Below are 72,089 nucleotides of genomic sequence, written 5' to 3'. Positions count from 1 at the left end.
GCATTTCTGATTTTCCTTAATTGTCTATTATTGTTATTTTCTACTTTATTTATCAAATCTGCCAACTCTATGATTGTGACATAAAATGAACGAATAGACAACATACATCTCGGGAGAGTAACAAAGAAAACTAGAGGACAAGACAAGATTCCACTCGGAAGGAATCGAAATAGCCGATAGCTGATGACATAAGCCTGAAAGCTAGCAATTCAAGAAGAAATCAAAGGACGACATTAGGTTAGACAGCCTAGTTTGCAACCTTTCCTTTAATACAGGTACGAACTACGCTGACCTGATTCCCATGGTGGGATACGTAGGCAGCCCACATAGGGTTCGGTTGCATTATAACAGAAAATCCAAAAATCCTTATGTAAGGAGAACAACACATGGCCTGATTCCCTCGGCGGGATTCACAGACTTTCGACATACGACTCAGTCATATTTAGATAAAAATCCAACAAACCTTTTACCATTTACATAACAGAACTACGCTGATCTGATTCCCTTGGTGGGATACGCAAGCAATCCATATCGGGTTCGGTCCCTTTATTAACAAAATTTCAAACCTCTTTATGTACTGTACGAACTACGTTCTGACCTGATTCCCTTGGAGGGATACGTCGACAACCTATTGTTGCACCTCATTTTTACCAAGGCTAAACAAAGCACAACTTATGGAACTCGAAAATAATTAATTATGTACAGAGTCGCCATGTTGTGCTTTGTTTAGCCTTGGTAAAAATGAGGTGCAACAACATGGCGACTCTGCTGGGGAACACTTAGGTTCTAACCATATGGACTCAATTTGTTATTCGAGGTATGTTGTCTTTATTTGAATTTTTCTTTATTTTACTTGCCTGTATTTATTCGTCATGTATATCCTTTCCCTTGTTCCCTTATTTGTTTACGTACATATCTGCTTTTAATTTCATACACTGTATTATTGCCTTTTTTACTAGCAAGTTTTATTTACCATACTCATTTTTTACTTTATTGTAAATTATGCATCTTGCTTTTACTGTTTCACTTTGATTGCTATCTTTTGGTGGTTTTATATTAATATTCATATGTGTTATCGGTTTATATAAAATGGCATGCCGTTCATATTTCCTCCACTTCTGAAAAACTCACACTATCACACGTACACGCGAGGTGTGTTTTGCGCACCCGCGAATTTTTTTCGTAGAATCTAAATTTTAGGAGAGTTGGCGTATGCGCGGGGTGCCCGAGTAACGGGGACCGCGTAGCCTTCTCACTCGAGTAGTCCGCTCAGGAGCCTTGTGTCATAGGAAAACCAACTCTTAGAATTTCTAGGTTACTTTACATCCCATTTTGCAGTTATTTTTAGCTAGGTGGAATTTTATCTTTTATTTCGAACATTTTTTTCATTTTTCACATACTCTTTATTTGTTACATGTTTTGTTTTTAATTAAATATTGTTGTTATTTTCTTTGCACTACCTTAGCACTTTATCTAACTATTTTTAGTTGACTTATGTTGAACCCTGCATTTTGTAAAATATTTTTTTTCTTCAATCATACATTTTATACCCTATCCGCAAGAACTACGCACACCTGATTCTCTTCTTTGATGAGATACGTAGGCAGCCCTTTTGGGTTCGGTATTCATTATTCATTATTCAAAAAATCACAAAAAAAATCCTTTATTTTGAAAAATCACAAAAATATTTTATTTCTTTCTATCCTATCTGAACGAACTACGCGCACCTGATTCTCATCAAAGATGAGATACGTAGGCAACCCTTTTTGGGTTCGGTACCCCTATTCAAAAAATACAAAATTTTTTTTTTTTTTAGATTCATATCTTTGACTTGGTTGGTACCAACATAGTTAGGGTTGTGCATATGAAAGAAACAAGTGATAATTAATATAATGGAGAGGACTGACTTCGTGGTAAAACTATAGATTCTTTTGGTACCTCTCATTCACACTTTAAGGGACACTTGAAAAATTCTCTTGCATGCTTGTAAGACAAGAACAAAACCAACCTCATTGTTTCATGTGCATTGTGTGGTGAGCTTTATATAACGTTCAATTGCATTGCATTGTGATCTAGAACTTGGCCTGAATGTCTGTTGAGGCGAAATTATGAGTAACACTCAGCATAGAAAAGGATCGTAGGCCTTCTTTGACCCGTTTGAGCCTTTCTAGCCTACCAATGACATTATCCCTAGCATTCCCCCTTTGAGCCTAAAGTCTTTTCTTTTACCATCACATCATAAGCCTATACCATTTCTGAGTGCTCACATGCACTATCTCTCTCGTGGCCCAACCTCCCTGAGCGTACTAAAAAACGTGCAACTGCGGATAGAGATTTGAGCTGAAGCTTCAAAAAAAAAAGGTTATCTACAACTTAAGAGCTTGAGTATGTGAAAAGGTGTAAGGAATGGACATGAAATTATTCGGTATTTACTTAACAATGAACGATTTGCTTTTGAATGAAAAAAAAAGATTTAAACATATGTGATATAAACAATTATTTAAAAAGGTTATCTACAACTTAAGAGCTTGAGTATGTGAAAAGGTGTAAGGAATGGACATGAAATTATTCTGCACGCAAGGTGTGTTAACTAATTTAACTAGTTAAGTATGTACACCTAATCAATTAATTATGAGAGTACATTTTAAAACCTAAATATTGAGGCAAATTACCCTATTTATTTACTTAAGTGTGCTAAGCTACTAAATTAAAACTCTAGCGAAACATGATAACTATAAGAATATTAACTACAAAAATAATAACTGTCTAATATTAATTTATCTAAAACACATAAAATTTAAATCACCTAAGCAAATCATAAATAAATACCACTAGCCTACACCCTAAAAAGTAAAGTTTCACTATATTTTATGCTTGCATAATTTAAGAATGTAAAAAAAATATATAAACAAAGAATTTAAGAAGCTATTTGAACTTCTTTTGAGTGTCGTCTTCAAAAGTAACTCCGAATGCCTACATGAGACTTAATAAGAATGTTAGTAAGAGAATAAATAATTATCGGATGAATTAAAAAAGTAATAAATAAACTTAAAATAAAAACCCGTCTTTGTACATGGAAGGCCTTGGAAATCGACGGAAATTTCTTACCCATGTTGTTGCACCTCATTTTTACCAAGGCTAAACAAAGCACAACTTATGGAACTCGAAAATAATTAATTATGTACAGAGTCGCCACCTAGCATTTAAGGTATACTAGGGTACCTATAAATTATTAATATATGCAGCTTAACAGGTCTACGAAAATAAGTGAGATTCTAGGTAAGGGTTCAAATTATTCCGAAGGGAAGGTGTTAGGCATCCTTCAGAATTCACAAATGTGGTTCCCGGCTGGACCAATTTAACTATTAGAGGGATGTGTAAAAAGGCTTGATTATTACTTACAAAAATTAGTAGAATTTAGACTAAAGAATAACTAATATGACTATTCACATAAATAATCGTGCAATATGTATTTTTTACATATGTGATATAATAATTACTTTTTTTAAAAAAGGTTATGTGCAACATAGAAACTTGGGTATGTGACAAAGGTATAAAAAGAAAATGGACATGAAATTATTTTGCACTCGAAGTGAGTTAACTAATTTAACTAGTTAAGTATGTACGCCTAATCAATTAATTATGAGAGTACATTCTAAAGCCTAAATATTGAGGCAAATCACCCTATTTATTCACTTAAGTGTGCTAAGCTATTGAATTAAAACTCTAGCGAAACATGATAACTATCAGAATATTAACTACAAAAATAATAACTGTCTAATATTAATTTATCTAAAACACATAAAATTTAAATCACCTAAACAGATCATAAATAAATACCACTAGCCTACACCCTAAAAAGTAAAGTTTCACTATATTTTATGCTTGCATAATTTAAGAATGTAAAAAAAAAAAATATATATATATATATATAAACAAAGAATTTAAGAAGCTATTTGAACTTCTTTGAGTGCCATCTTCCAAAAAATAACTTCAGATACCTGCATGAGACTTAATAAAAAATGTTAGTAAGAAAATAAATAATTATCGGATGAATTAAAAAATAATAAATAAACTTAAAATAAAAATCCGTCTTTGTACATGAAAGGCCTTGGAAATCGACGAAAATTTATTCATCGGCCATCTCAACAGGATTCTTTTCAGCAGCATCATCAACAACATTCATATCTATATTATCCACGTTTTCTTCTTTCATTCCATCCACCAGAGACATCTCACTACAGAAGCTTTCCCTTTTTCTCTTTTTTTACTATTTTTACTTTCCCCCTTCAAATCTGTAATAATTACAACTTCACCATTCTCTTTCGAGCTATTTTCATTGTTACACCTACGAAGCAAAGCTTTTCCAACAATTTTCAAGCTCAAATCTTCATTAGCTTCAACATCATCATCATCATCAATATCTTCAGCTTCTCTTTTCTTAATTCGCATTCTCTTAGATTTCTTAATTTTTTTTTCTGCTAATTCTTCTAACTCAATAATATCTGATTTTGCTGATTTCTGTTCTCGTTTGCCCATTTTTGCAGTGAAATTGTAATTGATTTGAGTAGGATTTTAGAGGTGGAGAAGTGAAAAAAAAAAGTAGTGGGGGGGGGGGGGGGGGGGGTTCACAGCTTGTGGTCTGGACGGAGAAAAAGGCTGATTTTTTTGTGGTGGTGGGCAGTGGGGTAATTTGGTGCGTCGCCGGAGCTCCGAGCTCCGGCGTGGTGGCGATGGGAAGAGAGAGAGGGAGACGAAGCGGGGGTGGTTTGGAGTGTTGAGCGTGTTGCTGGCCGGGGTTGTTGTTCGTGTTCGCCGGAGCTCCGACCTCCGGCGTGAAGGGCTGGCGGCGGTGAGAAAAAATGAGGGGGAAAAAGAAAAAATATTTAGGGTTTAGGGGAGAGGAAAAAAATCTGAAAATGTCCTTGTGTCTTGCTCTGTAGGTGTGTGTTTGTGTCAATATGAGTTGGATCCCATCATTAAATTAACCCCCCCTTTTTCTTATAATATAAACAAACACCCCTTTTTATGCCCAAAATAATGAAACCATACCCCTTTGTCCCCAACACATCACCTCAATCAACTTCTTTTTTTAAAAAAAAGTGATAAGACCTTTACTTGATCGAATTCTTGCTCCGCGTTTAAAAATTAATTGCTCCAATTTTTTCTACACTGTCGGACTGCACTAAAATATAATTAATTAATAAATGTATAAATAATAACGTAAGTATAAAATATAAATATTAATGTGCAAGATATGAAAATGTATTGCTATAAAATTAAGAAACAATTTAATTTCACGAAAATGGTAATATTGTGCTATACATGTGCAAAATAATGGTTCTTGAAAAAAAATGACAATAAATTGAGAAAATTCCTAAAAAAAGGGAAATCATCAATAAATTGTTGAAAAAATGTAAAAATGTGTAAAAAATGTATTTCGTGCTCTTTAACGAATCAGGGCCCCCAAAACGTTAATTTTAAGCACGTCGAGTCAAAATTAGGTGTCAACACCTATATAAGGTTCGGTCACACTATAACATAGGTTTAGTACACCCTTCTGAATCAAAACTGGGGCATATCTTGAAAGATTAGACAAGAGCAGAGTTAGACATCGACAAGATTAAGGCTATTAGACAGGAAGTATTTTAGACAAATGACCTTTTAATTGTTTCAGAAGTGTCACAATCTAAAGTTGGCAGAAATATTATACAACTTACATACATATATTTATATATATATATCTTTCCTTATATACATATACTTACATATACATTTTTCAAGTGACACACTTTCTTTCAATTGTTTCACTACTATTCATCTACCGAGGCTTGAACGGATATCACAAGATCCAAACAAACAAGACGAATGGAGCGCCAACAACGTCAAGCTTCAAGTCAACACGAATCAACTTCCCCCTCCCAAACTCAGAATTTTTCTTTGAGTGCAGGAACCTAAAACCGCGAGATCAACAGTCAAGTCTATCAATCATGGCCGAAAAGCATCATTTGGTTCATTATGGCCTCGCCTCAAAAGCCAAACGGCTTTATTTCCAACTTTATCTTTAATTTTATTTTTATCATTATGACTTTATTAACAGATACACCTGTTTGAAGGTTGTCGAGATTGAAGACGAATTAAATCAGGATTACATGTCATTAATTTAGCCTGTCACGATATCATCAAAATCATCAGCTGAACGGCTACTCTATCACTTTACTCCATACTTTATCAATTATTTTATCATTTACTTTACCTACTTTAACCACTTTACCCTGAACTTTACAGGAATCAACATTAAGTCTCCGAAGACAACCGGAGGCATCATTTGGCTATTCAGCCTCTTCCGCATTAGCCAAACGGCTACACCATCACTTTACTTTACCAATTACTTTATCATTCACTTTACCAACTTTAACGACTTTATTCTGAACTTTGCAGGGATTATCATTAAGTCTCCGAAGACAACCGGGGGCATCATTCGGCTATACAGCCTCATATGCATAAGCCAGACAGCTACATTATCATTCACTTTACCAACTTTAACGACTTTACCTTGAACTTTACAGGAATTATCATTAAGTCTCCGAAGACAACCGGAGACATCATCCACTTTACGACTTTACCCCGGACTTTACGGGAATCTTCATCAAGTCCCCGAAGACAACCGGAGATATCATATGGCTATACAGCCTCATTTTCATAAGCCAGACGGCTACACTCTTACTTCACTTTCTACTTCATCAATTACCTTATCATTCACTTTAATAACTTTACCTTAATTTCACAGATATCATCGAGTCCCCGAAATAACCGGAGACACCGTTAGGCTTATGGCTCATCGGCATATCATTTACTATCAAGTCCCCGAAGACAACCGGAGACATCACATGGCTACACGACCTCATCTGCACAAGCCAAACGGCTACACTATTACTTTACTCTCTATTTTATTACTTTAATTTACCATCCATTTTACCTACTTTAACGACTTTACCTTAAATTCCACAGACATCGTTTATCATAGAGTCCCGGAAGACAGCCCGAGGCCTTATTATTATCATTAAAGTCTCCAAATACAACTGGAGATATTATTACATCCTCGGCATACACATCACACATTCATTCAAGTCCCTGAAGACAACCAGAGACAACATTTGGCCACACTGCCTCATTATAAGCCACATGGCTTCATCTTCATTCTCACACTCATATTTACTTTACATTTTCAACTTTTCCCCGGATTTTATTTCTGATTTTGACATGAATTTCAGTTTTGGCATAAAGTACAATATACAGAGACACAACACAATGTGGAACTTTATCTTACGCAGTGAACTGGGGCAAACATGCTGAAGAGGATATCAAACTCACAAGCAAAGGTCACGGATCTACTCTCGAACTCAATTCCGCCTACGTCCACAAACACGTGATACGTATGGTTAATTCTCTTTCATATCCACCGCTAAAACTCTACTCAATCAACTCCTTTCACAATCTTGCAAGCCTTTTCTATATCCGGTCTCACCATAATTCGACACTGGGGCAAAAAGCGTAGCGTCAGGATCGACTCGCTTCTTTCAAACTTCATACAGCTTAATTTTCACAAAACCTGAGACATGTAGGCAATTCGAAACGGGTTGGCCATGATTCTTTCCATCCTATAATATTTTCCACCAATTCTCCTAAATCGTATTTTCTCAAGTTCTTCCAAGTTCGTATTCGTTGGTCGGAACAAAATTGGCTACTACGTCAACTTCTTCGCCCGAAAACTCTTACATCGTCTCCGGTCGAAGAGGGGCATGTACATATTTACATTACTTAACTACTAAGAAAAGAAGGGAGAAACTTTTCATTAAAAGTAATGCTCTTATTGTCTCTACATTTTTTATGCATTATCTTTATATTTTGCTATATTGTCTCTAGCACTTAATTTATTTTCAATACATGTATACATTGCCAAGTATTTTCGTTACACTTTTGTCAATACCATCACACTACATGCCTATTTTTTTCTATATGTTTTGCTATTTACATTTACTCTACATTGGCTATACATCATATTTATATTTACCTATATTTTCATTTGTATTCTTATGTTCTTTTTACATACATCATTCACCTAGACATTTATTACATTTTATACACTACACTAATCCTAGGGTCAAATCAAGTTTCATCATTCTTTTGTCAAATCACTTTTTCAAAAAACTTTATGTCAAATCATGTTTTCAATAACTTTTTGTCAAACTACTTTTTCAAGGACTTTGGTCACATTACTTTTTCGAAGAATCTTTATCAAATCACTTTTTAAAGACTTTATGTCACATAAGTTACTTTTTGACTTTTGTTTTTCAAATTATTTTAACTAATACTTTTTCTTTCATCTTGCAAATTAATACAAATACTACACTTTTGACCGATGAATAAATTTCCGTCGATTTCCAAGGCCTCCCATGTACAAAAGATGGGTTTTTATGTTAAGTTTATTCATTATTTCTTTAATTCATTCTATAGTTATTTATTCTTTTACTAACACTTTCACTAAGTGTTTATACAGGTACCCGGAGACACATCCCGAAGACGACACTCGGAAGGAACCCGAAGACTTCATCGAATCCTTGTTTGTATTTACTTTCGCACGTTATTTAAAATTGTACAAAACATAAACTCGGAGTAGTGAAAACTTCACTTAATGTTGGGTGGGGATATTTAATTACTTGTCACTTATATGTTTAATTTAAAGTTCGTTATTCGCTTTAGGCAAAACTTAGGCCGTCTACACTTTCATAAATTGATTCGATAAAAATACTTTGTTAATTAAATTCACACTTTTGGCGTTTTGGCAAAAATACTAGTCCATCCTTTATTTTATATTATTTATACACTTTAATACAACATACATTTTATAGTGTTTCGTATACACTAATACATATTTTAGTTAAGTTAATTATACATTTTTGACGCTAGATAAATAGTAGGCCGTCCATTTATAAATCTTTTATTCTTTAAATGCATTATATCTTTTTAACTCATTTTTTTTATACAAAATTCCTTATACTTATTTTTAACCAATTTTTTTTTTACTATCTTTTTGTTCCTTATTCTTTTGATAGGATATTCGTTAAATGAGCACTCTTTTTAACTAAACTATAGAAACAAGTAAAATCAACTTCACTTTTCTTAAAAAAAATTATTATATAAGCTCTTTACACCAATGAATACTCGTGAATTCCTTTTACTTTCTTTATTCACTGATATACCTAGTTATACAATTCTTTATACATTTTATGTTTGATATACACTCTTTTATACTTGAAATACATTCTTTATATGTTTAATATATATCCATTCTTTTAATATACATAGACACACATTCTTTATATACTTGATATACCTATTTTACATAATCTCATATATTTTATACATCTTTTATATAGTTGTATACATTCTTTACACCAACTGATTTACCTTTTGTGCGAATAGATATACACTTATTTTACTAACAAATACACTACCATACAAACGAAGTATGTTTTCTTTACACTCCTTTGTACATTCATATTGATATACATTCTTTATAAATTCTTGATATTTGATATAAATATGTTTTTTTACACTGTATACACTTAGCATATTATCACCTAGTGTAGCTTTTCATGAAATCACAACATTTTGAAAATAGGTAATAATAATGATAAATAGATAAATAATCCCCCTCTAGTGTTCAGTTAAACTAAGTTTAAGAACTGTCCTCGGACAGGCTCTGAGAGATGCTTAATACCTTCCCCTCGGGGTAAATAAAACCCTTATCTAGAATCTTATAGGTTTTGTGGACTAAAAATAGAGTAGACACACAAATACATATAGGTTTCCTGTTTTTCCTTAAAAATAAGGTGGCGACTCTAATCCTTTTAAAATCAGTTAGAAGAAACGGGAAGTTGCAAACTATATTGGACCCGTTCAAAATAAGGCTTAACAATCTTCATATCCAAATAAATATCACATGATTGCAAAATGTGTTGAGGTATTGACTCAGCCAGATGCATTCCTGACTTGCTTTACAAGTTGATGTTATCTTGATAGACTTGAATAAGTTTCAATAATTGACTCATATAGAACGACATATTATGGAAGCATTCTCACATGCTCACATTATAGAGATCATATAAATGTCCTGCATTTCATAACCAATAAATCTTGATAATATTGATTAGAATCAATAAATTCATATCATTATTTTATTCATTCTGATGTCTCCACGAGTAAAAGTGAGGTTATATCTTGCCTGCATATCAATAAAAGCATTATCACATGGATAGTAATAGCAGGATACATTAGTGCATCAATTGCACTAAGACATGGTATTTTCTAACCATTTTCGTGAGATCCAAAATTGATCTTTCTTTATGTTAAGCCATCTTACAGCCATTGAGGTACTCAATAGAATTGCTTTAAGGCCTTTTCAATTTTTTTAGGAATTTTCATATAAACCTCACTATCTAGCTGGAGATGGATATATTTCATTATATACATCCAAGTTTTTCACATATTGTCAGACTGTATGAAACCCCATTGCATCCACCACAGGAGACATATCTCCATACAATAATGTCAGGACTTTTGCGAAAAACCTTTATCCCACAAGGAACGAGCCATGCTTGATATATTATGGATTTATTTTTCATTTCAATCGCACAAAAATTTCTTTTTACCCAACTGACATTATACTTTCAAGTGTTTGGACATAGATCCAAAATATTTCACATTTACCATGTGAAACCGTGTATACTTGAATTGTGTATTTTCATTTGGTCAGTCATCTATCTGTCCACATTTCTTGACAGAATTGAATTCAAGATCATTTATAATGTTGAGCGCTACATTATATCAAAGATACCGTCGACGGTCATTTGATATCGGTTCCCATGCGACATAACTTATTGAGATCTCTTCATTTTTCATCATTTTCAGGTAATTGAACCTTTCCCAAGATCTTATGACGTGTTATGTCGTGGTGCTCTTTAAAGCACTTGCCTCATTATCATGACCATCTTGAACATTTTCTCCTCTCCTTCTTCAAGGAGTCTTAACTTCGAAACCGATTAGTCTATCACGCTTTAGGCATGCCATAAACACTGTCCTTCAAGAACTTTAATTCTAGTAGGAGCATTTGCAGCTAGAATATGTTATTTACTTTGGCTAGCAAATGCGACCAGCAGTTGACTTGAATTATCTTTTAAACGAGGATCAAACCAGTGATAACTCATTACATATAATTTACTTTTCCAGCTGCTTATCATCTCTCCACTTAATGTTAGGAATTCTAACACTTACCCCTAACCTTATTTGGGGACCCATCTTTGGGCTTTATGGTGGAGCAATTGAATCATATACTGCACATTCACATTTTTAGATGGGAATTATTTGGTTCCTGACCTTGAACCAATTGTAATAGGGGAACCTTGTTGGCTTGATGCATACACGATGCTACATATTAAATAACACATCTCATACCAAAACTCTGTTTGCGAGGTTTGTTCTCATAATCAATTGTTTAGCTATAATTAGAGGCATGCAATTTCTGCTAAACCAACTTGGATTTAAACCAAGATTACCAACATAATTTCATAGTTTGGAACCATGCTCTTAATTTAAAAATTTGGAAAAATAACCGCGAATAAATTAAATTGCAAATTGATACCAAATGCACATGTGACCATAATATAGATGCATCTATTAAAATCATATAATAGCAAATGGTCCACATGGAAGGTGAACGGGCTCATATTCACCTTTTTATGTTCCAGAATTATTGAGGGATTCAATCCCAACTTTAGCTGGTATAATGTTCAATTTATCATGAGAACAAGTAGCACAAGAGAATTCTTGAAGAAAATCTTTTATTTCTTCAATATATAATCACGTGAATTCTCAATTATTTTTGCATCATATTAGAACCGGAATGGCCAACCGGTCATGCCAACTGATAGTTATTTCAATAAACTTCTAGTTTACTATCGCATGTGATTCCATCATCATGCTCATGTTTGTGTAGTACAAACAGGAGGGAAGCAGGGTAACCTTTCACATTTATACTTCTTACCCGCTATGACTGTAGTAATATGAATATGAAGATATTAAATCTTCCCAAAATTTATAGTCTCAATACAATTCATTTTTGGCCAATGCCTTTGAAACTTAAAAAGTTTCTTTTGAGACTTACTACAACGCTAATATTATGAACAATTTCATTCCTCTGGATAGTAATAAATTAGCTTTTTCAGAGCTCCCAATTAATTTACTACCACATATTTCATAATACTATTCGTATGGTTAACATCTCCTTTAGGGAGTAATTATCATTATGGTCATGTCCAAAACCTTTATAAGCAAAACTTAGTTCTTCTATTTTCCCTTTGGTAATTCATACTAAGACATACCACAATATTTGTGACATATTAAAAGTACGTGACCAATGACCATTTATGCCAAAAAAAAAAATCTCTCAAACCCCCCATAGAGGCGAGTTGTGGTATTTATCCAATAATACATAAGCACATTCTTATCCATAATTTTACATATTTCACTTTCAAAAATGGGCGAGCATTCACGATGCTTATCACAAGTCACATTCTCGTCATGGAATGGACTATAATCATATATACGTGTTTCATAAATTTTCATTATAAGCCCATTGTCCTTATCATATTCATAGACCCACCTCAACATCTCTTTGAAATTGTAACTTTCTTTTGATGGAGAATATATAAAATTTTATCAAATTGGGTCGCACAACAACCGCATGCCCGGTAACTTTTCATAACATACTGATGACAAAACTTACCTTCACCTTTAGAAGGACAATTTAGAGAACTCATAATGTTCTTCCACTTACATTACCACAATGATAATTAACATTATTTTGTCATTTGCCACGTCCACGTTCATTCGTTTAACCACTTATTTTCATTTAGACTTATGATGAACAGGTACCACATTCCCCTCATGGAATGGAGCATATCAATTGGGACGGGCTTCACGATTTTTCATCAAATGCACATTATTTTGCCTGTCATCATTACATCATCAGTATAATGCATCCGGACTCAAACCCAACGTCTTATCCATACAAAGGCGTGTTAGGCCATAAATCGATGGGACTTGAACCCAATATCTTATATTATCATCATAGTGCACCGGGATTCAAACCTGATGTCTTACCCTCTTGGTGCGATGAAACTTAAATCCATTGTCTTACCCTCAACCAATGGCATAATGGGCCAAAGTGCACTAGAATTCATACTTGATCCATATCCACTATCATATGATGCAATATAGAGTGAAATATAATGTGCTTATGCCTTTTTAATGATAACTTAATTTAGTAAAAATGTAAAATTCCTTTAACAGAGGAAATGAAGAAGCTACTGTAACAGTGATAAAAGAAGGTCTCAAAGATCAACAAAATTAGCTTCATTGTGGATGGGATTCAACACCACTCCAATTATATAACAAAAAGAATGGTGAAATTAGGTGGTGATGGCACTATTGGTTAGCTACAGAACAAATGGAATACTCTCAAACTAAGCATTCATGCCACCAATTGACATATAAAATTGATATAGCACAGTAAGTTTAATACATCCTTTATAGTAAGTTAGTTAATACCAAGGCATGTTAGTAATTTTCGAATGAAGTTGCTAACAACGTTAAAATCTCTAGTTAACTAATGCTATCCGCAAATAAACTGCTAAAAACCTTACTTCCCTAAGCATGCATATAATACCAAATTAATGATCAACGAAAACAAGATCACACCATATGATTCCTACAAATCAAACTTGCAAAGGGAAAGGATAAAAGCATATTCCTGCTAAATAGTGAAATAAGTTTGTGAAAGTGCAAACTAAAATAAGGTTAATCAGATGCCTTTTCCTTTTAACAAATATAGTCTCAAATAATTACACATAAAACCCCTAGAGTTCCAAATAGAGCAGAAACAATAATTTATACCTTGAATATGAGCATTAGAGAATTACCAATTCAAACTTTCTCCTAATTAATGATTTCATCGACTATTTTCACCTTTCAAGAAATAAATACATAATACTCAACGTAGACATGTGATACAAGCACTATAAATTAGAAAATCACCTTTTCAAAATTGAACAACAGTTAGCTTTAATATGCTTGGAATGTTAATTTCATTGGAACATAAGGGGAATAGTGATTATTATCCTTATAATATGCATGTCCTACTTGTATATAGCAATTATGTTGTTATAGGCGTAACCACTAAAATATTAGTCAATGGACTAAATATAAGTGTCACCACTGCATCAATTCTTGTACTATTGAAAAATAATATTTCGCATAAATAATTTTGAGTGATAACTAGCGAAAGGTTATATGAGATGAAATACCTTTCTCTAATTCTCTTCTTATAGCTAATATAGATAAGTCAATCTCAAATAATCAGAGAAAGAAAACTTTATAGTTAGGCCAAAATATCACAAAGAGGAAACAGTAATATACCTCAAATGAGAGCAAACAAAAATTGCTAACTTGTACATTCTTCCATAAATTAATTTTGTGGGCAGAAAATAGTCAGCTAGTAGCATATATCTTTTGGTTCCTTTGCAAGCTTAGTTCAATGAGTGATTACTTGAATCACATTCGAGGAGTTAATAGAAAAAGATTAGACTCGTGCAATACCTTTTGTTTTCAAATCTTTGTGCCATAGATAAACTGGACGAATTACAGTCTTTGAAGCAATTTTGTTTTGCAAAATGCTAGTATAGTAACAAATTGTAATACGACACAAAAATAACATGGCAGAAAAACAGTGAATCAAAAAGTTACCCAAAGCTTTCACTAACAAGTCGTTGCTTCTTGGTATTGTACCTTGTTATTTTTTTCCATGAAGCATATTGGCAATAGTGCTCATGTTCTATAGAATCCAAAGTCAGTATAATGGATGAGAAGATCTGGAGCACAAAGTGGACCCCTTGAAAGTCCAACCATGAAATATTCCTGAACTGTTAATAATCTAAATTAAAATAAAGAATTGAATACCTTATGTGGTTAAACGCAGAAGTTTCAAACTGAATTGTGCATGGTGGAGATATTAATCCTTAATAGTAGAACAATCGTGCTGATAACGTGTTATAAAATAATACATTGAGAGTGAAACAAGAGAATTAGAGAGGAATTGAGGAGAGATTTTATTGTCATATTTTGATGATGTCCATAATAGAAGAAAACACACTCCTATTTATAGGAGAAAAATTTCTTACCCTCCAAGTAATATAAGATGGACATATATATACTCATCTATATATTTTCTAACTCGTTGCTAAATAGTAATCCCCAACTAACCCTTTGCTAAATAGTTTCTAGCTCATTAAATTTTCTTATAATCTATCGATAATCCGTAGCTAAATTGGATCAACATGAAACTTTTGTTGTTTAGCTACATAATTTTGTTCATCACTAATTTCTTATTTTCTAGTAGTAATAAAAGAAAATAAAAAGAAAAAGGGATGCACACACAAATGATAATTTGTGACGGATGCTTATATCTACGCTCGTTGCCACAAAATTATATTTGGGGTGTCCGTCGGTTGATTTTCTCTATTTTTTTATAGCATTTTGATTTGGTATATTCCACGTTCAGTATTTTAAAATGCTATATATCAATATCATATTTAATTAAATTCAGTCTTCAATATTTTTCTTTCAGTTTTGATATATTCAATTCGGTAATTCCGATTTGTTTGATTTGGATAGAAAATTGTAATTTTTATTTGTCTAAACTACTCTTTAGTTGTGATACTTTGGATTTTAGTTCGATATATACAAAATTATGCAAATTCCTACAATTCTACTCGTATTTCTTCTATATTCATTGAATATCTTGAAATTCTAAAATTGTGTGCATCTGACAATAATGTTCAGATTCTCGTCTGAAACTTCTACTCTATAAAATATACCATCAATTAGAAAGAGAAACTTTACCTTCTCTCTTACTTTTCATATCTAATTTTACGACCGTTGCTAGCCGTTATTACTGCTTTTGCTCAATCTCTGTCATCGATGAGGTCACCGGCCGATGAACCACCGTCAATACCACCTCTATCCGACAATAATACCTCTATTGTTTCACCGATAGTAGGTCTCCCTACTAGATCCTATGCAACCACACTATCAGAAATAACAAACAACTGCAATCCCACAAATCGAAATAATCAATATGCAATTGCTAGACTAACTTGTCACAATGGGATGCCTGCTTTGATTTTCAAAATATGAGATTACTATGGAATGATGGCAAACCTTTGTAGAAGAACAATGGTTGGAAGATTGAAGATTGCTGAAATTAAGACCCCAAATTGAAAGGTCAAAATTCTCTGAAGATTTTTCTTTGGAAGGTACTGTCAATATTGGGGCTTTCAACATCTTCTTGATGTTCAACAACGATAATGATTTCAATGTATAGTAGTATACAATAGGCTGATTGAAATTGATGGTTATCAAATCTAGCTATAGAGATGGACTCCGAATTTCAAGCCAGAGGAAGATATCCCAATTGTTCTGGTGTGGGTGCTACTTCTAGCTTTGCCCTTTCACTTGTATAGTTGTCCTTATATAAAAAAAAATTGCTGGTGAAGTAGGTACTCCCATAGAACTTGATATAGCTACTAAAAATATGAATCGGCCAAGTATGGCTAAGGTAAGAGGGAGATAGACTTAATGAAACCTCCTATTCAAGTATTCATAGTGTGTAGGTTGGAACTGAGGATGAGAAAATTCTTCTTTAAAAGGGTATGCCCAAAAGATTGAATATGAGAATATACCCAAATATTGCAAACATTGTAGGAAATTGGGTCATGCTATAATGGATTGTAGAGTTCTGCAAAAGATAAGGGAGAATGAGAAAAAGGAGGCAGAAAGAATCAGACAACATACCAATCCACCCGAAAAAATTATAAACAAACCTGAAAAGGTGATAGAAAAACCTGAGAAACAGGGCACTAATGATAGAGGAAGGAATAAACATGTGGTAAGAGATATCAACAAAAGAACAAGGAGAACACTCAAGTAGGGAACAATGATGTTTCTACCAATAATACCAAGGATACAGTGGTGAAAACCAAGCAAATTAACAATGATCCAGAAGGCAGTAAAGGAAAAATATTATAAAGTCAAGAATTACCTTTACTGAATGATGTAAATGCTGAGGATCAAATTCACAAAGAGCGAGATATAGTAGAGAATTTAAAACTTCATAAAAAAAAATGGAGGCTATTGGCAGAAAAGTTATAGAGATTAAAGATCATAATGAGCTACAAGTTGAACTATTTGGAGGGGAATGGAAAGAATCAGGAAACAAAAAATTCAAGCAGAAATCAGGAAAGAATAATGATAGTGCAAGTAGAAAAATGGATAAAAATGCCAACAATATAGCTACTAACGCTATTATTACACAAAGTACTTTTGATGAACTCATGGAGGAAGTTGCTATTGCTATTGCTTGTAACAACAAAGATAATACTGAACAAAGAAGAGAATCGGGAATACTTGCAATGAAGGTGATTTGGAAAAAATAAGCTAATTGGCTGATAGATCATCCACTGAAGAAGAAAACACCTCTGATGAATCATCGGAATATGAAGAAAGTGAAGAAGATGAACATAAGGAAAAGGACAGTGAACAAGAGCAGAGATCAAAAGCATAAGAGAAGCAGGTTTCTATTAAAAAAGAAATCAAATTCCCCATAAATGGTCAGAGGAAAAAGAGAGAAGTGGTGTGCAGAGATTCTCCAATTACAAGAAAACAAGGATTGAAATTACAGAACCCCTCAACATCCTGTCCTAATGATTAAGTTGCTCAACTGAAATATCAGGGCATGAGGTCCCAAGCCTCCACTGAGAGACTATATTTTTTTATTGCAAGGCATAAAATTCCCCTTATAGCTATTCAAGAACCATTCAGTAGGGAAGAAAAAATTGATGACTACAAAAAAGAGCCTGCTATGCAGGAAGGATTCTCTAATTGTAGTAACAAAATTTGGATTTTTTGGAATCACACTTTGAATTGCTCCATGCATTCAAGTGAAGACCAAATGGTTACCTGTAAGATTTGTCAGAATGATAAGGTTTTCTATACTTTCGTGGTGTATGTTAATCTTCTAGTGCTGGCAGGGAAGACTTATGGGGGTACATGAGAATATTTGCAACCACTATCAATGAACCTTGGGTGGTCACAGGGGATTTCAACACCATACTTGTAGCTGAGGAGAAAGTTGTGGGAAATCCTCATAAATTAAGTAAAAACATATCATTTATGGAGTGTCTCAATGATTGTGGCCTCAAAAATAGTGGCTATACAGGGCAGAGTTTTACTTGGTGTAATGAGAGAAAGGAACAACAAATTATCTGGTAAAGGCTTGATAGAATGACTCAAAATGAGGAATTAGATGAGATATTCCCTATCACTAAGTTGCAACATCTACCAAGAGTTGGCTCAGATCATTGTTCTCTTCTTATAACTTGTGAAAATCCCTAGGAAAATCATATCAAGTACTTCAAATTCTTGAACTTTTGGGGGAGGGTTGTGAAGGTTTTCAGGAGGTTGTAAAAAACAACCGGCATTCACATACCAATGGCAACATTTTTTGGGAAGTCCAACAAAAACTCAAAAACACTAGCAAAGCTCTCAACAACTGGTCTAAAAATAAGCTTGGCAATATTTTTGAAATTACCCAGATGCTAAAAGAGAAGGCCAATAATCTTGAGCAAGTTTACTTGGGAAGTTTGGATCAGGAGGATGGACAAAGCTAAAGCTGAGCTTATCAAGCATCACAAACATGTAGACAATTTCTGGAGACAAAAAGAAAACCTCAAGTGGAATCTTGAGGGAGATGAGAATATCAAATACTTCCATTTCATAATGAGAGGCAGAAGGAAATACCTATAAATACACAGAATCCTTGAAAACGATCAATGGATAGAAGGAAGTGAAGAAACTGGAGAAGTTGCTGTGAAATTCTGTAAGAATTTATTCTCATAAGTTGGCCAATGTATTGATTTAAGCATTATGGAGCATATTACAAAAATTATAACAGAAAGGGACAATCAATTGCTCCTGAATAGTCCAAATGAGGAAGAAATTCAAAGAGCTGTTTTTGACATCAACCCAAACAGTGCAGCTGAGCCAGATGGATTTAGTGGTCTTTTTTTTTTTTCCAAAGACCTAGAAGATCATTGGTGATGATATCAATAAAATGGTCCTGGAAGTCTTCACTGGAGAACAACTCACTAGATAGTATACTGACACTTGCTTGATGTTAATACCTAAAGTGGATGCCCTTCAATCTTTTTCTGAATTCAGGCCTATCAGCCTTAGTAATGTTACACAGAAGATAGTGTCTAAACTGCTGAATTCGAGGTTAGCTACTTTACTTCCTAAAGTTATTTCTTCTAATCAGAGTGGTTTTATTGTAGGCAGAGCTATTGGAGAGAATATCCTACTTGCTCAAGAGATCATTCATGAGATCAAACCTACCAACAAAGGGGGCAATGCACTTTTCAAGATAGATATGAATAAAGCATGTGATAGAATATCTTGGCATTTCATCTACACAGTTATGAGGAAGATGAGCTTTAATGAAAGCTGGATACACCTAATTAGGAACTTGATGTCTAATATGTGGTATATTGTCATCATTAATGGAAAAAGACATGGCTTCTTTAAATCAAAAAGAGGATTCAAATAGGGAGATCCTATATTACCTTCTTTTTTTATAATAGCTTTTGAATGTTTGTCTTCATTACTAAATAATTTATTTAATAATTCTAAATTTCATTTTTCACTATGGATTCTAATGGACCTAGGATAAATCATCTTGCTTATGTTGATGACCTGATTATTTTTTGCACAGGAAAAACCAAAACTTTGAAGCTTATCACAAAATGTTTGACAAATTATGAAAAAAGTTCTGGACAACTAATCAATAGAAGCAAGAGTTGCTTCATAATGGATGATATAATCTCTCAAAAGAGAATAAAAATTGTGGCAGACATACTTCAGGTAAGGAAAGAAAATTTCTCAATTACTTATCTTGGGTGCCCTTTGTTTGCAAGAAGGAAGAAGATAGGATTCTTTACAGCTATGGCAACCAAAATCCTTCAAAAGATTGGCTCATGGGAAAGCAATCAACTGTCTTTAAGAGGAAAAATTATTTTGGTGAAACATATTCTAAATGCAGTACCAGCTCATCTCCTTTCTATTTGTCAACCACCAAAAATAATTCTGAAGCAAATGGAAGGAATGTTTGCTAATTTCCTTTGGGAGAGCAATAATGGAAAATAAAAGTATCATTGGGCTGCTTGGATAATTTTGTTATCCATGTGAAGAGGGTGGAATAGGGATCAGGTCCATACATGATATTTCAGAGCGTATGGGTGCCAACTTATGGTGGCAATTCAGAACTAGAGATAGTACCTGGAGTCAGTTCATGAAGGTCAAATACTCAAATATTCAAAAAGAATCCATGACATGGCTAGAAAATGGAGTTACAAACATTCTCACAATTGGAGAAGAATGATGAAGATCAGAGATCAGGTCGATCATCACATCTTATGGTTAATCAACAAAGGAAACTATAACTTTTGGTGGGATAACTGGACAGGATTGGGGAAGCTCAGTCAGTTTGGAAATGTCTCAACTTCTCTCAAAACAAAGGTATCTGATTACATGAATACTAGTGGCTGGAATATGATCAAGATAAAGCAATATCTTCCTAATGACAAGGATTGATAACAATGATGAAAATTTCTCATGTAAATCAGCTTGGGATATTTTCAGATGCAGAGGAGAAGTACTTCACTAGTTGACAGGTTGACTTGGCACAAGAAACTACCTTTCAAAATTTCCTTCTATGGAAATTTCTCACGCACAAAGTGGTTGTAGACACTAATGTCATCAATTAAGTTCAAGGTTCACCTACCTTTAAGATGTTCATGCTACATTAGATATGAGCAAGAAGGTGAAGAAAGTTTGTTCTATAAAGGTATGGTTGCCCAAAATATTTGGAAACTTTATAACAAAATTTTTGGTGTTTTGCAGGTTCATAGTTGTTTGAGGCATCAAATTACTTCATGGTGGATGTCAAGAGGAAACAACCCTTTACAGAGTTTCCTGCTGCAAATCATGCCAAGAATCATTATATGGAAAAATTGAAAATCAATATGCAAATCCAGATTTGAGAATATCAAGATGAGGTAAGCTACAATCAAGTACAACATTAACCTGCAAGCTGTCATAGTGTCTCGCAAGCAATTGAACATGATCAACCCTTTTATAAAAGGGGAGGACCTGTATGGGTTACTATATCAGGCATGTAATTATATGATCCATACCTCTGTCAAAAGGAACAAACCTAATTCTAGTTTTGTTAAGTTAAACATTGATGGTTGTGCCAACGGAAACCCTGGCCCCAATGGTGGAGGGGGTTTAACCAAAGATAATTAAGGTTGGTTGATTGCAGCCTATGAAAAATCTTTTGGCAATAACACTAACAATGTAGCAAAATAAATGGCCTTACAAATTGGCATAGAGTGGTGTCTGGGTAATGGTTTCAGAAGAATAGAGATTGAGGTGGATTCAAAACTATTAGTCAATACATCAAAATCACCATGGAACATTTGGGACATAACCAACAACATAAAGAGAATGTTGGAGTAGTTGGAAGAATAGAAGATAAAACATGCATCAGGGAAGGCAACAAAGTTACAGACAAATTAGCGATCTGGGGCATGAATTGCAATGAGCTTATATGGATCCATCAACACCAGCTTCTTCCTAAGGAAGTAAGAGGAGAGATTTGTATGGATAGATTGAACCTACCTTCCTTTAATTAGGATCAAACCTGTAATGAATTCTTTCACCGTGAATAGAAGCATGTATAGAACCTACACCTTTGATGTTCCTTGAGGTTAGCTATAGCTGTGAAGTGTAGGGATTTCCCAAATTTTTTGAGAGCTTGCTAGAAATCAATTTTCCCATAGATTGGAGCATGTTCCAGTCTAAATAGGTGTTGGGAGTTATTTTCTGATAGCTATGTAAATATTGTAAATATTCTCTTCCTTATGTATAGTAATTAGGTCCTATAATTTAGCCGAGTATCATTCTGATAGTGAGATACCTACTTTGTATATAATGACTTTCATACATCAATACAAATCACGGATTGATTTCCTACATGGTATCAGACTAGGTTTCTCCTAAAATCCCTAGCTTCCTAAACCCTAGCCGTCCACCTCCCTCTTCTCTCCTAACCCTAGCCGTAGCCGCCACCCCTTCCTCCTCTCTCTTCTCTCTTCAATGGCTGACAACAAACATTTCCATTCTGCTTTAACCGTCACGAATGTGAAATCTTTAATCCCAATCACTCTAGACATGGAAACCGACAATTATCACAAATGGGCGACACTATTCAAAGTTCTAGCCCGCGTCCACTCCATACTTGAACACATCATACCACCAACTGACACCATTGCACTCACCAACCCCAACTTCTTATGATTTTTTGGACCATGGGATTTCTCCATATACCCTGCATTTTCTGTCACGGCCTTCTCCACCCGTCGTTCCCTCAGTCCAGCCCCTCCCCCCACTGCTGAGCAGCCCCTCCCCCCCGCTGCTTCACCCGGACTGCCCAGCAGCCCTCTCCCCCCACTGCCCAGCAGTCCAACCCCACGGTCACTGCCCCACAGCCCCTACCCCCCACTGCCCCACCCGTGACTGCCCAGCAGCCCACCCGCATGGTCACTAGAAGCCAACATAGGATTTTTAAGCCCAAACAACCGTTCAACTTAAATACTTCTAACACTCCCTCCATCTCGCATATTCCACGAAATCCTGTCAGTGCTCTAAATGACCAAAATTGGAAAGCTGCCATGGTTGATGAATATAATGCTCTAATTAGTAATAAGACGTGGGAGTTGGTTCCACGTCCCACTGATGTGAATCTTATTCGTTCTATGTGGATTTTTCGTCATAAAAAGAAATCTGATGGTTCTTTTGAGAGGCACAAAGCCCGTTTTGTCTGTGATGGCAGGTCTCAATAGGTTGGAGTTGACTGCGATGAGATTTTCAGTCCGGTTGTCAAATCGGCTACTATTCGCGCTGTCTTGAGCATTGCACTTGCACACTCTTGGCCCATTCATCAGTTGGACGTCAAGAATGCTTTCCTACACGGTAATCTTAATGAGACTGTTTATATGCATCAGCCTATTGGGTTTAAGGATCCAAAGCATCCACATCATGTCTGTTTCTTGAAGAAATCGTTGTACGGACTTAAGCAAGATCCCCGTGCATGGTTCCAACGCTTTGCAGACTATGTCTCCATTATTGGTTTTTCACATAGCCGATCTGATCACTTTCTCTTTATTTATTGTCGAGGTTCTGATATTGCTTACATTCTGCTATATGTTGATGATATTATTCTCACAGCTTCCTCAGATGCTCTCAGAAAATCTATCATGTCTCTGCTTAGTGCCGAATTTGCTATGAAGGATTTGAGCCCTCTAAGCTATTTTCTGGGTATCGTTGTTACCCGGACTTCACACGGCATGTTTCTCTCTCAGAAAAATTATGCAGCAGATATTATAGAGCGTGCGGGCATAACTGCCTGTAAGCCAAGTCAGACACCGGTCGACACCAAAGCCAAACTTGGTGCCACGGCCGGGCCTCCTTGCGATGATCCCACCCAATATCGTAAGTTGGTCGGCGCGTTGCAATACCTTACATTCACAAGACCAGACATCTCCTATGCGGTTCAACAAGTATGCCTTCACATGCATGATCCAAAGGTTGCACATATGCATGCTCTTAAACGCATAGTCCGATACATTCAAGGTACTATTGAGTTTGGTCTCCATCTGTACAAATCCTCCATTGCCTCTCTTGTTTCTTATACAGATGCAGATTGGGGTGGTTTTCCAGACACTCGCCGATCCACATCAGGTTACTGTGTCTTCCTTGGCGATAATCTCCTCTCATGGTCATCCAAACGGCAACCTACTATGTCTAAGTCGAGTGCCGAGGCCGAATACCGTGGCGTCGCTAATGTCGTCTCTGAGTCCTGTTGGCTTCGCAACCTTCTTTTGGAGCTCTGTTGTCCCATCCGGACAACTACATTGGTTTATTGTGATAATGTTAGTGCCATATACCTATCAGGTAATCCAGTTCAGCACCAACACACTAAACATATTGAGATGGACATACATTTCGTACGTGAGAAAGTTGCCCGTGAAGAAGTTCGTGTTCTTCACGTCCCGTCCCGTTACCAGATCGCAGATATCTTCACTAAAGGTCTTCCGCACGTGCTTTTTGATGATTTCAGGGACAGTCTAAGCGTACGACAACCTCCCGCTTCGACTGCGGGGGTGTGATAGACTATGTAAATATTGTAAATATTCTCTTCCTTATGTATAGTAATTAGGTCCTATAATTTAGCCGAGTATCATTCTGATAGTGAGATACCTACTTTGTATATAATGACTTTCATACATCAATACAAATCACGGATTGATTTCCTACATTTTCCACTGCTCTGTACTTTCAATTTCATAAATGAAAAGGCATCCACTCTTGGAAGTGGATGAATTAAATAATAACGATAAAAAAAAACTTCTACTCTATATATTCAAATCTAATTAGTTTTAGCAGCGTACGCGCTTTGCGCATGTATCCTATCATAATGAGTACAATTTATTTTCAAAAATCACATGATTATTATTATTTCAAAAAATGTGTTTGAGTTATAAAATAAACGTGTAAGTCCTGAAAATTACGAATTTAAATCCTATATAGCTAACTCAATAAAAAAAACGCAAATAGAAGTCTTCAATATAATCAGATATAATCAAGAACGTTTCTCTATATTTCTTAAAATTTTATTTATTGCTTGAAAATGAAACTTCTGTTAGGAGAAATTAAAGAACAAGGTCCAATTCATACCTCCCGTGACCCTTAGTAAGGTTTCAGTTTCACAACTCCATACTTTAAATAGAAACATGCCGCTAACGACATTAAAAGAAATACTAGTATAAAACATAGTTCTTATTTGGGGACGAACTTTTGTGTTAAATCTATTTTGACCAATAACTTGGAACAAATAAAAGGACCATTTTTGGTCCAGGTTCAATATCTGTTGATGGTTAATGATTACAACTCACTGATGGAAACAGTTTTAGCCATTTTCATATCGAATCTCATTTTTTACAGCAATATCATGGTTGATATTGATGCAATGATGCACGTTGTAGACTTGTAATTTATCCTACTAAAATTAAACACGGCACACGCATACATACCAATACAACATATATAGTGGATATATAATTGATGGCAATTAATAACACATGTAAAAAAATAGCATCTATTGCCACAAAATAGTGCTCCACTATTTGTTGTATCTTATGTGCCTTAAAATCGTAAAACTACATCTGAAGATAATATTCTTTAATTTTTGTCCGAGACTTCGATCTATTAATTAGATCAATGGCGGACTATCATCAGCCTCTTAAGTTTGTTAATAAATTTTATTTTGACATCCCAAGTTTGACCAATTAAGCACCTAACACATGATAAAGTGCTCATATTAGACACTTCCGGCACAAATTTTAGAATTGTTTATATTCGTCTTCTCAAATGCATATTACGTAGATAAGTAAACATATATTCAGGTGTTCAATTGAAACAGATCATAGTTCAAATATCAATATAAAATTTAGCAACAAATTTAAGGGATTGTCAATATATTCGGCCTACCTCTCAATCTCACCAGGAGAAGTCATGTCTAGAAAAAAAAAAAACAGTCTAGCCAAAAATTTTTTTTGGGGGGGGGGGGGGGGTAATTTTGTTTTTTTTCCTTTTAAAACCTTTAGTTTGTGGCTCCTGAATCATCTATTTCTACTATTTTTCACGGCCACTGAATTTAACTTTAATAAAAAAAAGAAACACTTACCTTATTGTCTTTATTTGATAAAAATTGGGTATAACGGAGAAACAATTTTTTCCCCACACACATATATAGGGTCTTGCTAACCAACTTACTACATGAAGGTCGTAGGTTATCATCCTCCCCATTTTTTATTTCCCTAAAATAACCCTAGAGCCAAACTATAGTATAATGGGTATTTGTCTTTTCCCGAATATTATTGCTTGAAAACGAAACCTTTGACGAGAAAGAACAATGTCCAATTGATACCTCCCTCAGAAAGCATTAAGAACTCCATAATTTATAATTCATTCCGGGGTCGGGTCAAACTGTTGAATAGAAACGCCATTAATATAGTATAGTGCATAATATATTACAAAACATAGTTCTATTTGGGGTCGAATTTTTCGTGTTACATCAGTTTTGGCCAACTAAAGGGCCATTGTTTTGTCAAAGTTCAAAACTCGTTAAAGATTATTCGACTCGTTCCAAGATACAGATTGAGGTATATTTTCACATTGAAGAGTTTCTTCTTCTTCTTTTTATTACTTCAATGAATATCATGGCTGATGATTAATGCGATGATGCACTTTTAGTAGACTTGTAATTTATCCTACTAAAACTAGTAAACTATTACTACTTTAAATATTATGTGCAGCCCGTGCAGGTAGTGTCATATTGTTGTGTCTCTCTCTTTCTTTGAACACAATTATATTCTTTTTTAATATTTTAAGTTTTATAATACTTGTCCAAATTCAAAGGAGTGAGCTGCAAGTGAAAGAAAGATAGGAGGGGAGGGAGAAAGTCAGTTGCAAGGATTCTACAACTATCATCAATCATCTTTGACTTGACAACAAGAATAATTTCTTTCTTGTCTTTCTTCTTTGGTTTTAAAAATCAATTTCGTTGATCTTGGAATTGATATTCAAAGCAAACAATATACAGCTATATTATTATAGTTATATAGTTATATATATATATATATATATATTAACTATAAGTAGTTAATTCGTGTTAATATTTATATATGACCGTCGGTTTTTATGTACCACGCATTTCAAACTTCAGAGTCGTCATGTGTGTTGCGGTGTCACATTGGTATATATGAAAAATATTACAGACTTGGAGTCTACAATGGCGTTTTTAATACTGAAAAGAAAAGAAACCAAGAGAGACTCACACTTCGAACAATAAAGTAATATTCTAGAAAGTAGCCAGTAGCACTACAAGTAAGGTCCCGTATTTCAGCAGACAGGATGTCACAAGAATACCATTAGAGTACCTGAGTTTAAGTTCTATGTAATGTACTATTAAGTCAATCTGAGAGGTAATTACGTGTAATTTTATTTAATAAGCATTGATCGATAATTTAGAATAAATTGTAAATAACTTGTTATAATGTATTATAATTTATATTAATAACAACATACTAGCTAATCTCATAAGTAGGGTTTGGAGAGGATAGTGCGTACGCAGACCTTATCTCTACCTTGTGCCGATAGAGAAGTTTTTTCTGATAAACTTTCAGCTCAAGTAAGACACAAACACAACATTTGTGAATATAATAAATCCTTCACGTAATATAATTTTATATCTTACTCTCCAAATGTAATAATCCGTCTATCTTAGGTTATGTTACAGTGAAGTGTGTGACTTAGCACGAATTTCAAGAACGAAAGAGTTTGAAACTTATTGTCTAAAACAAAATATAGACATTTGCATGATTAGACAAATCATTTCATTAATTAAGGGTAATGGGATGCCCCTGAGAAAAGGCGGGCTAAAAGGGCGGGCTAATGAGAGTGGTCAAATAGGACTAGCAGGCTTCTAGGCCGACAAGTTGAAGATAAGGTGCACAATGATACCTTAAGCGAATCCACACCGGAATGGAGTTGAAAATGAAAAGTTTTATAAGGTATAGCTCAAGCTTACATGATAAGAAATATGATAGAGTATTTTTTTGGGATAAATTAAAAAGTGAAGTATGCCAGAAACTTAAATGGAGGGAGTATTAATCTTTCAGAATTTTGAATTTTGTTCCATCCATGAAACTATTAGGAAAATTATAGATGCGCCCGAATCAATACTAGGGAGCAAATATATATATATATAGGATCAACTTCCAAGCAAAGCAATCAAGATATAAAGGATATATTATAATGTTCAGCACTAGTTTAATGCCCACAGTTTGAGGTCTATATGGTATGGCCACTCAATCTTCTTAATATATATATATATATATATATATATATATAGGATCAACTTCCAAGCAAAGCAATCAAGATATAAAGGATACATAATAATGTTCAGCACTAGTTTAATGCCCACAGTTTGAGGTCTATATGATATGGCCACTCAATCATCTTAAAAGTTACCACTTGGGCAAAGGGGGTTGGGAACTAGGGGTGGGCGTTTGGTTCTTCGGTTCGGTTTTATCAAACTTCGATTCGGCTATTTCGGTTTCGGTTTTTTGAAGGTGGACACCGAACACCGAACCAAACTAGTTCGGTTCGGTTCTTTCGGTTTCGGTTTTTTGAAGTTCGGTTTCAATTTTTTCAATTCGGTTTTTTTTTATATGATATTAAAAGCGATTCCATTTACACTAATTCATATTCTCAAAAGCAATAAAACATAAAACTGATAAATTGAAATCACAATCAAACAAATAGGATACACAAGAACAGAAAACCCTAACCATGATATAGGATTACTAGGTGATATATACATACAGTAAGAATAACTAAGAAAACACATAAAGGACATACATTAATCCTAAAAACACATCCTAGTCACCTTCCTTTGTTAAGGATATTTGATTTTCTCAACTGAAGTGGAAAATTAGGGATACAAAAGCAAAAGAGGACTTGTTACAATTGGATTTTTTTTGTGCTTAAACTTAATGGGCCTGAACTATTTTAATTTTTTTTGGGTAATGTATTAAATTTCAGTGGGTGTTCGGTTCTTTAGTTCGGTTTTTTCAAACTTCGGTTCGGCTATTTCGGTTTCAGTTTTTTGAAGGTGGACACCGAACACTGAACCAAATTAGTTCGGTTCGGTTCTTTCGATTTCAGTTTTTTGAAGTTCGGGTCGGTTCGGTCCGATTTTTCAATTTTCGGTATTTGTGTCCAACCATATTGGGAACTTCAGTTGCATAATATGAGGATGAAGAATTGACATATATAGTTGGTACTGATAATTAATTCTTCCTTGGTGATCTTCTCCCCGGCATTCTACCTAGCTAATCATTTCCTTTTCCCAAAGAATATGTACCCAACATTAAATATTTTGAAGTATTGTTGTGATTCCTGCTCCCGGATGTTGATCTCTTCAAAGGAAAATATAAACATAACATGGTAAGATTAAATTCATTGTTTATTTCTAATTTCAACATTTATCCTACTACATAATTAACTTCGTCTGTGTGAGCTCATTAACATTTTCCAAGCCCGGATAAAGGAGAAGGATAGCCGAGGTCAATCGAAAACAGTCTCTCTAATCATGGATAAGGCTACGTACATCGTACCCTTTTCAGACCCCACTTATGGAATTACTGGATTTTGTTGTTGTTGTTGTTGTTGTTGGCCTAACACACAATTCTTATTTATAAATTCAGTTGAAAATTTAAATATCCTTTTCAACTCTTGATACTTAAAAACATATAAATTCAGGTATGCTGTCAAACGTACTGAAAGTCACATACTCAACATAATTAAAGTTTAGCGTATATAGGTATAATTAACTATTGATTAAAATAAATGATGTTCTTAATCAATTTCTATACTTTTTTCAACTTCAAGTTCGAGTTAATGTTATAAGGAGCCCAGGGTTGCCCCAGAACCGGACATTCTTTTTTTTCATTGTCCGGTCTGGAGCGTGCACATTCATTGACCGGGGGCATTTAATTTTCACCCCATGGACCGGTCAATTGGTCCGGAGGCATTCCGTCCTTTTTTTTTCGGGGGCCCACATGGGATTGGGCCTGACTCTAATACCATGTCAAATTAGGCATTGAGCCTAGCTCACACCACCAAAAACTAGCTCAAAGGGAGGAGGATTACCCAAACCTTATAAGGAGTCCAGGATTCTCGTCCGTCACCGATGTGTTATATTCTCTTCATTATCCAAATGTTAAAGAAACAAGAGCTTAAAGCTTTTCTAAATTCATTATGTTCAATGGTAAATACGTATTCGTGCGGGGTGTTTATACCAAATCAATACAATTTATAATGGTATAATAAAGTGAAAATATACATTAATTGATCATTGTTGAGTAATATTTGTGTATGTTCTAGCACATATCGTGCATACATTTGTTTACTGTAAACTTCCTATGCTAATAAATTTTTATCCGTTCAAATAGCTTGAAGAAAAAATTCATCAATGCAGTTAATAAACGGATTAAAGCTGGCTCCGACAAGTATCCAACACATTTTTGTGTTTGATAAATGTTGGATAAAGACACAAGAATTAACTGGAATTGTCACTTAATTAAACTAGCCAAATAACTAGATTTTTCTCTTCTCTATAAGACGAATAAAATGTTGCTAGTATTTTAATTATAAGAAGTTCTTGATTAGATAAGTGATCACTAGAAGTTATCTGTTATCTATCCTCGTTTAGGATAGGAATAACGTTATAATACACTAGGTCACTTCCAGGCCTAACACTTTACTATTGATTGCAAATTAAATAAATGAAAACAGTAGGGACGGCATAAAGAAAAACATTAACCATGCCATCTACAATTGTTTATCTGATAAGAGAGTGGACAACTCAATTCACTCTGTTTTTTGAAAAAAAGAGCGATGGTCAAAGTACTGATGATGAGACAATTTAATTGACACTCTCAATTTGAATATTGATTCTTTTAATTTTAAAATATAAAACTTATGTATTCAGAAACTATATAAGACTGTAAAGTTGAGAAGATATTCAAGCTAATTCCCACTCAAAAGCGAAAAGAAAGAAAAGGAAACATTTTTCTTTGTTGATTTTCAAGTGTTATTGAGAGTTAGATCCTTTCTAGGAAAGAATTAGACCTAGTAGTATATGCTAGTTAGGATTTATTAAGTAGGACAGAACTTAGAACATAGGAGTATTCAATCTTGTAACTTACTTTCTCCCTTGATATTAATAAAAGTGCCGGCCGTTCTTTATGGACTAGGATCACATCGATCTGAATTACGTTAATTAGTGTATTTTTATCGTTTCCGCGCTAACAAAGATTACACTCACAATCTTTTAACTAAATTTTATTTTAAGAAAATGAAAGCCAAATTGCAGCCTAAGAAAAATTATTTGACTTCCTAAGTAGGGACTGAATACTGTAAAATGAAATTATTAATGGAGTATAAGAAGAAGAAAGCAATAGAGGGTTTCACTATAATCGAATCATGGTTTGTCTTTTGCTTTATGAGCTAGATATGTTATGTCATGTAGGCCCATATACTTCATATATATTGGGCTGCTTATTTTTGCTCTTCGTCCTCCCTTTATTTTGTGGGCATCAATATATCCTACCCCAGACTCCAGAGTAGAGCTTGACATTTAACCTCAATTTAGGGGGATGGTTTATAGAACCTAAATAAAGGTGAAGTTACTATAAAAGTTCAAGGGTGAAAATGAACGTGAAGTTACTATAATCCTAAAAGTTCAAGGGTGAAAATTTACAACATGAAGTTGAGGGGATCTTTACATTTGGGAAGTGATATTCATAGATTAAAGAGGTCGGCCCTACTTTGTAGCCCAAAATCAATTTATGTACACTCCTCGACATAGAAAGAGGACCCTTTTTTATGTTGTAACCTTTCATCTAAAGTTGCAATAGTTAGACAGCATCGATTCAACTTTGACATAGTATGAGTGGTTGCACAAGCCTGTACTACCATAGATATAAGGTCATTTTCTAGCAAAATTGGTACTATGAAAATGCAATCTAGATATTGGTAATTTGGCATCATCTATGTTTGCCTTTGGTCATTACATATTGATGTTCTTCAAGCAACGGAGCTGAAGCTTGCGCCTTTGACATTTGGTTGGGATGCAACATGCAAGTGCTAAAAGTGTGAGGGAACAAAAATGAACACATAATAAGGATATTTATAAACAAAACAACGTAAACTATAAAGAACATTATCGATAAATAGTTGATCTCAAATGGAGTATCATAATCCACGATGCAATCAATCAACCATGCCTCAACTCAAACTAGTTTTCATCAAAAGTAGAAAAAACGTAGATATGAAAATAACTTAAAAATTAATGAAGGCCATTTTTTGGCGATTATGATTGAAAAATGCTAGACATAAATTAGGTTGAAGTGGATAGAAGGTGGGAATTAATCCCTAAATTACTGAAATTAATTTTTAAATTGATTAGCTATCAGATGTAAGCATTTATTAAAATATATCAAAATTTTACTTTTTGAAATATTCTTAAAACTATGTTATTTATTTATGTTAATAAATCTTTTAAGGAATTTCTACATCGGACACCTATTAAAATAATAGCCAGAAAATGTATGTGTGTATATATATATATATATATTTATTAAAATATATTTTTTACATAATTAGTGTATATTTTTTTTTTTGTACATATAGCTAGCGGTTGTAATAATTTTGGGCGAGGGGCTAAATGTGTAACTTTCCTATATTTGAAATGACATAAGCGTGTGAGAATCCCAAATATAAACAGAAAGGGCCTGTTCAGATGGGCCAAATTGCATTGATTAGAATAAAGGAATCAAATCCAAATATCGTTCCCAAATCCAGGTTATTCTCAAATTCCTTTTCCGCTACCTCAGCCTGCCAATTTTCCATCTCTTTCTCCACCGAAATCCAGGTTACAATGTTTTGTATTTGCTCTCTTTCCGATTTGTCATTCTTATTTGTATTAATGATCTGCAATTTTATTTGTTATTCCATGTTATAATGGTTTCACGGTAAAAGTTGATTTTCCCCCCTTCAATATAATCATTGTTAAAAAAAATAAAAAAAGGGTTAAATATGCATTATCCTTCACAGCTTTAACATAGGTTTGATTGAAGTACTTTCTAATTAATTGTCTGAGTTGCCTGTTAATCTTTTAGTGATGAAGCTTCGTGGGGATCCTACATCATATAAGACCGACCAACAACCGAATCCAGTTTCCAATTTTTAACAGCCTTTATTCGAGCACTGGGACATCAATTAGTTTAAAAATAAATGAGGAAAGAAATACAGTAGCTTATTGGTGTAGTAATTATGAGAAGATGACTAAAACTTAAAGGTAAGTTCTACGGAGTGGTGGTTTGGTTAGGCCGACTTTGTTGTATCGGGCAGAGTGTTGGCCAGTTAAAATATCTCCTGAGAGTTGCGGAAATGAGGATGCTGAGATGGATTTGTGGGCATATTATGAGATACAAGATTAGGAAAGAAAAGATCCGGGACTAGGTGGGAGTAGTCTCTGTAGTGGACAAAATGAGGGAAGCGAGACTGAGATGGTTCGGGCATCTAAAGAAGAGATGTGCAGATGTTCTTTTGAGGAAGTGTGAGAGGTTGGTAGTGGTGAGTGTAAGGAGAAGTAGAGTTAGGCCGAAGAAGTATTGGGGAGAGATGATTAGACAGGACATATGGTAGAAGGTTAGAAGGTAGTTGAGCGTTGTATCGCTCTCCTGCGGGATAAGCTTGGTGGGTAGCTACTAGCATTATTCTCATAGTTTCTTGTCCTTTGATTTCTGCTACTACTTGGTGTTTCTTGTTCTTGGTTATCGCATTATTTTGCTATGAATGCTATGTTACGCTATCTCTATTATTTGCTATGCCTTATTTTTAGTTTTTTAAAAAGATTTTGCTATGCCTTGTTTACTTCTGTATTGTCTTTTTCAAACTGCCTTGTTATGAGTCACTTGAGCCGAGGGTCTTTCGGAAATAACCTCTCTATCTCCACGAGGTAGGGATAGGTAGGGGTAAGGGGTGCGTACACTCTATCCTCCCTAGACCCCACCTATGGGAGCACACTGGGTATGTTGGTGTTGTAATTACGAGAAGATGAGTGTTACTTATAACTGGAAGCGCAGTTAAAGTTTTAACTCTTTTGAAGCTTAAGATGGACTGAAGTTCCATGTGGACTTTACTTTGTGAGTTGTGTTTTTGTCAGGTTTGCCCAGTTTTAAAGTTTGTTTTGGTTAAATTTGTATGTTTGCATTCGTGGTGCAGGAAATTGCTTTGATAAAGGAAACTAGAACATGACTGAAGAAAGAAGAGTTCACCCAGATTGTCGGAATGCATCCAACCCTTATCATGAATGCAGCGAATATTGCTTTAAAATAATAGCGGAAGTAAAGAAGCAAATGAGCAAAGCTGAAACAGGTAAAAGCTGCATTTTAAGTTACAACCCTGGAGTACTTTGACATTTTTGGCACTAACAATTCACCTCACAAAAAGTTAAACCCTTTACTCTGGTTGTTTGCACTTAACCAAAGAGCCAAAAGCAAAACGAAACAACAAAATTAATAATAATAGAGAACATTTGAAGAGAAAATGTTGTCTGCATTTTGTTTTGTGTCTTTATTTTGTTGCTTAGTCTTTATTGGTTGCACAAGTTTAGTCACCCTTTCACTGAAGATACTGATGGTTATTGTTTCACTGGCATCCTGTGTTCATGGGTTTCATGAGATTAGCTATTAGGTTCGTAAAAAGGGCTTCTACGTATTACTAGGTTTTTTTCCCTTGCAGACAGCTGTGGTATAATGATTTGACATCCAAGTGCATCTTTAGAGAGTCACAGTGATGAGGGAGTCATAGTAGAGCACCAATCAAAGCAAAAGTTTTACCGGAGAGAGTGACCAAGCAATCTTTGCTAGTAAAAGATGGGAAAGTGAGAGCGCGAGGTGTTAGCTGATTGAGAGACATATATAGCTGTGTTGTCTCCTGCATTACTGAGGTCAAAAGAGTTGGTAATTGGTATTTAATTTGGTGAGGAGTAGACACTATGGGCTGTCATGTCATTAGGGACAATTATCAGTATGGAGGAGATGTGGTGGTATGGTATGTATTGGAGCTGAAAACCATCTTCTTCAGAAAACTTGAGATTGTTCCTGCCTAACCAAAAAGTAAGGAAGGTAATCAGTGGTTTGTTAAAGAATTCTACCCATCTTGCCCCTAAAATATTCTATCCTTACACTGCTCATACCTATTAAACAAGCCTGTCCTTTTTATACTCATACAGTCATACTAGGGGCAACCTGACATTTCAACCGTTGTTTTTCAATATATCCTCCCAATTTTTAAATGTAGGATTGGTGATAAAATTACTACTCCCTCTGTCCCAATTTATGTAACTCTTTCCTTTTAGTCAATCCCAAAAAGATGACACCTTTCTATATTTAGTAATAATTTAACTACAATTTCCCATTTTACTCTTAATGGGGTGATTTATAGCCACACAAATATCTATGGCTTGTTTTGAACCACAAGTTTGAAAAGTCTTTCGTTCATTCTTAATTCCATGCCCAGTCAAACATCATCACATAAATTGGGACGGAGGGAGTATCATTTTACCAAGATTATAGTTAAAATTAATGTAAAATAAATAATATGTATTTCTAGATAAAGGCAAATTCTTTTAATAAAACCCTTATGCTACCCTTATCTTTTGGGTGTGAAATTTCAATTTTCCTATTTCTATAGCTATCATTTTCCTCTTCCTATGTGGGCACATTCAAATGTGAGTACAACAACAAATGTGATTATCTGCAATAAACCCTAGATGGAAGGGCGAAGCTTGGTTCCTGTTTTCCAAGACCTGGAGCTACATGATTTGTTTAACCTCCTGTAACTTTGCATCTTCTTGGTGCCTTTCAATGAAACACATTACTTCATCGAAAAAAAGACTTGGAGCTACATGAACTTGAGACTTGTGGAGGCAAAAGCTTTACATGTTTCCAGTGCCTGAGATATAGATTTGTTGATCTGACATGTGATGTCTGCAGTTTGGGGAAAAGTAAATAACGTTGTCAATAGTAGTTCGTGGGACGAGGAAGAGTACATTTTTCTGAATGTTGGATAGGAGTACCTGGTAAAGTGTGATCAGTTCTGTCGTGTCAATGCCATTGAGTTGGGAGAGGGGGGACCCAATCTATATATGCTGAAGATACTACGTTGGCTAAGCCACACACTTCATTTTAGGTTGCACTTACATGGGGTTAATGCTTAGCTGACATTAATGATGTGAGGTTGTTGGCAACCGCCTAACTTAAGTAATACCAAGATTCATGGGCTTTATTTTAGCTTTTAGCGATTGACGAAGATATAGTTGACAAACGTGGCTTTGAGTTTTTGTTTTTAGAAAGCTAGCAAAGAGTTATGGAAGTATTTTCCGTTTCCCTAATATGATAAGCTCTACCCTCCTAAACCTATCTTCCGTCCACGAGGAGCCCAACAATGGTTCTTCCCACCAGGTGGGCTTGAACCCCCAATCTCATGGTTGGAGGTGGGAAGGTCTTTACCACTATGTTATACCTCTTATGCGCGGTGCCCGTGTCATCTTGTGCGCATATCGACTAATTTCAGGAAGTATCTGCTACCTCCCACCAGCAAAATACTGCGTAACTCTGTATACCAAGACTTGGACAAATGGGAAGCACCCAATGTTTTTGCCTCTGCTGAGATTTGAACTTGAGACTCATAGTTCTCAACCAACTTTATTGACCGTTAGGCCATACCTTGGGTGCCTATACCTCTATTATCATGTCTTAAAGTCTTTCTTGCATTGGTTGCACGGAGAGAACTATGCTTAAACTAAAGATAAAGTATTTCAAGCATGACCTGTTGGAGATGTTAACGTATTAGGTTTAACTAGTTAAGCTCACGTAAGTCTTTTTCTCATTCATTTCCGGTTGCTAGTTCTTTTGTTTTTAAGGAGAGCTAGTGCCTAATGTTTGCTCCCATAGAATGCCAAATTTGTTACATGTGTTTTTCTTGGCCTGACCTTCTTAATGTGCTATCAGGTGTATTGCAAGCTAATACTGTTGATGTTCATCCCCACTCGGTTGCGAGTTCTAATGGGGGTGAAGATGCACCTGATGAAAGGGATGGTGCTGAAAGGCACAATGATGAAGATGATCAAGCTGATGTAGAGGGTAATATGGTAGAAGACTCCGCGAATCTCACAGGGAGGAAGAAAAAGTTATTTGAATTAAGATTAAAAATGGTAATTGCAAATATGGTTCTTTTCTGTTTCTCTAGAAAGCAATGTCATCATTCTGTTAGCTGCTCCATATCATTTCGTTTTCTTGTTTTCTTTTGTTCTGTATAGTATCTTTGATCAAATTATTTATGTTCTAGCTTGTGGAATTTAATGCAGAATGAGGCAAGAAAAGCTAATCAAACTGCAATGGTAACAGAGAAGAAAAAAACAGAAGCTCCAGCAGAGTCTAGGGGAATGTCCAAGCAAAAATGGATTGAGGAAAGGAAGAAGAAAATTGGGAAGTTATTAGATGCCAATGGATTAGATATGAGTAAGGCATATATGCTAGATACACAAGAGTCTGCAGAGGCAAAGTATAAGAAGTGGGAGAAGGAGCCTGCTCCAGCTGGTTGGGATGGTATGCCTCATTTTTTTTTTAATCACTGTTCTATTTCCAGACCCCCCCCCCCCCCCCCCCCCCCCCCAACCCCCCCACACACACAAACAAGGGAAAAGAAAAACCTTCCATGATTACTGAGGCTCACAGATATGGGAGCATAAAATGTGTCTCTGAGATAAGCTCACTTTGTTCTGGATATTGATTGTTCAATTGGCATTTTAACACAAGTCTTGTCTCAAAGTTTTAGCCTGGAAGGAAGGCTAGAATTCTGTTCAATTTCCTGTCTTATGCTGCTGTAGAGCTACAAAGCTTGAGCAGTAGTAAATACTAAATATATGATACATTGTCGAGCTTGCAGTGAGACATGTTAAAAATATCCCATTTTCTTAAAGTTCAATTCCTTGTCTTGGAAATATTGGTGATCTTCATCAATGACCTTATTTTTTTCTGGCACTTTGGAAATTTTGGGTGTGATGCAGTTTTATATGGTGAAGCTGATCTTGTTTCCTCTCCTCCCTCTCTGTTATTTGTCATTTTTTCAGTTTTTAATCAGAGAACACTATACAATGCATACAAGAAGCGGACAAAGAATGTTGCTGTTGATGTCGACGATTACAATAAAATGAAGGAAGCTGACCCAGAATTTTATCGAGAAGCTTCAAGTCTCCAGTATGGGAAGGTATGCTTCAGCCATGATCCCTAGCTTTGTTTGTTTTTTATTTATTTCAGACTTCAGAAAATGGGCTACCTACACCATATCTTCAATTGTACAGGCACCAAAATTATCAGACGACAAGATAGAGAGGATGGTGAAGGAGCTCAAGGACAGGGATGAGAAGCGCCAATCATTTAGTCGGAGGAGGAAGTTCCATGAAGAGAAAGACATTGACTCCATTAATGATCGTAACGAGCACTTCAATAAAAAGATTGAACGTGCCTTTGGAAAATACACCTTGGAGATCAAGAATAACCTTGAGAGAGGAACTGCTTTGCCTGATTGAGGTATTAACATGTCATGTCAATGTGTACTTTTCTGTATCCTAGAGCAGAGTCTTGCGATGGGGATGCTTCTTGATGCTGTTGCTTTTCTGTATCATGATTTCAGTTAATGTCAAATTTCTATCCCTCAACCTAATGTGAATGCTTTGTGGTTGTTGATTATGGTTATTTTGTAAATCCTATTAAGTGCAAGAAACTTTTTAATATAAACCAGAAAACTGTGAATATCTAAAATCCCCTCCCCTCCTAAATGAAAAGGTATTTGGGATATGAGTTTTCTTTGTGACTGGAATTGGATTATTATTAATCCCTTACAAATAAACGATAATCCCTTACAAATAAACGAGAAGTATTCTATCTTTGCATAGACGGATACTCGTAATGAAGAACAATTGCACTTAGCAATTTATGCAGTCTTTTGGCCTCTTACACTTTGAATAGAAGAAAATTGTTTTTTCAAATCTCTTATGTGTTTTTTTTCCAGATTTCTTACGCGTAAAAATGAAGCTCTTGCAAAAGGGTCATAAAATAAAATAAAAAATTGTAAAGTGCCAAAAATAATCATTTCTCCCTATTTATGCTTGCGAATGAAAAGGTAGGTGAACTTATTGGAGTATTGTAGATGCAGTGCACTTGTCATGTCAATTGTTGTGCAGTATAAGTGCTTAAATTTGCTTGGAGGGTCAGGTTGCATAGAGTACTTTCTAATGGTTTGGCCACAATCTGGAGAAAGTTTTCTCCTGTGAATGGTGAGTTGTTTCTGTACAAAGGGACTCCCGATTTCACCTTTTGTTTGGTGGATTAAATTATTCGTGCGCAAAGCAATTATTTGGTATGCAATTCTGGATTTTGCTTTTACTAAAGCTATTACATTGTAGGTTGCTGGTGTCACCCGTGACCCGTTTGCAAGGCATTTTGCGAAATCCTATCTGGGTAGTTAGGAGCCGTTTGGCCATAAAAAGTATTCATTTTTTTTGGAATAATCTTTCAATTTATTTGAAAATCAGTGTCTGGCTATGAAAATTTCAAATTCAACGTGAAGTTGTATTTTAAATTTGGAAAACAACTTATAACATGTTTTCTAACTCACTTTTCACTTTTGAAGTTGTATTTATGTATATTCAAACATGAACATTATTCCAGATATTCTTTGCAAAATGTATAACTAAATACAACTCCTTAATTTCAAATAAAGTAAAAAATATTTAGAATCTGTGGCCAATAGCCTACTTAATAAGGCTCAACCAGGGCGTGATGATTTAAGTAGTGACCCGCATAACTAAGATGTCTATATTGTTCTTGTAGGAAGAGATTTTGAGTAATGGGCAATTAGAGCAAAGATTGTTGAATCATCCACAAAGCATTACCTTCAACAGCTGCAAATTTACTTAAACTAACCATGATCAATGGGTCATTGTGCCTCAAACAGTGGCATAGATGATAGAACAGTCTTTAATTTCCACTTTCTTGCAATACGCTCAAATCTTTGGTCTAGAGACTGCAAGTAACCATACTGGTAGGTGTCGTAGTTGTTGCTTGAATATGAAAATGACAAGAGAATCATGACTGACGTACGGTACCAAATTCGGATCAACACTAGTTTCTCTTGACTCGCAGTATGACTCTAGTCTTAAAATATTGTAAGTGAAGAAGTTGGACCAAATAAAAAAAGGAAAAAGAGAAAGGAGAAGGCTTATCACTAAACTAACTTTCTTGTGTTCCGCCAATTCTGTTTGAGAATACAAAATCAGAGGACCTACCATGATGGTAATGATGCGTTGGAAAAGAAAGATAAGAGGACCTAACCACTCTTTTCTTTTTTTCTTTTTTTACCCAGTGTTTGGTATCGACATCAGAGCGTGATTATATTCGAATTCGCACCATATAAGGCCTATTCAGAAAAAATGTTCCTCTATCAAGAATTTTTTCATATTCACAATTTAAACTTGAAATTTCTAATTAAGGGAGGAGTAATTCCATCTACTAAACCATAACGGTGGACCTACCATTCTTTTGTTTTTGGTCCTTGCATGTGAATCCACAGTAAAGGCACTTCTCGATCCTAGATCCCCTTACCATCTCACATGACAAGTGTATTCCAGTGTGGCTTTTTTTGTCTAGAAATTCTCTCTCTGTTATCTTTACAATTTTATAATTTTTCTTAACCTTTTCGTTACCGTTGCTTGCTTTTCCTTCACTTAGTCCTATTGGTTGTCTTCAAGTCAAAAAGAGTGCAGGCACTTGTCCTGCCAACCCTACAATGATTTTTCAGACCTTTCCAGACTCAGCAAAGAGAGAGACTAGAGAGAAGAGACCACAACATAGAAGAGCATCTTTGTTTCTTTTAGGAGACACGTAGCATCTTAGATGTGGAAAATGGTCTCGATTATCAATAAAAATAGAGTATCTAAAGGGGTAGAAAGAATTTGAAAGAACCCCTTTAAATTGATAAAATGATTCTATCAAGTGGTACATACGTAGATATTGGATTTCCAAAAAAGCTTGAGTAAATATAATTTGGCGGAAATATTCTGCATTAACTACGCTAGAAGTGACAAGAGGAAATTCTCCATAAGAAATAGTAACATAAATAATGCTTTATTAAATATATCTGCTTCTATTGGATTTGTTTTATAATGATGCTTCTGCTCTTTTTAATCATCAACAAATGCTATAGTGCACTATCTTTTGGCCTTTATTAACAAATTTTAGAATTCAGCAAATTTTTAAACTTACAGAAAAATTTAACTTAAAAGTGAAAAGTAAATAGACAAGTGAAAAGTAAATAGACAAGTGAAAAGTAAATAGTAGTATATCTTTTCGTACTAAAAATTGGTCGTGACATATCAAATCAACACTATAGATTTGTATGAAGGAAGCATCACGCTTTGACACCAGGCCTCCGTTTGATTTATCAAATTCCTCCAATTATTGTCCTACTTGAGTTAAACAAAATCAGTAGCCTTTGGTAGTTTTGATTAGACTTTCTCCGTTATATTGAAGAAAAAAGATACTGGTTAATCCATGATCAAGTGATATATTGAAGTAAAAATATACTACTAATACTTAACTCTATGCAAAGTAATAGAAATGCATCTAGCACTTCTCAATGCATGTATCTATTAATTATGTGTACACATCCAATTAGTAAATTTTTTTGAAACATTTTAAAAATACTTGTCAGATGCATTCATCATCCATTTTTATACAAACACGAGTTTGTCTTTTTCAGTCATACTAATTGTCATCATGGTTTTGAGTACTGGAAAACGTGAAACCTTTGAGAATGACACAATTTATGAGGGGTGAGGGGGGCTATTTCACAAGAGAGAAGAAATTGAAAGAGAAAGCACCACCAATACTTACTCAAACCAAATAAATACACATCCAACGCTAATATTAAATACGAAACTGTACCAAAGGAACAAAAAAAAAAAAAAAAGGTTCATACGTTAATCCTCATACACAAATCAAACAATTAAACAAGAAAAATTTGAACTTGTGAATGCAATTCTCTTTTCTTCTCTTCTCTGGTAATGAGAGTAGAGTGGTGGATAACTTGCTTAGTTGCTTGGGTTGCTTCTGAAAGATCCCAAAGCTTTAACAGCTCCAGCTCTCAATACAAACTGATGGTATATCGCCGCTGCCATTGCTCCCACCATTGGTCCAACCCAAAATATCCACTGCAACATTACCCAAAATACAATTAACATAAGCTACAACAACTTCAACTAATATTACAGTGTCAGTGTACATAACTTGAAACTTCCTAGAATTTATTGGTAAGCTATAATAATTAGTACTCCTAGTAAAGTAACGTGGTATAACATGTGACATTACAACGATGGTGGAAAGATTAGTTATACTGTTTGTTAGTGTATGTAACTTAAATCTTTTCGAAATTAGTAAAAGCACTTACTTGGTCATCCCAGATGTTTTTCCTGTTGATAATGACAGCAGCACCAAAGCTTCTAGCAGGGTTGATGCCAGTTCCAGTAATGGGGATGGTGGCCAAATGAACCATGAAAACAGCAAATCCAATTGGCAGAGGAGCCAAAACCTGAACTCATGTCCAAACAAAATACTTCATGTTAGTATTGAAAACTCCAAACAACTACTCTGTTTCCAATCTACTAGAAACAGGGGGAATACCACTGCACCACTATTCATAGACACATAAATTCATACCTAACACGCAGTATATGATTTTCAAGATTTATATACTGTAGTGAAGAACAGTTTTTGCTGTATCTGTTCGTCTACATGTTGAATTTGTAACTTAAACAGGGGAGGAGAGCCAGAGTATGGCTTAAGGATTCGGCTGAACTCAATAGCTTAGGATCAAACTCTATATTTTTCTTAAAAAATCCATCGAATATGTACAAATTATTACTCCGTCCATTCCGAAATAACTGATGTTTCACAAAACCAAGAAGTTAATAATCTTTTTCCCAAATTTATCCTCAACACATTTTCATAACCCCATGATAAATATGTCATCCTAAAAAGAAAAAAAATTATAATTAAGGGTATTTTAGTCAAACTTCTCTTAATTTTTAGGAGTAAGTGAATTCTTTAATTCATGCGTTCAAGCCTAAAAAATCAATTGGAGCGAGTAATTTAGAATCCACGAACTTAAAAAGAACTAAAATCCCGAACCATAAATAAACATCAAATCCTAGCTTCACATCTGTACTTAAAATCCAAGATTTATCATGCTTGAACAAAATCTAGTAGTTATGAGAGGGTAACTTACAGGGACATGAGAATCACGAGCACTTCTCTTAGGGTCAGTAGCAGAGAAAACAGTGTAAACAAGCACAAAAGTTCCAATAATCTCAGCACCCAAAGCAGTGCCCTTGTTGTAACCAGGTGCCACAAAGTTACCACCACCACCACCTATGTTGTAGTCATGCTTCATGAATGCCTTGACAAAACCAACACCACAAATAGCACCAAGTGACTGAGCTATTATGTATGCAACTGCTCTTATCAATGACACTTTCCTTGCCAAGAATAACCCAAATGTCACTGCTGGGTTAATGTGACCACCTACAAAATAAACACACACACACACACACATCCGTTAGTTTTTTTTCCCTTTGTTCTTTACTTAACTCCCATTACAACTTGTTTGGGCCAGTTTTTGAGTGAATTTTTTTCTTCCGCTCACAAAACCTTTTTTTCTCATCTAAACATAACTTAACTTCCAAAAACTATTTTTCAACACAATTTCAAGTAACTTTTTTTTTAAAAAAAAATTCTACTAAATCTATGTCCAAACTTAGATGAACCCAATACTTTCAACACGAAACACCTTTATGTGTAAAAATCCACTAAAATTGTAACAAATACTATATGAACCTATAAACTTAAAAAATATAATGAATTCAATGTTAAAAAAACTTTAAAATTGAAGTAATATATATAGCTTAAATCCTGAATCTGCCTCTACCTCTAGAGAATCTAGTATCTTGTAGCTGGTTAAAAGTTAGCTCATACCGTGTATGTATATATGTAAAAATCTTTAAACATGTGTATAACAAACTGGACACACTAAGCTCCCAGACCATAAATTTTGGAAGCTTTTTTTTTTCAAAAAAACTGAACGTTTGTCCATGAATTTGAAAAAAAAAAATCAAATTCCAAATACTGAAAATTTTCTTCCACTCACAAAACTTTAAATTTTTTCCAAGTAAAATGCATGTCTAAACACAACTGCAACTTACAAAAACTATTTTTTCAACAACTTCAAAAACTCTTTTTTTTTTCAAGATTCAACCAAATCTATGTTCTAAAGACTAGCTAAATTTTGTGTATATATAAAAAAAAAAGTTGGGTTGTTGTGGTTACCAGAAATGCCAGCAGTACAGTAAACAAGTACAAAAATCATGCCACCAAAAGCCCATGCAATTCCAAGAATACCAACACCATCACATTGGTTAACACCATTAAGTTTCTTGTGTCCAATAACAGTTGCAACAGTAACATAAAGGAAGAGAAGTGTAGCTATGAACTCAGCTATAAGAGCTCTGTAAAAAGACCATTTAGCTAACTCAGCCATGTCAAGAAGTGGTGCTGGTGGAGGGTCAACATAGTCTTTTCCATGGTGATGTGTTTGTCCTTCTTCAATCACTTCCTTTGACATGTTTCTGTTTCTTGTTTGATGAAAGTTTGGCAGTGAAAGAAAATAGAGTTTTGAATGTTTGGTTTGGTGCTTTTTGTCTGAGAAGAATGGTGATGGGGTTTGTGCCAGTTTTTAAGGGGATAAAGGAAGGGTATTTAAAGAATTATTGGAGAGATGGACCGAATTCTAGTGGTTTCTAATTATTGTCCTTCAGTTGAGTTTCCTTTTATGAGATTTTTTTATCAATCAAATGCTTAACAATAAATCAGTTATTACTTTATATTTAATTACGGTACCATATAAATTCATTGTATTCTAGTACGAGGGATAATGATAAATAGTGTCAGAATTATATTTGAGATGATTTTATCTCATGTTTAGTTTGGATAAAATCACAGTATAACTAATTTTGGGATTAGTTATCCCTTGATAACTTGTTTCCAACCTAACGATCCGTGAGTGTTATTATTAATATTGGTGGTTTATAGGATAGTTTATGCTCATATCAACTATTTTGCAGATGACATTTTCTTCTAATACATATATGAGGCTACTTTATGCCCTCATCAACTATATCCGAAGTGTTAGATGGAAAGATTATCACTTCGTATATTTTGTATGCGCTGTAATTAAAACTCTAATCTCTCGTTCTTTTAATTAGTACTGATAACATAGATCCATCAAAGTGTGGGGTTATTGACCCGCTTATTCATTAACTTAATTCATTTTGACTTACTTAGTTACTCATTTGAAAGTAAGATTGATATGTGGCCTAAACTTAATTATAGGAAACCCTGTAAAATTATAAATAAACAAATAAAGAAATTAAAATTCGATAAGAGTTGAGCTGGTTGAGTTATGACCATTATTTAGCCTATTGTGACACATCTTTCAACACAACTGTAGATAAGCGGGTCATTGACTCACCCATTTATTAACTCAATTTATTTTGTTCCGTTCAAATTTAGCCAAACACAACTTAATGATTTACTCATTTATTAACCCAACACATTACCCAGATCATCTAATTGATATCCTACTTTTGACCCAATTCATTGATCACTAAATCATGTCTAATGATCTAAAATTATTGTAGTTAAGTTGAGTATTCTTTACTTGTTATCCCTCTTATTATCCATCAAAGAGTACACTATCAAAAGTATGTTTGCACCAATTATGTGGGGTAGGGGTAATGCGGGGATGCGTGGGGTAAGAGAGACAGCAAGGCCATGTGAGGACTAATCATCTGTTGAGTAGTTAGTGGGGACTATTGTCTTTTGCATGCCAGCCGAAATAAGCCAACCCCAATTGGGCTATCTCTCTCTCTCTCTCCCTAACGGTTACATATATTTTCCAAAGGGTCATTGCAATTTTGCGCTATTTTGTACTAGTTTTTAATTTTGCCCCTCAAGACACGTAGCTTTTTCGCGTGGAACAAATTTATATTTTCGCATCATAATATTTTATAAATTATGTCATTATTCTTAAAGAATTTATGTCTTGTAGGTATAAGTTCAATTTTTAAAGAGGAAATAACCCATATATACCGCTCACACATCTAGTTTGCAGTCAATCTAGCCTATTGTATCATTCTAGCCCAGTACTTTGCATACATAATGTATATGCTTTGTATAAACACATGAAATTAACTCAAATTATAGTGTACACAAAGTATAGCTACATATTTACATTAATATACTTTGTATTATATAATATATATATATATACTTTATATAAACACATGAAACCAACTCAATTTATAGTGTATAGATAATAAATTTAAACCTCCAATTTGAGTCCCTCTTCATACGTTTGTTGCTTGTGACACATTAATAAAACCTACATTAATAGACAGCTTCAGAAAGCACAAATGGAACTAAAAGGATCACCCAATACATTGGTTAGGCCACTTTTACCAATCAGAAGAAATAGTAAACAAACTGCAAAAATCAGTTCATGCTCCACAGTTATTTATTGTAACATGTGAAGAGCTTACTCATATTTTATACCACAGGCAATCAAGGACAGTTGTATCAGTCGATCAAGCCGAAGTAGTCTCTCTATCCCAAATTAAGGGATCTGTTGAATGACGCACAAAGTGTCGCCTAGCATTGCAATTTAAACTGCCCAAGGTACATAATGGATAAAAAGTGAATAGTTGGGCTAAAAATGACAAATTTGATGTCCCAATAAATACTCAGCTTAATTTTCCCATTTTAAAAGGCAAAATTAAAGACTAGCGTATTTGAAGGACAAAAATTAAAGACCAGACCATTTGAAAGACAAACCGTGTAATTTCTTCATTTCTCAAAATTATAAAATATATATATATATATATATATATATATATATATATATATATATATATATATATATATGACTTTACCGTTGTGTTTTTTTTTTTTTTTTTTTTTTTGGGAAAGAATACTTAATTTTAAATCTAATCACCATGAAATGTAACGGACTGATAAGTCTTCTCCACTTCTAATTAAAGGTTTCATGTTTGTGTCTAGGAAATGAAATTTTCTCTACCTTTTGATAGGAAGCCTTAAAATCTGATAGAATGGACTTTTTACTACGTTCATTTTTATTTGTTCATATTTAACACCTCTTATAGATAATAAATAAAATGTCAATTTTACTATATCACCCTTAATTATTACTATCTTATTTAAATTATTGGAATCAATCAAATATACTTTAAAAGTTGTGTAGTCACTAATATTTCGTTAAAGTTTTCAACCCAATAATTAATAATAACGGTAAAATAAATATTATATGATAAATTGCCTCTTAATTTTTCAAACTGGACAAATAATACTGGACAAGAAAAAAAGACGGAGGGAGTAAGTTCGAACTAATTGAGATAGTTTTAGACATTAGATGATTCTATTAAAAAAAATAGAAAAACAAACATTGACTGATAATTTTACTCAAGATGGAGCATTATACTTATTTCAAACGACGTATCGTAAAACACTCAAAATTCATTTGTAACTTAACATCTACTGCTAAAATTTACCTTAAAGCGAAAGAAATAATGGAGTCCTTGAAGTAATGTAAGTACAAATTTTGGAACCGAAGAATTCGTGCTTACAACTTAAGTGCGGTAAATTGACTTGTAAGGATCTGTTTCTTAGTTTTTAGTCCAAAACTACCTCTTAAATGGCTAAATCCAAAATCAAGAAATTCATGGGAAAATTGACTCTTCCAATATCAGCATTAACGTAAAACATTTAACATTTACAAGTTGATAAGAGTTCTTTAGATTCATGTAAAGTAAAAGAGTTGCTCCTTCGGTTTTAAGAAAAAAAAATCCATTTTAACTTTTAGATAGTGTAATTTAAACTTTTCATCTCATCTTTAGTAAGAAGTATATATAACCATAAAAATGTTATGATATGTCTAAGATTATAAAGTTCAAAAAATTTATACTCTTATAAAAGTCATAACATGTTTAAGATCATAAATTTTTAAAATCTTTATTTTTTTCTTAAATTTTATATCCAGTCAAATATGTTTGCATAATAAAAAGAAATATAAGAAGTAATATTATACTAACAAGACTAATGTAGTATCCCATGACTAAAGAAGGAAAATTCGAAAACTACGTGATGGTGGTAGTGAGATGTTATTTCTCAAAGTGACAATAAAAATGAATTTTGCGCTTCCCTTTACTTAATTTAATTTTCTTTTATAACAGTTGAGAAATGTATTTAATTTGTTTATTGGTCGGGTACTTCTTTTCTTTATTAATAATTATTATTAGTTGTACATACTTGGATGGACAAAGCAAATTTGCTGTCCTTATCTAGAATTCAATAGCGTAGCATAAGGAGTATATTTATTTGATTGTTGAAACTCAAAAGGAAAACATTTAATTTATTCTTTTGTGGTTTAGCTGTGTTTTGTTCAATCATCATTATTATAAATTGGCAAAGAAGCATCCACATCCTTGTGATCATATAGGAAATCTGTAAGCTTTAAATATAATAATCTATAATAACATAGTATTAGTTTGTTGAATGCACAATTTACTAAGTAGTGACAAATTCAGTCAGTCAACTTGTGGTTAAAAAAAAAAAAGCGCTTTATCGGACAATGAAAACAAACAATTTATCGTGTGGCTCGAAACTGACATATGTAGTTTGGTTAGATGTTCTTGTTACTTAGAGTTAAGCCAATACAGTACTGTTAGACATTCTTTAGAGGCTGCATATTCTGAACTTTTCTTTTTCTTTTGTCCTTTCATTTTATAAAAATTAATTGTAGATATTGATCCTTCTCTTAAAAAATATAGATTTTTTTTATTTTTCATCCGGTGTTCGATACCTGTGTATGGCTTATTTTGAGCGAAGCGCTTCATACCAATAATTTTTCTATACACAAAACTCAAATTTAAAAACTCTGATTAAGTGAGGAACAACTCTATGCACTACACCACATTCGATTAACTAAAAAAATAGAATTAAAAATAGGTCCATCATCATCAAATAGACTTATCAAGATCATCATCAAATAGACTTATCAAGAGAAGCATGTGCAACACAGCTGGCATTTAGTTTTCTCCAACCCCACAACTCCGCATTCCTTATCTTTCTCACCAACTTCTAATCCCCTTTTTCTAAACGTTGCAAATGAGGCAATGTTTTATGTCTCTTCAATTTGATTTTCGGTGAGAATTGAGAGTTGTTAAGTTTAATACATCATGATAAAATTGAAATTGTTTTTAGCTTGCTAATTTTCATGATTAAGCACCATTTGGAGTTAGTTTCTCTTTCTTTTAGAGAGAAATATGATAAAGTTGAAGATTATAGTCGTTATCTCGTTGATATATATTGTCTCTTAGCTAAGAAATTTATTTTTCCGTGTTAATGTTAAAACAATGGACCATTTGTTGTGATTTTCGTATCGTTGTTTTTTATGCAACAAACAAATTTGTTCGGTCTCTTGCTCGTGATGTTGTGCATTGCATAATTTTTTGTGCAATTTAAAAATTTTGATATTAAACATACCATAACATTATCATAACTCATAAAGGGTTGTTGCATGGTTCGAAGCCCCATGACTTTAATCCCGTGGTTATAACAACTATATGATCCTACTTTTTATATGAGATAGATAATATCATGATTTTGGTATAAATTTTATTTTCATTTTAGCAAATATTTTACAATCATTTTAGCAAATATTTTACAACCAAACACTGGACAGATTTAATCCCAAATTTTATATTGGGATAACGTCCATAATCAATGTAACCAAACGGTCCTAAGAACTAATGGTAAAATGTGAAATTTAAGTTAAACTATATGTTAATTAAGATGGGCTGATGATCGTTTCTTTGTTTTTTAATAAACTATAAAGGAAATAAGATTACATAAACGATAATAAGAGCAGTAACCAATAAGGATTATGGTGGAGTGATAAGTATTCATTTATCCAAAATTAGAGGTATTGAGTTTGAGTCCCCCTAGATACATAGTCGTTTTGTTAGAGGCGATTTGCACTCCATGTGAAACTTTACTTTCAGGCGCAAATTCAAATTTAATAAGATTACTATGCAAGTACCAGACACCGAATAGGATATTAAAAAAAAAAAAAACAGCAAGAGCAGTAGTCATCTAGGTAACACCAATTTTCTCTGTTTTGCTTATCCTAGAATTCAATTTGGTTGGAGCCATACAAAATTCTGCTAGACGTATCCAGGGAGCTGTTTAGGGACTGGACAGAGCCAATAAGATAGTGACACGTATAATGTTGAGAAACCTGCTACTAGTTGCTGCTAGACCTTTCCAGAGACAGAGAGTTCTTTTAACCGTTGGAGAATAGAGTTAATTGGTCATAATTGCGGGGTTTCAATTAGAGAGAGATAGAGATATTGAATGCAAGGAGTTTGTGGCCGTTGGGGAAGTGACGGCTGACACTATGACCCACTATTCGCCTTCAAACAGAAAGTGATTGGACATCATATGCTGTTTGCCTCAGCCCATTCCCAACTTTGATTTGCTAAGTATATTTTTCCCTTTTTTGTTTCCCACTGGTGTCATTAATCCGCACTGGAGTCTTATTATATTCGAAGTGTATAGCTCATTTGGGAAATGGGCTTTTTATCAAGAATTTTTTCGTGTTCAGGCTCTAACTCAAAATTTTTAATTAAAAGAGAAGTAACGCTATCTACCGCATAACATCTTTTGGTAGTTTAATTATGCTATCAAATACGCACATTCTTTAATTAGAGTCATATGACTCTTGTCTGTCAAAACTACTTTGATAGCTTCTTACTTTCATTCGAATTTTATTGAGCGTTGGACCACACTTTTTGTATATTTCGATGATCTTTTCTGGTTGAATTAAGCAATTTTTAAGAGCACTGCTAAATGGATGGGTGATGTTGTTATATAGGTTTGAGCAATCCTCCGCTCATGAGCTAGTTTTTGAGATTAGTTAGGCCTAAAGTCAATTTCTTTTACTTCTATTCTTATTTTCAAAGTTATGCAATATTGCCCTTGAGGTCTTGAAATTAACAAAATATTAGACTATCATTTTAGTCTGCAAAATTTAAACTTTTCGTTTAATGTTTTCTTATAAGATATTAGTAAAAGGGATCTTTACTCCTTGATCTAAAAGATTCAGAAATTGCAACATAATTAAAAGAGAGTCGTTTACCTATTCCAAAACGAGGCATCAACAAAAATTTCTTTATTTTTTCTTAACATAACCTCATATTTTGTTTCCGGCTTAGTTTGGCCTTATACAGTTGTACTTAGTGGCAATGAATTTACGATTACTCCTTATCCAAACAAAAAAGTGTGGATTTGAAATATTACAGAATCAAAGTATTTAACTTCAACGTAACTATAGATATCGATTCTTTAAGATAATGTCGTATAAATATGACAGACGGAATATTATTTTCAGGTAAAAAGTTAATATTGTGATTTTTGATAATTTGATAACAATTTTCTGAACTAAATTAGAATAAGTTAGAGCACCTATGAGTACAAGCCGAGTCATATTTAAATGTGTGTTCTAAATAAAATGTGATATGTGAATAGTATTAAAGTGTTATCTTCATAGTTTCGGACTAATATGTACCACATCTCAAATTCGGCGCATGTTTAAATCATTTGTGTTGATATAGCTGGTTGCGTCTCTAGTTGCCTCTTCATCAGTATAATAAATGTGCCAAATTTAAACTGTTGACACAGACATCCATTAAGAGGTCGTTTGGTTGATAAACAAGTAATGTAGGAATTAATAGTGCAATAGTAAGTACATGGAATAGTAATGTAAAGATTAGTACTCCCTCCGGATCATAAAAAGAGTTCACTTAGTCATTTGCACACCTTTTAAGAAACTACTCATTCCAAGAAAAAATATATAAATTGACTAAACTACTCATAATAAATAGACATTGAAATTTGATCACATAACAATAGAGACAAATCTGAAAAGATAAAGTTAATTATTTCTTGATTTAATAAGTGGACACTTTTTTTTACCCAAGGAAAAAAAATGCTAAGTGGATACTTTTTTTGATCCGGAGGGAATAATACATAGAACAATAATTTAGATATTAGTAGTACATGCAGTAAGTAATACTATTTCTTGTTGAATGATTGATATAATGCAAATTAATATACAGGGCATAATTTAAAATAATCATTTATTTTGTAAATAAAATAAAACACATTCTTGCTGTTATGAAGGTTAGTTTTGTCATTTTAGAATCTTAATGAATGTATTGCATTAACCTGTCCTCGTATTCCACTTTCTAACTCACATAAAATAATATATAAAATTTCACATAATTTATTGCAGGTATTATTTATGAGAAAAAATAAAATATAACAATCAAACATTGGTATAACTTAATGTTGATTCTTATGCGGAGATTAAATTTCCTAAAATTCAACCAAATATAGTACAAATTAATGTGGAGAATAAATCTCCCCTAAGGCCCTACTCAAATCAAAGGTTCCTAAGGTTACGACAAAAGAAAGGAAAAAAACCTTATTTCGAACGTGACATTGTTAGAGCAATGTTATCAAATTCTTTCACATAATAGCAGGAGACTTGGGGAGATTGAACAATATATAAGGTAACACTTGACAGTTTAACATGTGACATTTTCACCATCCCTGAATAATTTCAAGCCATATTAAGTCATACTAGTTATGAGGCCCGGGCTTAGCCATATTAAGTCATACTAGTTATGAGGCCCGTACTAAGCCCGGGCCCAAATTCAAGAAATAAAAGTAGATATTTTAACTAAAGAAATATAATAATCTATACATAGTTAATGAACTTTTAAGACAAATACATAATTTAACTTGTGCAGCGGATGGAGCTACTCCTCTCTTAATTAGGGATTAGGGGTTCGAACATGAATATGAAAAAAATCTTTGGAGGAAGCGCTCCCCCCGAATAGGCGCGATACAGTGCGAATTATCTGGATTAATTGAGCTCAAATGCGGATATCGAGCACCAACCAGAAAACCAAAGAACATGAAAAATGAGATAAGAGGTTCGATAGTTTTTCAAAAGTAGACCTTAAAAACAAAAAACAAAAAAAATTGACTTAAATAAATAAGATTAGAACCTAAAAGTAATTAATTAAAAAGTTTAAAAAAAAATTGAAAATTATTGTGAGGACTACAAAAGTCCCCAGGTTCGATAGCTTTTGAAAAGTAGACCTTAAAAATAAAAAACAAAAAAATTGACTTAAATAAGTAAGATTAGGACCTAAAAGTAATTAATTAAAAAGTTTTAAAAAAATTGGGAAACTATTGTGAGGACTACAAAAGTCCCCACATTTGCTCTTATATATAATAGTAATATAATTGTAGCACGAGGACTAGCTAGTGTGGTAAAGCTGGTAAACCGATTTACTGTATAATTAGCCAAAATGAATCAACCATTTTCCTTTTAAGGAAATGGAATCATTAGTTTTGTTCATTATTTGTTTCATTTTGGTGTTATTGTATACTCCTATTTTGCTTGTAATTATATGGCGTTGTCCTATGCATATGTAATAGTATCTGAATATCTGGCATCCTGATTCCCGAATAGAGATGAAGCACGTTTCTGCCCACTTGCCCAGACTGTATAATGTATTATGTATATGGAAATAATGGAAAAGAAACAAGAAAACAAACAAATTTAAAAGCCTCAATAAAACAGAAGACGTAGACAGCGCCAAAATGCACCCATCGTATCAAATGAGGTTCACGCACAGATATGAAGCATTCGGAAAAAAAAAAGAAGAAGAAGTTGGTGCCAAGAAAGAAGTTGCACATTCATCTATATCAATAAAAATAGCAGTCAAATATAAGTTAGTGCTTTTGTGTCATTACTGAATGAATTTCATGAAATAATAAGTATATGGCCTCTTATTATACAATTTGGCTTAATGATACCAATACCATTAAGTCGCCCCTATAATCTCTAAATCTTTAACTACTATTGCCCTGTTAAGTTTTCGCCATTCTTACCTTTTTTTTTTAAGGTGAAGAGAATACGACTAATCTAAAGATTTTGGCATGTTGGTTATCTTCATGAGATATTGATTCCAGTTGTTTCGAAGATATTGTTCTTATGTATTATTGGTTACATTAAAAAAAAAAAATCCGTTGTGTGTAATTGGCAGAGACATGGCCATAATTAAATGATGTTTTAATATAATGTACCTATTCAAGGAAAGCCATGCATTCACCCAAATCAACCCCTCAATCATGCACTTGGTTTTTCTTTTTTCCAAAATCTTGAAATAATTATCCAACTGAGGAATATAAAAACCTTACGCTGATCAAATATTCGGCAAATTTTTTAAATTAAGTGTCACATACCTTGCTGTTGAAATATCCAAGAGTGGACTTAAATTAATTTAACTATTTCTAACTTTCAGAACATAGCTAAAACAAATGTATAATTGGTGGATATGATAAGATGTCTGTAACTTAAAATTTAGAACTCCGATTGGTCCTAGAATCGCAACAATGTGACATAAGTCTCTTGTACCGTTGAAACTGCATGCTATATAATGTTAGAGGAGAAATGAGAGAAAAACTAGCGTTTATAATGGGGAGGCATGCATGCTTGTTTTTATGGTGCATTTAATCCATACATGGTGCATTTAATCTTTCAAATCCAAATGATCAGAACCTCATCAAGTGAAACAGGAAAAAAAAAAAAAAAAAAAAGAAGAGATGGAAATCGTAACAGTGAAGACGAACAATGAATTGTTTGATAGGGAATGAAGGTCCGATCATTTGGGTTTGAAAGTATTAGATGAAAAAAGACATTAGGAACCCCCCACCGCCGCACCCCCACCCCTCCCTTTTTTTTAAAAAAATTTAGAATAAGCACGTGTTTGCGCATGCTGCATTTTTCCTAATTTTCTCTACTAGGTAATTAGCAAATGGGGTAAATAATACGACAAAAAATAAGTATAGGAGGTCATAGGATTCCATATAATTTAGATTTGGGGTGGAGCTAGCCCTTCGGGCGTGAATTCGACCGAACCCAATAGCTTTAGTCTGAATCATATTTTGTATTAATTTTTTTGTCAAATATGTACAAATTATTAATTTAAAACCCAATAACTTTAAAGAATTAGAATCTCAAACTCACAAACTTCAAATCCTGATTTAGCCTCTGATTTAGACGTGTAGTTATCAATTTTGCCATAGTTTAGGATGTTTTTATGTCTTTTATCTCTTTATTTTGTAAGTATGCAATTTTACACGGTTTGGACCAATACATCAGTTCTTTCAGGATAAACTACTCCCCACACGACACACGTACACAATTAAAATGAGTGTTTTTCATGTACAGAGAAGAGAAAAAATCAAAGGAAGATAAGTCTGTTTCTGTCCAATGCATTGATGACAGACATGGCCTTTACTTGGAACAGCAGGCCTACCAAGTGTCTACTTACTATAGAGCAGAGCTCTCATGAGCTTGGGACTGACAAAGTAGTACGAATTTGACTACAACTTAACAAAACATGTTTTACGCCTCGTGTGATTGATAAGTCTTTACGTATATAATAATGCTTAATATCAGAACCTCATTTATAATTACTAACCAACAACAACAACAACAACACTATAGTCCACAAGTAGGGTTTAGAAATGGCAGTATACATAGACCTTATCCCTATTTTGAGAGGTAGAGAAAGGTTCAGCAACTTGATCGCATGGTTGTACACGTCATAAATGTCAAGAGTCCGTCTACTTATATGGTTTTGGACAATCTTCACCGCATGAGTTACCTTTTGAAGTTGAGTCCGACCCAAAGTCTATTTTCTAACAATAAAGAACCGGCAATGGTGAGTTGTTCTGAATCAAGGATTGAAGAGGAAAACTTACTAAGCGAGGCGCTACAATTGCATGCTCCCTATGAGATGAAAAAGAAACAGCTCCCTAACAGTGTTAAGGGGTAACTTGTTTTCATCTAAGAAAGATACTTCAAATAAAGAAAACCAAACATTCAGAAAGAGCTTATCAATTTTATTTAAAGAATAAGTAGGTATAACAAGCATTACAAATGCAAAATTGGAAAGAGAATAGAGACCACAAATTACAAAACAGTGGTGCATTAAAGTAGCTAAATGCTCACAGATGTTATTTAGTAAGAATCAATTATAGATTGAAACATTTGAGCTACTGAATTAGTTACTAGTTAGGCAGCAATATAGGATTTCCCTTGTTTATACAATAGACAAGCATGTCATCATTGATACTTAGAGGAGAAAATATTTCTGTCACTGTGTACATTTATAGACACTCTTTCTGTGGCACTGCTTCATCTCCACGGCACAGAGCAGCAGGGTATGATAGGTTATTTTCAATCAACATCCTTTTTAAGTACTAAAAAATAAAAGCCAGGTTGAAGCACCTGAATAACCAAGACTACAAGCATTGACAAATGGGTCACTAGTACAAGCAATAATACAGATACCTGATCTCTACATTAATACCGATACAAGTTCTGCATCTTGCACTTGTTGACAGTTCAGAGAAGGAACCTATTAATCAAGAGATACATAAGCGTGTGTTAGAAACCATCGTTAATTCCATCCAATTTGACCATGAATAAAGTTTGATAATTCTTTAGTACTCCGCGTGACCTATAGGTCAAGGGTTCGAGCTGTAGAAACAGACATTAATGCTTGCATTAGGGTAGGTTGTCTACATCACGCCTCTTGGGATGCGTCCCTTCCCCGGATCTTGCTAACGCGGGATGCTTTGTTCATCGGGCTGCCCGTTTTAATTCTTTTTCATATTAGGATGAATTTACACCGAATATGTGAGTAAGCTTATCTAAGCTCTACATTTAAATTCTGTCAACAAAGAGTGGTTTGTATTCTTAGATATTACTGATAAGCAATCTAATAGATAATAGAAGGAAATTTAAATTATGTCTTCTTTACTCATGTAAGAAATTTTTTGAAGCAGTTTGACCCTGCGTTTTATAATGAAGTTTGTCTTTTGTTTCTTATACAAGGCCCTGGGTACATAATAGATATGTCCTGTATGTTAATTGTACCTTATACAAAGCACTAGTTGCCTTCAACGGACCCAACTAAATAGTAGAACTGTAGAAGGAAAATGACCTTACTTGTGTGAGGAACTCATGGAGCTGGGGTATCATTTGTGTACGAATTGTGTCACAACCCAACGAACCTATTCAAGAGAATTCAGCAAATTCAGGCTGGCGTTACTCTTCTAGATAAAAATCAATGTAATGAGGCCATAAATGTTTTCTCATTGATAATTGGTAAACTAAATCAATACTTACAATGTTATTATGAGGATCTCTCCAATAAAATCCTTGAATTAGAATTACAGTTATATTTGATGTTATGAGAATAAAGATACTAAGAGAATGCTTTCCCATCCACTCTAAAACGAACATCAAACGCCTCCAACCATAAATATCCACCTAAAGTTCATAAGATTCGCAGGACTGTCAACTGAGTTATAAATCAAAGTGAAAGCGACAAGTGATAATTATTTTGAAAAAAAAAAAAAAGGGATAGACGCAAGAGGGTTGTATTTCCAAACTTACCAATAAATATAGCAAACAGAATGTGATTCCAGCAGCAGCTGAGGTTACCAGCATATAACTTATCGTGTACAGCGATTTGTTTAATGGAACACCTGAAAGGAAAAGAACACAAATCTCACATTTCATGGTGGCTAGAAGCATTTTTGACTTGAATCAAATTGAAAATTTGTTTGTTACTCCAGGTAATTATGCATTATTATCTAGAAGTAAGAAAAGACATACCTATGAAGTCAAGGAGCAAACCAACCACAAGAAGTGAAAACGAGAGGACGGACCAACTGTATAGCTGATCTTTATGATCCTGAACAGTCATATAAATTACTTCTATCAACGATATGTTGTATTGTGATAATCTGGAACTATCGCTAATTTATTAATGCTAAAGCTGTATGCCAAGTACCACCGCGCTAATATATTTTTCTGGAAGGTTTAGATATATAAGAAAACTCTTCTTGGAAAACCACCACTTATGCAGTGCAGTACATTTCAATGATGAAGGCTTCTAATTGAGACCATAACAAAGTAGAACTATTGGATTGCTTGAGACCTGAAAGCATTCCTTCGACTTCTCCTAAAATAGAGCACCTAACACACGTAAATCATTCAGCTAATGAGACCCCATGGCTCACCTGAAATTGGACAAGTATGTGACCGTACTGCAGTCCAATGATGGATGTGGCAGCAGCTGTTAGCGAACTGCAAAAAGATTACCAGCAGAAGAAGTTGTTAAACGACAAACTAGAGAATAAGTGAAATTAGAAACATGACATTACCATATAATAAGTACATTTCATAGGAGAATTTGAGGATGAAAAATAATGACAGATTTGTTACCTTAAAATGCCTTCAGGATCAAAAGCGGCATGACACCAAGATGGCATGTTGGATCCATTGCATTCCTGTGAAAGATAATATTGGTCATGAAGGGGCTAACTGTGAGGTTTGGACATAAGCTTGTTAGCAGTGCAGTTCAGTAAAAAGTTACCTTCATATTTCTATATACAGGTTTTGCATAGAGGTGATTTATTCCAAGAATATAGCGATCAACCATTCCAGCAGAATTACATGCAGGTCCAAGATCTCCTCTAACAGAACATTTTACCTGCAAGTGGCAACAAAATTTACCATCTTATATTACAAACTGCCTTTTTATGTGTTACTTGAGCCGAGGGTCTTTCGGAAACAGCCTCTCTATCTCCACGAGGTAGGGATAAGGTCTGTATATACTCTAACCTCCCCAGACCCCACCTGTGGGAATACACCGAGTATGTTGTTGTTGTTGCCGTTGTTGTTTATATTACAAATATAAGATAACTGATGGCAAAAGTTCTCCAACCCAATTAGGAATCGAAATGAGCAGTAATGAGTGATCAGTCATTTTTAAGCTTCTATTGAATTAAAGCGGGCGGTTATAAGCTTCCATAGGATAACAATTGATTACAAAAGTTCTTGACTATGAGCAGGTGCTTTACATGCTGAATCAAAGGTAGAAAAATATTACTTGTATCACTCAAAGCAGTTGTTAGTTGCCATGTTTTAGGACTGCAGCTTCGAGTTTATTTACTGCAGTAATTTAGTTTTCCTGAGGTAATTTCTTTTCCTAGTCTTTAGGAGTTTTTCAGCAGATTTGTTGCTGATCTTTGGGTCTTTGAAGTTAGTATTCTATTATAAATTGAAGTCTTAATTGCAGTGATATATCGAACTTTTCAATTTCAGTTATTTAGCTCTCTTCTTTCTTGTTCTTCATTCCTTTGCTATTCTCATTCTTTCATTACTCAAAAGTTTTCCTTTGTTCTTTTTCTGTTTTTTTCACTCAAATTAACAACAGCAGTAACGACTCATCAGACTCATCTTTAAGCTTCTGTTGAGTTCTTAACGTGTTGCTTAGAGCCACTCGCATTACTTTTAGAATCTAGTTCAGATTAAGGGGAATAGAAAATCAAACAGCTTCTAACCTCATAAATGGTGGTTCCTGTTGACTGTGACACACTGAATTTCCAGTCAGGTACATACAGACCATACAACAACCCACAATGTATAGCAGACAATAGGAACATGATACACCTACAAATGAAGTAAAATGTTGTTAGGTAAAACTATAGACAAATATAACCATAGAGGACAAGAAACAAAACTTTATAAAAAGAAGATTGATAATAAGATTGCCACCATCATTGTAGTTGGAATCATCAGTTTTCGAATAAAAACACACAAATTTCTCCTGTTAATAAACAATGAGGCTTAGTCCAAGTAGTTAGGCTGAGACCTTATACCAACATGTCATGGTTTTGATTTCCACCAGCGACAAGCATAGATTTTTATCTAATTTACAGGGGATTAATGCCTACTTACGAGAAGTTGGTTTTTTCATAATTGTTAAATGAAGTTCACAGTAGGCATAATGAGATGCACTTATGGTTCCACCAAGGAAAAGAATCTGGTCGCCACTAAGATTTTGCTCGGTGCAATAAGAAATAAACAAAGCTCTCGATTTATCTGAATACGTTCCATTTATCAAAAGGAAAAAGGAAATCAACGTTGTTGAGATATTTGGTCTATTTTCTTCCTTTTCAATTCTAAGCAATATTCTCATGATGCTGAAACAAAAGATATATGTAGTACTCCTAACAATTGCACAATCAAAAAGGTTATCCACATCAGTATTACAGAGTAAAAAATCCACCTGAAAATCAGGGATGTAGTTGTCTTACCATTGCCAAATGTAATTTCTGAAAAGGGAGATTCTTTTCATCCCCTGACATGGAAGCCAGATCTCGCACAAAGCTGCTACAATATATCCAACAGCTATTCTCTGCATAAATGCAAAAGAAATGTATAATATTCTGAACAAGTAATTGATATGAACAGGTTACATGCATAAGTTCTTTATCCTGCACCTATCTGTTGACTGTCTAGTGATTCGAAACGCTTCTAACAAGAAAAAGATAACTTCATATAATAATCAAGGAAACTAGGTTAGGATGTTTCTCTTGCAGAATCAGCATGTATCACAGAAACAGCTACGTAAGAAGTTAAGCCATGTAAGCACTTGATTGAAACTAAAAAGAACAACAAGAGCAATACCTCACACTCACAGGCTAAAGCTGGAACTAGGGCTCAAGCGAAAGCAGTCTTTAGAAGTCTAAACTAAGAAAGACTTATGGACCGCTTAGGAAGGATAAGAAACATAGCTACAAAGCAAAAAAAATTGTCGGACGTGATGCGACGACACTACCTCAACAGGCAATGCTAGTGAAACTGAAACAACAATTACCTTGTAGCTACTCTAGTCATCTCATACCACGGTAGCGAAAAAGCAAGAAAAATAGTATCAGAGGTACCTGCAAAATTCCCATCCATCGTATTCTTTCAATATCTACACCATAGGTTAAGCCAGTGATTCCATGCAAGTAACCCCCTGCAATGAAATAAATGTGGAATCAGTAATTATCCAACAGCATTCAAGTCTAGATATCTCATATAAGAATAATTGTAATCAAAGTCAGAAGATAACATTAGTGTTAGAATCTCGTAAATATTCTTGAATATTCTAGGATCGTGTAAATATAGCATAGCTTGATTTACTCCTGTAATTATGTATTTTGATTCTCTTTTTGTTTCTTAGAATATGTACAATTAGCTATTTAAACCCCAACAGCTTTGAGGGAAGAACAAGTTTCTCTCAATTCTCGTTTAATTTGTCTTACTTTCTAACAAGTAGAAAAGGTCATCAAGAGCAAAACAGGAAATCCCGCCATACACACACGAAAAGGATAAAATCCAACAATTTGAATTCTTGCTAAAAACATATACTAGAAAATGTATTGTATTATGTTACTTGGTACCGTAAAATCTTCAATTTAGACTATTTTCTGATGATGCTTTTCCATCAGGAATTTAACTACAGTATCTTTACGCAGAACATTTTGTACTAAGCAAGTTTAACTCGACCTGTAAGTTTACATTCTTGTTGATTAAATTTTCCTGGTCTATTTAACTAACCGAAGCTAGCTGAGATTGAGAGCTTCCTTACAATGCAGCTCCTGAATTGTAAAACTAAAGAAGCTGGTGGGCCAACGCTTAAACTGCCAGATAGAGACAAGCTAGCTGGCCTTTTAAATGTGTAATATCTGAAGAAGTAAAACATGCCATCATTGAACTTCATTTCATTTGTAAGAACCGGAGCAATAGCCTATCTAGTTGTACCACAAAATTAAAGGACACCCATTTGTTGCAATGTATGGAAAATAGGAGATCCATTTGTAAAGACTTATACAGGCTTATAGTTGCAGAATATTGTTAGGCGGTTGATGTTAGTAGTGAGCTGTAATATTCATTTGAAAAATGCCAGCACACTAAATTACCTTGAAGGAAAATGCCAAGGATAAAAAGTTTCAATGTCCTAATCACAACTTTCAAGGTTCCCCCAGTTCTGTCTATGACTATCTGCAGTTTTGAAAGAGGAAAAAATTCAGAAAATGCTAAGTGCAACAATGACAGGCATGATCTTACTCAGATGATTTAATTATAAATTGACAGCACATAGGATAGGATATCATAATGCAAGTTTGAGAAGTATGCATCATAAGCGTATATCTTTCATAATGATGGGGTTTATGTCCACGATTTTATGTGAAGATCAAAGTATAGATACCTTATTTACAATTGCCAGGGAAACTCCAACAACAAAGAGGAAGAAAGGCATTACAAAGTCTGCCAAGCGGACCCCATTCCACGGGGAGTGAGCAATGCTGGGGAAAACAGAACCACCGTAATCCACAAGCATCATAAGCTGAAAGCAGTAAACAAATTAAAATCATGAGCTGAAATATGGTGAAATTTCTACAAGAGAGAAGGAAAAGAGAAGAACTATGTCTTAAAATAAATGTGGACAAGGAGACCTCATTTGTGTGGAGTACGGTTATCAAAATCATCGTTAAAGAAAGCATTCAATCCAAACCTTAAGCAAGGGGTTGAGTAGTTAAAGAAGCGTTCTTACAATGGACTTTGAGAATCATTACTTATAGGGTTAGCTGCACGTTAGGTTGCTCGGACTCTCCAAAAATGTTGCCTCACCCGTGCTGGATTCTCCAAAAATGCACTACTTTTGGAGAACCCTACGTGCCCGCGTCGACACTTCTGAAGTCCGAGAAACGTCGGCTTCAAGTAAGTGGTGCTGTTATAAGCACGAATAAAACGATCTAAAGGTGGCCATATCTTCTTTGTGAATGTGGTTTCGAGGTTTGATCTAAAACAATATCTGCTTGCTTAACCAATGTAAAACTAAACTCCACGTGTCAGCTGCTTACACCTTCTCAATATCAAGAATTGCGCAAGTAGATATGGAAACTTAAAAGCACGTCCGTATAATTGTGTCCTAAGAGATACCTGTGCAGCTCTGCCCCAACAAGCACTATAACATTTCTAGAGCTGCATAAAAACACATGCTTTCAGACCCAAAACCTTATCCATTACGTCAACCCTTCTTCAACAAGGATAAAACTAAGCACACTCTTCAACATACAGTCAAACCTCTCTGTAAAGGCATCATTTGTTCTGATATGTTTTGGCGGCTATAGTGAAATGTTGTTGTAGATAACATATAATAATATAACATAACGCGAAAGATCGGTTCCACAAAAAACATGATTGTTATAGTGAAATATTGTTTTAGAGGATATTTTTTATAGAGATGTTTGACTGTACTTAGTTGCTAACTCGTTCAATCATAAACAAGTTTAGGGAAAAATGAAGTGCCAAGGGGAAACAAAAAAAAGTATATATTCATTTCCGTAGTTATCTAGACAGCCAATAAGAAAACTAAAAGCCGAAAAAGACACAAAGAAAAGTCGTGGACTGAACTAACTCCAGACCCCGATGTTCCCGAGTACTTAAAATGAAGGAAAATCCTTCAATCTTCATAACATGCATACGGACTTGTCAACATCAATACATCCCAAAGGTCTTTTCAGACAAAAAAATATAGAAATGAAAACAACTACTAGTAAAATAAAGCTCTCGTAATTATAAACAAGAAAAAAAAAAAAAAAAAAAAAGGAAAGTAGTCAAACTCCAGTCAGGATTTGAATTTCATTTTCATGGCAAACCAAAGGATCAGATTCTACGGCCAAACTCAAAGTGCATATCATAAAGCTTCCTTGTATAAGACAAGTCTGGATTTGGTTCAAGTGGTTAATTATCCTTTATCTTTCGTCGTAGAGCAGAAACCTTTGAGTTTTACTCTGTTTTCTCATCAGTAAACAATCTCTGTTGAATTAAGGTAAGAGAAAAATAGCTTACAAAGACGCAAAGGCCTCGAAAGACATCAAGAGAAACAACACGTGTAGAAGTTGAAGCTCTACTTTTCCTTTCATTTGTTTCACTTTCTATCTCTGCTTCACCACCGTTGCTCCTTAGTAACGGCTGATTTTCTTCCATTTTTATGTGTGTATATGTATGTATATTCTATTCTATTCTATATATGTATGTGTATATATAAAAGTACTGAAGAAGATGGAGTGGAAGAAGGTACATATGGTTTATGCTTTGGTTTGATGCGATTGCGACAAGGACCAAGTACCAACTATCAGGTGGGGACTTGTCATAGATTTGTTTTCTATTCTTTGTTAGATTTGGACCAATCAGTATTCATTTAATGTCCCATATTCCCCCAATTTCTCTCCCTCAATTTCATCGAATCGAATAATAATAAATGGTTATGATATCTCTTTCTTTCACTTTCCTTTTCTTCACACATCCGCCTGCTCGAGTTTAACAAAACTAATTGATAACCTTTATCATTAAGCAAAACATTCACCTGAAAGTCAGCAGTAAAGAAATTATAATTTTGTTAGTTTGTTACAAATTCTGAGTCAATTAATGAGTAGGGAATGTTCTTTTCTTCAATTATTTATTAATTTTTTTTGTTAAACTTAAGGGAAAAGAGAGCCCGTAGGGATGGCAACAGCGCGGGGCAAGTCTTAACCTGCTAAGATTTCAACTCATCTTGTCCCGTTTGGCATTTTTCAAAAAAATTGTCCTGCCCCGCCCTTCCCCAGTTGCCACCCTAAGGAGAAGGGAGATGGGAAATCGAACTCACAGACAAGATGAAAGTTTAGCCGATCCTATTTATTTGATAAACAAAAATGTTATTAGAATAGTTATATTATTTATTTTATTTTAAAATAAGGGTTAAATCAATTTACCATTCAACGTTTTTAAAGTTGTTCTAGTTTTTATAAGTTATCTTTGATTTAACGAAAGAGACTTTAATCCTAATCCTAGATTCCTAGTCCAACAATTTGACTAATGACTTTTGAGCGAAACGCTTGACAAGGATGGATTTCTTGTACACAAGGCTATCATGGTTTGCTTCATTTTGCCTTCTCTCCATTTTCTCTCTTTGGTGGGATTATTTTTATTCTTCTCTGTTTATGTAATAGCGACGTACTCCCATTTGACTAGCACGGAATTTAAGAAAATAGAGAAGACTTTTAATCTTATGGTGTTAAATGAATCACATATATTTTGCGTGGCTATAAACCATTTCATACAGGTAAAGTGTTTTCAAATATAAAAAGAAGTCATTCTTTTTTGCACGGACTAATAAGAAAATAAGTACACATAAATTGAAACGAAGGGAGTATTATGTAGCGATTAATTTTGACTAAAATGCTGGAATGTCCTAAAACTTTTTGACATGACCACCACCCAACACTCCGAGCTACATTTATAAATATACGAATAGTTTCTAAGTACTATTTTCCTATTAAATACCTTCTACTTTGTAGAAAGATTGTCACTACTATGATCACTGTTTACAAAGTACAATTGGTCCACGCAATACACGAATGATTTTGTTTTGCAAACTTTGAAGAATGTGGAACAGAAACAAAAGAAAAGTTGCAAGTAGCTGCACTTTTATAAATCCAAAAGTACAATGTTCCGTCTCCTTAAGTTTGTATCGTTATTGTATAAATCAACCTTTGAGTTGTTCCAACAAGATTAGTAGTTTAGACAGATATTCCCCCCTGATCTAGAAACAGAAGGGGAGACACTAAGAAGAACCGCCCAACAAGAGAAACTATGGAGGCCACTAAAAATAGATGCATAAGGATTCAAAAGCTTAGCATATCATGGACTCTTGATACAGTTCCAATGTATGATTCATAAGTTCTTAAGAAAAAAAGATTGGCTGGAGAACCAAAGAGCTTCTAAAACTGCAAATGAGTTTGGGCACATGTAATTACAGCTTCATTTGGAGCTGAACATAAGAGAGCTTATTGAATGAGATGCTCTTTGGTACAGCTATATGATAAAAGAAAACCACAGCAAAGAGCATCAACGTTGCAAAAGGCAATGCCTAAACTGATTTACAATAGAGTTGTAAAACACAAGTTATAGCAGATGATTGCCAAACTGGAAAAGGCAAAGGCAAGAGAAAAAGCAGATGACTGTCAAACTGGAAAAGGAATAGGGAAGAGAAAAATGAAATCTTATTAGAACTATCCATATCACTTTCATCCTTTAAAAGCATATCACATCTCAGATTTGATGAAATAGGATAAACAAAAGAACTTGGGCACTTGCAACAGCTCAACAGGCTATGTGCTGATGAACAGTCACTTTAAACTTTGTCAAAAGCGTGCATCTAATACTAACTTTTAAGAAGTAGCCATAGTGATCATCAAGCTATTTGATTCTTAAACAATCACCGTGCTATCTATGCACAAATTCAACCACCAGCTTTCACAAGCTGAAGTGAGGTAGAAGGAAAAAGGAGGCAATGTCATGAAACCAGCCATAGAATGAGGCTACAGAAATACAAGGTCTAGCTAATGATCCTGCCACAGCAGGTAACATTCCTCAGATCCAACTGAACCGAACAACTCATGGAAACAATCACATTACGAGGGGGAAACATACGATCTAACAAATCACCCTGCCACATCTCATTAAAGTGTGCAGCCACTTAATGAGGAGATGAGACAGGAGAGAAGAAATTCTCGTGAACAAGATATGAGGCTCAAACTTCAGGTATACAACTCTTATCCATGATCAACCTTGGCTCTTCTCATAATGCACTCATTGGCCCAAGACCATCACACCAAAGTGAACTTCACCATCTCTTAGTCACGCTCAAACTCTCAACTGAGTCGGTCTAAAGCATTGGGCTTCAAGTTCAGAACCTAGAAGCCCATAGACCATTTTGTGCCTTCAAATACCATGCCTATGTAAGACTTCACAACAGGCAACACACACTCTCTAGTCTAACATCCCTCCGTGACAGAAAACAACACCAAACCATTGCACAAGCCAAGAACTGACTTCTTATTTCAAAGTAAGAATCACAGTAGCTAAAATGCACCACTAAATGGAACACTGATGACAAACACAAGAAACAATATGAATTTCCGACAAGAGATCAATGAAAATGAAAATTAGCTACCAACATGATTTCAATCTTCAATTTCTACTAGAACATAAGAAACCATGACATAACAGACAAAAGAGGTTTAACAGTCTCAACTGACAAAGTCGAAGGTCCGAGAAACAACAGTCACATATTTACTAACATAAAAGTTGTTCAAAGCATCTACTAAAGTATATTGCAAATCAATCATCAGAATATGGAAGGCTTAACAGATTCAAATTCACTCAAATGCCCAGGCGTTCTCCCTCCTAACTTCCTCCTCCTCCTCCGGAGTGAATGACTTCACGTTGAATGTCTTACGGATCTCCTCAGGAGTCTTCCCTTTGATCATGTCTGCAACTGCCTGACATGTTAGATCAAGCAGGCTCTTTATGTTCAAATAGTTGGCAGCCTGTAAAGAGGATGAGGCAAATGATTTAATACAACTGCAATGGATATTTAACCTCTACAAGCTCTCAACAGAAAAGGAAAAAGCGAATCTCTACATTGGACTTGAGAAAACTAGATATTAAAAAGGAGGGCTCCATGTAAATCATTAGATGCTAATAGCAATATCTAGAAAAAATGGAAACCAATATGAAAGCACCAGTAGCAACGGTATGTAAATTTAACAGTTAAAAAAACATTCAAAAAATTGTCAGCTACTCAACGAATTCAAAATGCCAAGGCAAGAGCTCAGGGGAAGGAACAGAGAGGCCATATCAAACATATAAACAGAATGTGCTACAAACATGTCCATATTTTTTTTTAAATGACAAGGGAACCCGCAGCCACTACCCTTTGGGTGCGCACAGGTAAACCCCGCTCATGTGCAATATCCTGCAAACCACACAAGAGAGATAACCCACACTAGGCAAGCCCAGTGAGACGATCTCGACTCAAAAGGCAAATCCCGGCAGGGGTTTCAAACCTGAGACCTCCATTATGAAAGCACATGTCATTGTTTCTTAAAAAAAGGGAACAAACTAAAGTATGACTACATATTCTTTTTTCTTTTTTTTCTCTAAATTGAAGGAGTATGACTACATATTCTGAAGGTAAAATATATGCTTCATTCTAGTTTTACAATTACAAGCATGTCTTATTTTTAATTTTAATTTTATTGCTACAGCAAGTCTTCTTCGTTCTTACACATTGTTTTTAGAATGAGCCACTAAAATACTATACTGTTGTACTAAGCAAATAGAAAGTTCAGTACTTGATCATGACAAAAGGGAAAAATATTACCAAACATAAGAGACTAATAAAACTACAGAAGTAGCAGCAACACTACACGTTATTTCATTACTTCAAACATACTACAAGAAAACGACTACACATTGAAATATCCTGGAGCCTAATAAAGCAGAATGGATACAAACTATCTGGTTTGGGATTGAGACATAATTGATTGATTAATTTATACGTGACTACCCTTATAAACTCAATGTATATATATATATATATATATATATATATATTTTGATTAAGCACCGGGTGTCCGCGTCTCTTTGAGCCCCGACTATATAAACTCAATGTATATTACCAATGAACTAGAGCAGAAACTCAGTCTATGGAAGAGGAGGCAGCAAACAGAAGCCAAGAACACGGGCAATGGTAACCAAAAGTACAAGGTGCACTGACAAACTACCATAGATCCACAAATTAAAAAAAAAAAAATACCATACACTGATCACAGAAAACTAATACTCCAGTTTGTTCATTTTATATGGAGGTGTGGTTGACTGGGAATGGACTTTAATAAAGAAAAAGAAACTTTTGGCACATACAAAAGTACTTTTTAGTTAGAACTTGTGATCTATACATGCCATGACATTACTATCACCTACACTAAGGGTAAATGGAAAAGCTAAAGAACCTCCAAATATAGAAACGTTCATTCTTTTTCGAATAGATTAACGTGGAAAAATTGTCGGTTTAACAATTTACACAACTACCAACCAAAAGTCATCATTTTGAAACACACCAATAAGCAGAGACTGTTACAACAACCTATGTTGCTCGGACTCTTCAAAATGTCAAGGGATGCGTGTCGGATTCTCCAAAAGTAGTGTATTTTTGGAGAATCTGAAACGGGTGTGAGATCGAAAGTGAAGAGTCCGTGCAACTTAGACAACAACATCATACCCAGTGAAATCCCACAAGTGGGGTCTGGGGAGGGTGGTCTGTACGCAGCCTTACCCCTACTTTGTGAAGGTAAAGAGGTTGTTTGGAATAGTCCCTCGACCCAAGGAAAGCATATCAAAACAAGTATGAAAAGAAAATACATTAGTTTATAACAGTAGCAACAAATAATAAGATAACCGAAGCAAGGGAAACACTAGGTAATAAAACAAAGACTGTTGAAATTAATAATTTATGCAACTATCAACAACAACAACAAGGCACAAACAGAAAAGCAGGAAAACAGTCGAGCCAAAAAAAAAAACTCCATCAGTTCTCAGTTATAAAGCACTTTTACTATAGGAGTCACATATTTTTTCAACTATAATCTTAGAATATGACAAAATTATGACTTATAAGTGCCTATTTGCAATTGTTTAAATAAATAAATAAATAAGAAAACACAGAATCATTGACACCAATAATTGAACAATCAGACCATCACAAACAGAAAAGCAGTAGCCAAAAAACACTCCATCAGTTCTCAGTTATGTGGCACCATAACTACAGGAGTCACACATTTTTTCCTTTGACTACAATTTCAGAATATATCAAAATTATGACTTATAAGCTAAAGCCACTTTTGTTGCTGCACCCGAGCCGGATTCTCCAAAAATGCACTACTTTGGGAGTGTCCAACACGCACGCACCTGTTGATATTTTTTAAGAGTCCGAGCAAACATAGCTTATTAAGTGCCTCCTTGTAGTTGTTTAAATAACTATGAATAAAGAATCATTGAGACCAACAATCTGACCGCCGTAATCTAGACCCAAAAGGAATCAAGTAAGATACATAATTTTCAAGGGAACTCTTGAGTTAATATATACAGTGTAAAAATTGGTGGTTTAACAATTTACACAAGTACCAACCCCAAGTCATCTTGTTGGCATAGACTAATTAGCAGAGACTATTGAGATTAATAATAACAACAAGGCACAAACAGAAAAGCAGAAAAATTGAACAATCGGACCGTCATACCAGTATGAGATCGAAAAGGGTACTCTGGTCAACTTTGACAAAATCAGCATCAAAAGACTTGAGATCCTCATCAGAAACCTCATTATCTTCAGCCTCCACGTGGCGCTTGCAGTACTCAATAACCTTAGCCAAGATCTTGCTAGTCACATTAGGCAAAGGGATGCTTGTGTTAGCACAGTCATCTCCAAACATAAGCTTAATACTCTCTGATTCTAAAGCCACTGCCTCTTCAACCTCAAACGTTTCCCCATCGGCACTCTTCAGTACAATCATTTTTGGATGTGAACAAACCCTACAGAGAGAAGCAATAAAGAGAGACGGTGTAGAATAATAATTCAAGGCTTTTCTATTAGTACAAACACTTTTGTGGGACACTTTTTTCACATGTTAAGCCGACTGTCTTCCACTGCCACTTCTAGATTCTCTACTTTGCATTCTCTATTCGGATTACGCGGTACCATCTTCTCTCTGCTTTGCTTTTTTTTTTTTTTTTTTGAGGGGGTACGAACACTGCATCAAATGCTTGTACCAATAACTTTATAAATTATACATATAATGAATGTTTATATATAAATAAACTCGTGTTTATTCACTTTAATTAGCCTGTTTTTAAGGTTTGTATTTTGTAAATAATTTGTAAAAATTTGTTATAGTCATGATAATGAAAGTTGTTCATCAATGTGAAAAAGAAAATTAGTAAGAAGGTGAGGGAAAATTAATATTTTGATTCTAGATTTTTTCAAGAGGACAAACAATAGCAACACAAATTTGTATCAAAAGTTATATAAATTGCACACTTTAATCAACTACTTTTTTATCCCACTTAGACATTTGTCATAGTCTCTCTCCAATAGACTATTTTCAAGAATATTTATTAGAAAGGGTTAATTTTATTTTGATTTTATAAATGAAAAAGTAATTTGGACACACACATAATATATTTTTCAAGAACGCGAAAAGTCAAGAGTGAACAAGTAAAAGTACACGGAGAAAATAAATGCGTCGGAGAATTTAAATTAAAGTGCATACGTCTATAGAATAAATATTAAGTGCTATGACATATTAGAAATGTCCACGTGAGATTAAAAAATAGTTGGGTAAAGTATATACGTTATATAGCTTATGGTACAATGGTACAAGCATTCATTGCGTGTATAATTTGTTAAGCTTTTGGTACAAGTTTGGGCAGTTGTGTTCGTACCCCCAAGCCACTTATATATATTAGAAAAGAAATATGGGAAGAAAATAAATATTCAGCAAAAAGTCAAAAGTCAAAAGTGAACAAGTAAAAGTACATGGAGGAAATAATTATGTCGGAGAATTAAAATAGAAGTGCACACTTGTATACATGAGAAGAGAATAAATATTCAGTACTATGACATATATCCACGTGGTATTTATTAATTCTTAAATGATCTGAAAAGTCAAAAGTGAACATATTAAAGTGCACGGATGAAATAAATTTGTGTAGGAGAATTAAAATTTGAAATGCATACGTCTATACATGAGAAGGGAATAAATATTAAGTACTATGACATATGTCTACGTGGGATATAAAAATAGTTGGATAAAGTATACAAGTTATATAGCTCATGGTACAAGCATTCATTGCGTGTACAATTTGTGAAGCTCATGGGAAGAAAATAAATATTCAGCAAAAACGTGAAAATTCAAAAGTGAACAAGTAAAAGTGCACGGCGAAAATAAATGTGTCGGAAAATTAAAATAGAA

The 72,089-nt window shown here is 34.4% G+C and overlaps 5 protein-coding genes and 1 pseudogene across 13 annotated transcripts; 2 read left to right on the top strand and 4 right to left on the bottom strand.

Moving 5' to 3' along the window:
- Positions 1–16,934: 16,934 nt before the first annotated feature.
- On the top strand, positions 16,935–24,588 carry LOC132606653 (uncharacterized mitochondrial protein AtMg00810-like). Of its 2 annotated transcripts, XM_060320238.1 has the most exons (3): positions 16,935–20,748; positions 20,872–21,052; positions 21,133–24,588. In XM_060320238.1, the coding sequence occupies exon 3, from the start codon at positions 23,289–23,291 to the stop codon at positions 24,459–24,461; it is 1,173 nt and encodes a 390-aa protein (XP_060176221.1). In that variant the 5' UTR covers positions 16,935–20,748; positions 20,872–21,052; positions 21,133–23,288; the 3' UTR covers positions 24,462–24,588. The 2 variants fall into 2 exon arrangements, with proteins under 2 accessions (XP_060176221.1, XP_060176220.1); XM_060320237.1 differs by having other exon boundaries at positions 16,935–21,052.
- Positions 24,589–32,653: 8,065 nt separating this feature from the next.
- LOC132606652 (uncharacterized) lies at positions 32,654–38,759 on the top strand. 2 transcript variants are annotated; one of them, XM_060320236.1, is made up of 6 exons: positions 32,654–32,784; positions 34,210–34,362; positions 37,002–37,204; positions 37,358–37,598; positions 38,123–38,259; positions 38,354–38,759. In XM_060320236.1, exons 2-6 carry the CDS (start codon positions 34,239–34,241, stop codon positions 38,579–38,581), a joined length of 933 nt encoding a protein of 310 aa, XP_060176219.1. In that variant the 5' UTR covers positions 32,654–32,784; positions 34,210–34,238; the 3' UTR covers positions 38,582–38,759. The 2 variants fall into 2 exon arrangements, with proteins under 2 accessions (XP_060176219.1, XP_060176218.1); XM_060320235.1 differs by having other exon boundaries at positions 32,699–32,854.
- Positions 38,760–41,916: 3,157 nt separating this feature from the next.
- LOC132606651 (aquaporin PIP2-7-like) lies at positions 41,917–44,846 on the bottom strand. The gene is made up of 4 exons (XM_060320233.1): positions 44,433–44,846; positions 43,336–43,631; positions 42,499–42,639; positions 41,917–42,262 (listed from the first exon to the last, which is right to left on the bottom strand). The coding sequence occupies exons 1-4, from the start codon at positions 44,725–44,727 to the stop codon at positions 42,143–42,145; spliced, it is 852 nt and encodes a 283-aa protein (XP_060176216.1). The 5' UTR covers positions 44,728–44,846; the 3' UTR covers positions 41,917–42,142.
- An 11,355-nt stretch (positions 44,847–56,201) lies between these two features.
- Positions 56,202–64,506, bottom strand: LOC132606649 (uncharacterized). Of its 7 annotated transcripts, none has more exons than XR_009570005.1 (15): positions 64,084–64,497; positions 62,438–62,575; positions 62,148–62,229; positions 61,125–61,201; positions 60,495–60,595; positions 59,739–59,847; positions 58,769–58,885; positions 58,618–58,682; positions 58,413–58,479; positions 58,006–58,084; positions 57,784–57,875; positions 57,514–57,657; positions 57,329–57,398; positions 56,674–56,740; positions 56,202–56,582 (listed from the first exon to the last, which is right to left on the bottom strand). XR_009570005.1 is itself a non-coding variant. In XM_060320229.1 (14 exons), the coding sequence occupies exons 1-13, from the start codon at positions 64,219–64,221 to the stop codon at positions 57,363–57,365; spliced, it is 1,245 nt and encodes a 414-aa protein (XP_060176212.1). In that variant the 5' UTR covers positions 64,222–64,497; the 3' UTR covers positions 56,202–56,740; positions 57,329–57,362. The 7 variants fall into 7 exon arrangements, 5 of the variants coding, with proteins under 5 accessions (XP_060176212.1, XP_060176211.1, XP_060176215.1 ...); XR_009570004.1 differs by having other exon boundaries at positions 57,334–57,398; positions 64,084–64,496; XM_060320229.1 differs by having other exon boundaries at positions 56,202–56,740.
- Positions 64,507–67,211: 2,705 nt separating this feature from the next.
- Positions 67,212–70,775, bottom strand: LOC132606648 (SKP1-like protein 1A). Its single transcript, XM_060320227.1, has 2 exons — positions 70,359–70,775; positions 67,212–67,607 (listed from the first exon to the last, which is right to left on the bottom strand). The coding sequence occupies exons 1-2, from the start codon at positions 70,629–70,631 to the stop codon at positions 67,437–67,439; spliced, it is 444 nt and encodes a 147-aa protein (XP_060176210.1). The 5' UTR covers positions 70,632–70,775; the 3' UTR covers positions 67,212–67,436.
- A 55-nt stretch (positions 70,776–70,830) lies between these two features.
- Positions 70,831–72,089, bottom strand: part of LOC132606647 (uncharacterized) — a 15,165-nt pseudogene continuing 13,906 nt past the window's right edge.

Source organism: Lycium barbarum, chromosome 8 (assembly GCF_019175385.1).
Source record: "Lycium barbarum isolate Lr01 chromosome 8, ASM1917538v2, whole genome shotgun sequence".
NCBI classification, from domain to species: domain Eukaryota; kingdom Viridiplantae; phylum Streptophyta; class Magnoliopsida; order Solanales; family Solanaceae; genus Lycium; species Lycium barbarum.
This window is presented reverse-complemented; position numbering and strand designations above follow the sequence as displayed.

What these genes read in the sequence shown, in the direction of transcription:
- LOC132606652 (XM_060320236.1), top strand. Translation starts at nt 34,239, where the DNA reads ATGACTGAAGAAAGAAGAGTTCACCCAGATTGTCGGAATGCATCCAAC. An exon ending in AATGAGCAAAGCTGAAACAG is followed by an intron (nt 34,363 to 37,001) that starts GTAAAAGCTGCA and finishes ATGTGCTATCAG; the next exon opens with GTGTATTGCAAGCTAATACT. An exon ending in TGCTCCAGCTGGTTGGGATG is followed by an intron (nt 37,599 to 38,122) that starts GTATGCCTCATT and finishes TCATTTTTTCAG; the next exon opens with TTTTTAATCAGAGAACACTA.
- LOC132606649 (XM_060320229.1), bottom strand. Translation starts at nt 64,221, where the DNA reads ATGGAAGAAAATCAGCCGTTACTAAGGAGCAACGGTGGTGAAGCAGAG. An exon ending in TTCGAGGCCTTTGCGTCTTT is followed by an intron (nt 62,576 to 64,083) that starts GTAAGCTATTTT and finishes TACTGCTTTCAG; the next exon opens with CTTATGATGCTTGTGGATTA. An exon ending in AGAAATTACATTTGGCAATG is followed by an intron (nt 59,848 to 60,494) that starts GTAAGACAACTA and finishes CTTCATTTGTAG; the next exon opens with GTGTATCATGTTCCTATTGT.
- LOC132606653 (XM_060320238.1), top strand. Translation starts at nt 23,289, where the DNA reads ATGCATCAGCCTATTGGGTTTAAGGATCCAAAGCATCCACATCATGTC.
- LOC132606648 (XM_060320227.1), bottom strand. Translation starts at nt 70,631, where the DNA reads ATGATTGTACTGAAGAGTGCCGATGGGGAAACGTTTGAGGTTGAAGAG. An exon ending in CCCTTTTCGATCTCATACTG is followed by an intron (nt 67,608 to 70,358) that starts GTATGACGGTCC and finishes TCCTCTTTACAG; the next exon opens with GCTGCCAACTATTTGAACAT.
- LOC132606651 (XM_060320233.1), bottom strand. Translation starts at nt 44,727, where the DNA reads ATGTCAAAGGAAGTGATTGAAGAAGGACAAACACATCACCATGGAAAA. An exon ending in CTGTACTGCTGGCATTTCTG is followed by an intron (nt 43,632 to 44,432) that starts GTAACCACAACA and finishes TTTATTTTGTAG; the next exon opens with GTGGTCACATTAACCCAGCA. An exon ending in CTCGTGATTCTCATGTCCCT is followed by an intron (nt 42,640 to 43,335) that starts GTAAGTTACCCT and finishes ACATGAGTTCAG; the next exon opens with GTTTTGGCTCCTCTGCCAAT.